Source organism: Cryptomeria japonica, chromosome 7, assembly GCF_030272615.1.
Source record: "Cryptomeria japonica chromosome 7, Sugi_1.0, whole genome shotgun sequence".
Classification (NCBI taxonomy): domain Eukaryota; kingdom Viridiplantae; phylum Streptophyta; class Pinopsida; order Cupressales; family Cupressaceae; genus Cryptomeria; species Cryptomeria japonica.
Window position 1 is genome coordinate 735,756,638 of NC_081411.1, and position 72,089 is coordinate 735,828,726.

The following is a 72,089-nucleotide window of genomic DNA, read 5'->3' on the forward strand; positions in this document are numbered from 1 at the left end:
TCCTCGGGTGTCACTGTGATCTCACTTGTCGCCAAATGGAAAGTGTTGGTGTCACTATGCCACCTCTCGGCCAACGCTGTCAATAAACCCTGATTAATGACAAATCGGGGCATCTCTAACAAAGAGGATAGGCCACACCTCTCAATGATATCCCTGTCAGCCTGTGTCAATCATGGTATCAATGACCACGGTCTCGAAAATCACTCTCGCGACTGAACAACCCCAATGCGCTCCTGTCACAAACAAAACAAGTCCAATATCAGTTTCCTCATCAAATCAATTCATATCAAAATCAAATTCATATCAACTTGAAACATTGAAAATCTAATCAAGTTCCACATCATATCAAATCCATTTCCATATCAAATCATATCAACTTGTAAAACAACTCAAGTTCCACAATAACATCAACTTGTAACACAACTCAAGTTTCACAATCACATCAACTTGTAATACAACTCAAGTTTCACAATCACATCAACTTGTAAAACAACTCAAGTTCCACAATCATATCAGTTTGTAACACAACTCAAGTTCCACATATATATCAACTTGAAACAATGCATATCAAATCAAGTTCATATCAAACATCCATATCAAAAACCACATCATATCAAATCAACATCAGATCAACATCAACTTGAAACATTACAAATCAAATCAAGTTATCTATCCAAAAACCATATCGGAACTCATATTGGACAGCTTATCAAAACAATGACAGCAGACACGCAGACTGAAATTCGCACCCATCCTGACATAACTAGCAAAAACCTACCTATTTTTCTTCATCCAAAATCCTACTTTACCCAAATTTGTCCAATCATGCACTAAACAGTTTTACCTATGTGCTAGCCTGCACCTATGCGCTAGCTTGTCCTATCAATGCGCTACACCCTTAACCCTACGCGCTAGCCTGCACCTATGCGCTACCCTGTCCTATCGACGCGCCACCTAAACTACCCTTTGTGCCACTTCTAAGCTATGTGCTATCCTACTTGGTCCCTGCACTGCGAACCTAACCCTACGCACTAGGTCATACCTATGCGCTATCCTACACTACCCGTGCGAGCCCCTGCTAACCCTATGTGCTAGGTCTTTCCTACACGCTACCCTTTTTCCCCTATGCGCTACCTTGTGCCCCCAATGCCCTAACCTAGTTCTATGGGCTACCCTAACCCACCCTTGCGCTATCCTAATCTACTCGGATGCTACTGTACTTCATTAAGTGCTACGCGCTACGCAACTTATCGTATGTGCTATGACGTGCTAAATCGTTAAATCTGTGTAGAAAAATTGAAAAACATGTTAAAAAATGACAAAACCAAAATCAAAAAGGGGTCAGAAATGATGACTTACCGGTGGTTCGTATGTGGCGGGCCTCCGATACCTCCTAACATGCTCGAATCCATGAGAAGCAAAAGGAATCAACATTTTGTCTTTTTCTTCAAGTGTCACTTTCTCCAAAGTCAACAAGCACAAATGAGACAAAATAAAACACTTTTTACCTTTTTATAGGGTAAATGAAAATGAGGGTTGCGTGGAAGAGCACGTAAATTGCTCGTGGTCTCATTTCTAACCCTCACAAACATCATTATCAGGAGATGAATCAACTTATCGCATTCAACATAGGCAAAATTTTACAATGCGATCAAAATTATCAACTCAAATCAAATTTTCAAATTTTTGATTCATCTCCTGAGGGGGCATTATCAACATCATTTATCAAATATGGGGCAGGACATTAACATATTGACACAACATCACACTGATCATAACCAAATCATGACGACACATCATTTTCTTTCAATCAACATGTACACACACGTCACTTCAAAGAGGGGCAAAATGTACATGTATAAAAATGACCATATTCCTAAATGAATATTTAATGCTCATTTTATTCTCATTCCTCTATTTAGTTAAATCTAATTTAATTAAATCATCCACATTCTTCCATCTAATTAAATAAATTATTCTATTTATTATTTAAATTTACTTAAGCTCTTTTTTATCATTTAATTGAATAAATCATTTTATTTAATTAAATTCCTTCTCTTTACTTTTTAATTAAATTTATATTTAATTAAATAGTTCACCCCAATTAAATAAATCTAATTTATTTAAATTCCCAACTTGCAACCAAATTGAAATAAAGCAATTTATTTTAATTAAAACCTATTATCCCTCATCCACTTGCATTTTCCTACATCTCCCACTTGCATCCTAACCGTCTTCCTAATTTCTTCTAGAATCCATCTAATCCTAATCAATTGGCTTAAACCCATCCATTATCCCCTTTCCCTAAATTTGAGGAGGTCACTTCTCAAATTTGGAGTAAAGTCTTCAAAAGGCATTAAAGCCTTTATGCCTTCAACAAACTAACTTGTTGAGTCCCCCCAAATTTGGAAGGACTCTTACAAATTTATCCCCAAAGTCTTCAAACCATTAATGGTTAACTAACCCTTAGTGGCATGGTTAGAGACTTTTTGCCTAACTTAACCCTCATCTAACCTAGGGGTCTCATCAAGCATTCATTGCTTTGACCATGGTTATCCCTTTAACCTTTACACAAGAGTTTATCCTTTGGGTAAAAGCTTTATCCATTGGATAACCCTTACCTTCTAAGGTAACCATGAGGTCTTCTCAAGCATTTAATGCTTCTTACCTCTCCTCTAAAGAAGTCTTATGTTGACAATTGTCACCATTTCATTGGTGGAAATGGTAAACATGGATTGATAACTTTCAATCCCGACCCTTGATTAACTCCTCCAATCTTGACCATCCATTGTCCTATTTTCCCTATAAATAGAGCTCTCATTCCTCCATTTTAAAGATCATCCAAGCTTTTAGTATCTCACTTATGCTCAATTTTATCAATACATCTAGCCTCTCTTTGTAATAGGAATTAATCTAATAAGCATTTTAGAGTATTTCTATTATCATTAGCTTAAATCATTAACTAGTATATCATGTTAGGATAGTATTGCTACTAACCTTGTCATTTTATAATCTAGTTTAACTCATTTGTAGAATATGCATAAATAGGATGCATTTCATGTTAAAATCAATCTAAAGCATCCCTCATTTTTGCATTCGTCATCCCTAAGTCACTTTGCTCAGTGATCTGAGAGTAAAGGTATTGGCTTGAGGGACCTTGTGAGATAGAGAACCATGGAACCTACCTTGGGAAGTTGAGTCATTCCTCATGACTCCATAACTTGCACCAAGAAGTCCTGTGGGTGTGTGGACAAGCCCTTTGAACAACATTTTCATATTTTGAGTTTCATCGACCCGCTTTTCCCGCATACATCCCCTAGAAGAGAGGAAGGAGAAGTCAGCTAACCCCCCCTAATGAGACATCTCACACCCCTAAGAGAGCTCGCAACTGCTGGAACTTACTCTTAGTGAAAGGTTTGGTAAAGATGTCGGCAACCTGCTCCGTTGTAGGACAATATTGCAAATCAATGACTTGCTCCTGAATAAGCTCTCGGATATAGTGCATATGGATCTTGATGTGTTTGGTCCACTGGTGTTGGACCGGGTTCTTCGAGATTATAATAGCACTCTGATTGTCGCAATGTAGAACTGTCGGTCGTGGAGTGGTGAACCCAAACTCTGTGAGAATCTACTGAAGCCAAATGGTCTTAGTCGCTACGTTAATAGATCCTCGATACTCAGCCTCAGTCGAAGATAGAGCAATAGCATGTTGCTTCTTGCTCTGCCAACAAATAGGTCCTGAACCAAGGTGAAAAATGTAACCTGAAGTAAACTTACGAACATCAAGATCGCCAGCCCAATCAAAGTCTGTGTAACCAACCAAGCAAAGTCCTGTGCCTACTGCATAGTGAATCCCATAGTGATGTGTACCTTGGATGTAATGAAGGATGCATTTGGCGGCTTTCCAATGAATCTCATGTGGTTCCTGCATGAAACGAGAAACCATGCCAACTGCAAACAAAATATCAGGGTGTGTGTGAGTCAAGTAGATAAGACTACCGACAAGTTGATGATACAATGTGGCATCAATTAGTGGAGAAGAACATCGAGCCTCAAGATTGACTCCTAAAAGAAAGGGAGTTGGTGCAGGCTTACAATCAGCCATATGAAAGCATGCAAGAAGATCAAGAGCATACTTGGGCTGCGATAGTGTAATCCCAGAAGGTGACTGTGAAATCTCTATCTCGAGAAAGTAGTGCAAAAGACCCAAGTCAGTCATAGAAAATCTGTCATGCAAAGCAGATTTGACACTACTAATGGTGGATGTGGTGCTCCTTGTAATGATCAAATCATTAACATAGAGCATAAGTATCAAGTGAGAGTCATCCTGTCGCAAAATGTAGACATTCAGATCGGAATGACACCTTGTGAACCCTGCGGAGAGAAGAAAGGAATCCATCTTAGCGTACCAAGCCCTGGGGCATGCTTAAGGCCATAGAGAGATTTCCTTAGTCTGCAAACCAAGGAAGTATCCTGGATGAAACCCTATGGCTGCTCCATATAAATCTCCTCATCAAGATCCCCATGAAGAAAAGTACTCTTCACATCCATCTGATGTACAACCCAACCATGAGCTAAGACAATAGCAAGTGTCAAGCGAATGGAGTTCATCTTGGCTATGGGCGTAAAGGTCTTAGTATAGTCAACACCTGGAACCTGAGAGAAACCTTTCACAACAAGCCGAGCCTTATACTTATCCACACTACCATCCGCTGCAAACTTGGTCCGATAGATCCACTTACATTGAACCATCTTTCTCCCCTTAGAGAGGGAGTAAATCCCATGTGTTGTTCCTCATCAAGGAACTATACTCTTCCTCCATAGTGTGGTCCCACTCAGGAACCCCTGAGGCTTCCCGAAATGTCTGTGGATCGAAAGTGGTAGCAATGAAAGCATTTGGAAGATCCTAATGTTATGATCGAGTCCTCCGTGTATCTGAAGGATCCCCAACAAGAGAACCCATTGAATCAAGTGTCTGTCGAGCCCAACGAGGTCTAGGTGGAGGTGGAGAAGGAGGCTCCTCAACTACAAGTGGACCTTGCGGAGGTGTAACTCTGCGAGTTGGAGTTGAGGAGTCTCATCATCTGAATCACTAACATAACTATCTACAATGTAGGAAGGTGGAGGAGGTAGAGAGGGTAAGCTAGGAGCGATTTCCTCAAAATGAACAATCCTCTCAATGAACACCTCATGTGTCTCAAGATCCATCAATCTATATTCCTTAACACCCTTAAGATATCCAACAAATATGCAAGGCCTACTCTGAGGTTCCAATGCCTTGTGTTTCTGCTGAGGTATGCGAGCCCATGTTGGACACCCAAAGACTCTGAAATGTCTCACAATTGATTTCCTACCAGACCAAGCCTCAAAAGGAGTAATACTTTGCAAAGCTTTGTGAGGAACCAAATTCTGGATGTGTGTGGTACAACTGATAGCCTTTGCCCAAAAGGCGGGATCAAGAGAACGTGCATGTATCATACAACTAGACATTTCCTTGAGAGTTCTATTCTTGCGCTCTGCAACTCCGTTCTGCTATGGAGTGTATGCAACATAATGTTGAAGATCAATCCCCTCAAATGTACAAAAATCCTCAAGTCTTTTGTTCACATATTCCCTTCCATTATCTATGCAAAGAATCTTGACCACTTTCTCGGATTGCTTCTCCACATGAGTCTTGAAGTCCTGAAATTTGTCAAATACTTCACTCTTATGAATAAGAAAGTAGACCCAAGTGAAGCGGGAGTAGTCATTAATGAAGGTGAGGACATAGTGGGCCTCACTAAATGAAGGTGCTAGAAATGGACCTGCTACATTGTTGTGAACAAGTTGAAGAACTTCCAAAGCTCAACAAGCTTTCCCCTCATCAAACTTCTCCTCACGATGCTTGACCATGGAACACCCTCAACATACACCCTCTGAAAAACTGATTCGAGGTAGACCTGTGACCATGTCTTTAGTGCTAAGCTGCTGAAGATAGTTGTAGTTGAGGTGACCAAACCACTCATGCCATAACTTACTTTTTGAATTCGAATGAGTAAGCAAGGCCCTAGAAGGAGAACTTGGCACAAAGTGGGAGAATGAATAAAGTCTTGAGTTGTCATTGACTTGTCCCACTGCTACCAAGGCATCATCATCAAGTTCCTTTACCACAACTGAATCAGGTGTAAACTCAACCTTTTTTTCCATTCCCATAGTGAGTGATTTGGTAGATAGAGAGAAGGTTGGTAGACAAGTTAGGAACATAGAGAACATTCTCAAATGTTCCATCATCCATGTCAACTGAACCTTTCCCTTCAACCTCTACTTGTGTATCATCACCTATGTAAATGTGAGGTACCTTAGATGGCTCCAATGAAGAAAACTGCTCCTTTGTAGAACCCATGTGATAAGAGGCACCAGAGTCAAGTATCCACTACTGTGAAGAACCTGTTGTAGCCACAAATGCTTGCCCTTTTCCCTTAGACTGTGAGGAAGAGGAAGCAAATGAATCCTTCTTTGTATAGGTAGATGACAAGTTGATGTACTTTTTCTTAATGAGATTTGTCAACTCATCAACTTGCTTGGTGTGGCATCAATGCTCATCATGACCATACTTCTTGTAATAAGCACAAGCTGGTTTATCCTTCTTAGGTGGAGTCCCCTTCTTGGAAGAGGATGAGAAATCACCTTGTGATGGAGAGGATGATTGCCCTTTTTCCTGTTGTGGCTTTGACTTAGATTGCTTCTTCTTCTTGTTGGAATCTTTGCCTTGACTCCCTTGACTTCCTTGATTAGCCACTAAAGCCTTGGACTTTGAAGACTTGAGAAGCCCCATGTTCAACAACTTAGATTGTTCCAATATCAACATTTCTGTGAAAGCATCAAATGAAGGCATAATGTAGGAACTCCCCACTGTCAAACGATGAGTTTGGAAGCTTGAAACAAATGCTGCATATTCTGGTGCAAGCTTGCCCAACAAGTTGATTATCAACTAAGCATCCTTTTTGTCAATTCTATAATCCTTAAGCTTTGCTCTTAGCTCATTTGCTTTGGTGATATAATATTGGATTGTATCAAAACTCTTGGGATCCAAGTTGGTGAGCTCATTGTCAATCTTGTAACCTCTGATTTCATCAACTTGACCATACAATTTATGAAACATATCCCAAGCCTTTTTATTGTAGTACACTTCTCAATGTGAAAAATGAGGTCATCTGATACATATTTACGCAAAGTTCCAAGACCCATGCAATTATTAATGAGCCATTCTAACTAAGCATTAGGATTAGCCTTAGGATCAGATGGTGCTTCTATTGTTCCATCTATGTAATGGGTAAGACCTTTTTCCATTAATTTGCTCCATACTTTAATTTTCCCTGATGCATAATTATGTGGAGTTAAAGGTGGAAATTTATGAGGACTCATTGCAAAAAAAATGAAAGAGCACAAGGAAAGAGATACACAATCACACAAGACACCCCCCAAATTCACTCAATCAAAGAACCCCCCCCAAAATGATGATTTGACACTTTATACTTAGTGCATGTACAATGGGCCACTTGCAAAAAATGGCAAAGTGGACTTCTGATTTCAACTTTAAAACTACCTCAATAAGGCCAAAGGAGACTCAAACTAATAATGCAAGAGATCTAAACTAAGATCCAAGCAAATTACAAGTACCAAATAGGCCAAAAAAGACCAATATCTGAAAGTACAATATCCACTCAAAATCTCTAAAAACTGATCATATATTATGAAAGTAGACGAAAAAAATACACTTTCAAAAAAAATGACACCTGAAAAGGAGGTCGTATGAGTTCAAACGAAGCCTTTGAAGTTGCAAAATTGAGGATTGGACAGGTACAACTGAGAGGATCCAAAAATTCCAAAAAAATTGTGCACCATAATCAGAAAATAACCATACCATTGCAAAGAGCACGAAAAATCGGTCCAAATAAAAAAAAATTGCACCAAAAAAGGAGCAAAATTGAGCAAGTTATGAGCCTCCAAAGTTGACCCAAAAATGCAAACTGCTCAACGGAGAGGGGTCTAAAATTTTTCAAAAAAAAGTTGACTGGGCACTGACTGTGCAAAAAATGTTGACGTTGTAGCTAACTAGGCTTGCGGGTGACGTGGCAGGTGACTGGGCTTGTGGGTGACGTGGCAGGCAGAGGTGGGTCTGTTGTTGGTGACGTGGCCTACGAGTGGGCCCACTATTGGTGACGTGGTCTGCGAGAGGGCCCGCAAATTGGGAGGTATGCCGGTGGTGTGCTGGTGGCAGCGGTCGAAGCGAAGGACCGACAAGGGCCGGGGGGTGGGCGGCGGGTTAACTGTCGGGTCGGAGCTGCTGCGGGCGGCTACCGACGATGGCAGATGAAGCGGTTGCGGGTCTACCGGAGTACATTGCATGAGAACCTGCAACCTGCACTTGCGGAAAGCACAGTACGATGGGGGCGGGGGGCGGGCGTTGGGGGGGGGGGGGGGGGGGTCTATGGACCCCCAAACAATATATATATATATATATATATATATATATATATATATATATATATATATATATATATATATATATATATATATATATATATATATATATATTATTTTATTTTATTTTTTATTTTTTCAAAAACAAAGCCCCTATTTTTTTTAAAAAAAAATTGCCCTTGTTTTTTCAAAAAATAATTTTTATTTTTTTCAAATCCGAAAATCCGTACCGTACCGCCCAAATTGGGCAAAAAATTCCTCCAACACCCAAAATTTGACTTTCGCCAAAATAGGTCGAGTTTATACTCAATTTTTATGGAAACGACCTCCCAGACACAATGTTGAGGTCGAAAACGCTCTAGGATGCCTCCAAAATGCATAGTACCTCAGATCCGAAAATAGAAGCCTTCCAAGATGTCTCCCAAAACCAATCAATGAAGCCCCAATGACTTCGATACCATGTGAGATTTTGCCAAGATCAAGGGCACAATGAAAAGTATAAAAGAGAGACAATAGAATGACAAGAACAAACTATATTCTCATCAATATGCAAATGATCAACTGGATTGACCAATACAATGAATATGAACCTGCTTATATAGGCAAGGCCGTATGGATATATGAGCATACAATCATGACATGTGGCTCAATGAGAAACAAGGGTAGGTAAGAAATACTAGGGGTAGGTAGGAGAAATAATACAATATTCCACAAGAGGTGGATGACCCACCGAATGTGGAGTGTAACAGCAAGATAAGACCACAAAAGGTGGAATTTCTCTTACAAGCTATATCCCTATGTGCACACTTCCCTAAGTGTCTCATATCCAAACTACGAAGAGATGCGTTATCCTAAGTTAACTTAAGTAAAGTGTAATAATATCCATGATGAATATTTATTTACACCAACACTAACAATTTAGAAAAATTATACAATAATGAACTTAAATTGATTTTCAATAGTTTATTTAGTTTTTTACCACATTTCAAGATCAACTTGATTGCATTCTGAATAATGATTCCTAACAAAGAAAAAGTTTGTTTCCTTCTTCTTTTGCCTACCCTCCAATATATTACCCAAAGCATATCTTGCTATCGGTGTATCCATTGCATTTACATTTATCTTTTCTCCAAACTTTGACTGTATTTTACCTTCTGCACCCTGCTTTCCTTCATTACACATATGTTTAAATTATCTACCAAAACGACACAGATTTGTAGACGTGCAGGACACATATTCATTTGCAAGGTTGAACTTCTCACATGGTATTTAAGATGGTTAATAATTTTTTTATTGAATTATTATATATATGATTATTAGTGCGGAATTCATGGGTTTGCTCGCTGATAAACTAAGCTTTCCCATGGTTTGGTTTAATTAAAAAAAGCTATTACATCAAGTAGTTGGATAGTGAAAGATCTTATAATTTTGATAGTAAATAGGTTCTAAATTCTTATTTATTTAATAAAATCATATGAAAGTAAAAATAAATGATATCGATTTAAAGAAAATAATATTTTTAACCCACACAATGATTATGTTAATACATTCACATTTAAACTTCTTTCGTAATTTTTTCATAGGAAATTTTTTGAATTCTACGTTGAAGAAAACTAGCGGAGCCGTAAAGCGAACGGTAGGTGTCTTAGCCGTTGGAATTCCATCGGTATTCTTAGTCAATTTGCGTTCAATCATGTGAGTCTGTGGACAAAGGTAATCAATTCAGATGGGGACCACGCGTTATCACATTTTAGTCGTTTGCGTGTTTAACCAAGATTACGATACCTATGATCACGGCAGGAAATGTGAAGAGGATGTTCAATAATTAAAGTCTTGCAAAAAATATTTTCAATGCGTTTATTTTTAATTTTGTTTAGTTTGGAGTAATGTTTAATATATTGTATAGTTTTATATGTAGAATTTTGTCATTTATCTTTATGTTTATGGGCATGCAATCCTAGTTCGTATTAGACATAATTCAAACTAGCTACTTGACTCAATTCATGTCTACACACATACACAAGCACACGATGAAAAGATATGAACACATAAATCAATACAAGGAAACTCAAGAATAATCATTCACATTTAGTCTACCATACACTCATCCTAATGCGTGTGAATCACCTAGCAATCATTTTAGAATTCATGTGCATGTTTGAAGTGCATTGTCTTCCCTCAAGTACATTGACAAAGAGTAGCAAGTTGATACAACCTTAATGCAACATCTATGTCATAGCTTTAATTTTTTGAGAAACAATAACATTAGACCATGTTCTTGGTAGAAATAGCTAAAGGTATCGTACATAGCCTTATATTTATCAAAGTGCCACTACTATAATATATCTATCATAGATCAATAAGTGTGAAATGGACTTAAAAGTAGAATCATTTTCTCTAAACATTGCATATGTTATAGAAGGGTGTTCTACAAGTTAGAAATTCATTTCCCTATATGTGAATACCTTTTCATCTATCAATTTTTACTTAAATTATCTACTTAAAATACATTGATCCAACCTTCTGCATTGGATGTATCACATCTATAAATACATTTTCACCACTTGTGACGTATGAGTTCTTTTTCCTTCTTATGACGAGAATATAGGTTAGGTAGATAACAAGTTGTTTATTAAGATGTAGATTCAATGAATGGAGGAGGCCATTGTTTCTAACCTCAGGGATTTATAAAAACTGGCACCTCTTCCATAAATTTACAATTATATCTAGATCCTCTAAAACACTATTTAAAAATTATAGAATTTGATCCTTTTTAAAAAATACATTTGTTGTGGTTTAAATCAATGTTATGCGTTGATCAGTTATTTTTTGGATTCAACTATGTAATTAATTTTTGCATCAATGTTTTGAGTCACACTTCACAAACCATCATCAAGATGAAAGAGAACGATTGTAGGATAAAATTCCATCATTGGGATGAAAGAGAATAGTTGCATGATAAAAAAATTTATCCTACAACTATTCTCTTTCATCTTGATGATGGTTCATGGAGTGTGACCCAAGATGTCGATGCAAAAATTACTTACATAGCTGAATCTTGAAAATAAATGATCAACAACATGGACTATGAAAATCTCACAAATCTTGAAAAAATTATGCATTGCCATGGTGAGGCTTAAAGAACTCTTTGAAGAGAGACGGATGGCAGCGCTGTGCGGGATGGGAGCCGAGCGCGGGCTAGGGCATCGCAGCCCTAGCTCGTAGGCGGGCTTGCTGGCTGGTGCGGTGTGTGAGGGTGGAGGTTGCGGATGGGGGTGTTGCTGCGGGGAAAGGTAGTGTGGTGGCTGCGGGGGGCAGGGGCTCAGGGTCCCTGTGGATCTGTAGTCTGTGCGTGGGGTAGGGCTGGGGGAGGCTCAAGCTATGTGATGGGGTGAGGGTGGTTGCTACATGTAGGGTTCAAAGTCTTTGGCCAACTCCCTTCGGAGGGTGGGCTCTTCAAGAGGTGAGATGCATAGATCTGGTGGTGAGGCCTCGAAGGCGCCTCATGATTTGGAGCTTCGGGCTGCGGGGGGTTTGAAACCCACATGCCATAATTTAAAGACCTATGATAATAACCTTTTTGCCTCAGAGTTCAGGGCTGGAAACATTGGGGGTTTGCGGATTTCAAAGATTAATGGCTGCCTGGAGAAGTGCAGCGAGAGACCTAGGGTGATTATTCCTCCGGAGATGATAGCAGAAGATGTTGATTACTTTTCCAAACATTCGTTATACTGTAAGTTTTGGGGGATGAGGGTCTCTCTGTAGTTTTTGGAAAATTGGGCTCATAGAACTTGGGCTCCGGAAGGGGAGATGGAGATCATGTTACTGGCAAACAACTACTTCATGGTTACCTTCAATTGCATGGAGGATCGGAGTAGGGTTTTTGAAGGAGGGCCGTATTTTTACAACCAGGTGGGATTGTTTATCAAACCCTGGCATGCAGGGTTCAACCCTTTGGAGGAACTCCCGAATAGGGTCCCAGTGTGGGTCCGCTTACCGCGACTTCCGATGGAATGCTGTCAAGAGGATGTGCTTCGGATGCTCGCTTCAATTCTTGGGAGGCCAATTGGAGCATCCTCGCAAACCCTGGGGAGAAGGGTAATGACCTTCGCTCGCATCTATGTTGAGATTGATCTTAGTAAGCCTTTGCCAAATGCTATTGAAATGTGTGCGGGTTCTTATTCCTGGGTTCAACAACTAGATTATGAGACTTTACCTTTCCGGTGTCGCCTATGTCATGAGTCTAGTCACTTGCAGCGCAAGTGCCCTAGGTATAAACCGATGGTGCACCAATCTCAACAGTCGACCCGTAACATAGATGGGGTTGATAAAGGAAAAGCCACCATGATTGGGGAAGCTGTGGGTACTGATGGTTTTGTCCCAGTTAAGACAAAGGACAGGAATCAGGGACAAAAGAGGCCCTTACAGGTGAGACAGGAGGATGATACTTTCAACAGGTTTGAAGCCCTGGACGACCTCACCCAACAGGAGGTAAACCCTGGGCTGACTCCTTTGGATCAGGGTGCTCCAAGGTTGGTAGATGATAGTGTAATTTGGGACTCGACCCAAGCTTTGCAAATTTTGGGGAGCCAACAAATGGAGATGGATCAACCAGGTGTAGCCTAGTTGGGATCCATATCTAGTGCTGTAGTGGAGCTGGTTGGGGGGGAGGTTTCTCCTTCTGCTCAAAAAATGGAACCTGCTGGGGCCAAAAGTAACAAGATGGGTGTACATTTGGGTCTTCACCAGAAGGACATTAAGAAAGGATCATTGGAGAAGAGTTCTAAGGTTGGAAGAAAAAAGGACTTAGAGAAGATCAAATTGATGGGGGATAATTTGGTTGAGTCGGGGTTAGTAAAGACTCTGGATTCACACTTTTCTAGTCCCCCTAAATTATTGTTTTATCATGGAATGTGAGGGGCTTGAATAGTGGCCCTAGACAAAAAGTTGTTCGGGAGTTGATAAGGAGCCATGCTCCTGATATCCTTTTTTTGTAGGAGACAAAAATTTCTATGGAAAGTATGATGGATCTGGTGCCAAAGATTTGGGGAAGAAGCCAGTGTCAGTGTATTGGTGCTGTGGGCTCCTCGAGAGGGGTGGCCTATCTTTGGAACCCTCTAAGGATTCATCCTGACTGGTGGGTGGCCTCTAGATCTTCGTTATCCAAGGTTGTCTCTAGTCTTGAGACTGGGGAATATATCTTGGATACTAACATCTATGCCCCCACTGATCTTCAGGGTAAGCATAATTTATGGGCCCATATCTCTGGTATGTGGAGGCTGGCCCCTTTGCATCCTTGGATTATGGCGGGCGATTTCAATGCCATCCTTGAGTTGAGTGAGAAGAAGGGGGGTGTTATGCGGTTAGAACCTTCATCTTTCCTTTTTTGAGATAATATAGCGTAGTTGCATCTTGTTGACATTAAGCCTGGTAATGGTCTGTTCACCTGGAACAATAGGAGGATAGGAGAGTATTGGATTGTGGAAGGTTGGATCATTTTCTGGTTTCTAGTTTTTGGATTGGTGGGGAGTGGTCTACTAGCTCAGAGATTCTAGATTGGAGAGGATCCAATCACTGGCCCATTAAGTTGGTTTCTTCTTCTGCTCGGGTCGCTTTCTCTCCTTCTTTCAAATTCCAACTTATGTGGCTTGGGGATCCTGCTTTGTAGACTCTTGTTGCAGATTGGTGGAGACAAGGGAGGCCGACCTTCGACACTGCTATGTATACTTTTGCCAAGCAATTGCAATTTGTTAAGTTTCAACTTAAAAAGTGGAACCATCAGGGTTTCGGAAATACTTTCCATGCTAAGAAAGCTGCTCAGATTGTGTTGAATGCAATCACCAGTGACATCAGAGAGCATGGTTTGTTTGAAGCCTTGCTTAGGGAGGAAGATAGGGTTGTCAAGGCTCTAGAGGAATGGGAGCTTAGGGAGGAAATATACTGGAAACAGAGAGCTCGTATTGATTGGCTTCAAGAGGGTGATAAGAACACTGCTTTCTTCTTCAATTCGGTGAAAGCTAGAAGACATGGAAATGCCATTCCAGTTTTGGTTAATGATAGAGGTGAGCAGCTTTTATCATTACAAGAGATTTCTAGGGAGTCTTTTCTTTATTTCCGGGCCCTCTTTAGGAAGGAGTCTCAGGGGGAACCGGTGGAGGAAAATTAAGTTCTTGATTGCATCCCTTCTCTTGTTACTAGGGAGATGAATGAACAACTTGTGGGTCACATTTCGTTGGAGGAACTAGAGAGGATTGTTTTTCACATGAGAAAGGGAAAGGCCCCTCGTCCGGATGGGTTCCTAATTGAATTCTTTTAAGAGTTATGGGATATTATCAAATTGGACTTATGGGAAGTCGTTCAGGAGTCCTAGAGGAATAAGCAGATGCTTCGAGCGTTGAATGCAACTTTCATCGCACTCATCCCCAAGTGTGATGGGGCTGACCGGTTAGGCCAATTCCAACCCATCTCTCTTTTCAATGTGATTTACAAGATTATCTCTAAGCTGATAGCGGATAGGTTGAAAAAGTGTCTGGGGGATGTTATCTCTGAGGAGAAGAGTGGGTTTGTGGAAGGGCACCAAATCTTGGACGAGGTGGTCATAGCTACAGAGACTATTCACTCTATGCCAATTTCCAAGGAAAAAGATATGTTCATTAGTTTGGATATGGCTAAGGCTTACGATAGAGTTCGTTGGTCCTTCCTTTAGAAGATTCTTAGGGCGTTTGGCTTTGCTAACGAATGGATCCAATGGGTAATGAGTTGTGTGACGTCTACATCTTTCTCAGTGCTAATCAATGGCGATCATACCGAGCTGTTTGGTGCGTCTAGGGGTCTTCACCACCTATTCATTCTTCTGGCTGAGGGCCTGGGGAGGTTGATTAAACATACTGTGGGTCGAGGATTTATTCAAGGATGGAGCTGGGGTAATGACTTGTAACCGCAGTCTCACTTGCAGTTTGTTGATGACATGGCCCTGATGGGTCTTGCTCGGATTAGAGAGGCCACTAATCTGAGAAAGGTTTTGGATGTTTATCTTGCAACTTCGTGCCAGATGATTAATGAGGATAAATCTTCTATCCTCTTTTTCAACACTCTGGGTCCTATTCAAAGGAGGATTGCTCTTATCCTGAGATTCCAAGTTGGCTCTTTGCCCTTGACTTATTTGGGCATTCCTATTTCTCTTGGTAACCCTACTAAGGATTCCTGGTAGGGCATCTTGGATAAATTTCGCACAAAGGTTGATCACTGGACTAATAGATGGTTATCCTTTGCTGGGAGGGTTCAGTTGATTTAGTCGGTGGTTCAGGATCTTCCGGCTTATTGTTGTATGCTTCAAGTGGCTCCTAAGTGGTTCTTGAAGGGATTGGACTCTCTGGATAGGCAATTCTTATGGGCAAGTAGCCTCTCCTCCTCCAAATGGAGTCTTGTCAATTGGGAGTTGGTGTGTAGCCCGAAGCAGTCAAGGGGGGGTTTGGTTTAAGGCAGTCTATTTTATTTGGGGAGGCTCTGGCGGCTAAATTGTACTGGAGCTGGTGTGTTGAGCAGGATCGTGGCTGGGCTAGGATTTTGGCCTACAAATATATGTACAGGATCCCGATGGAGGAAGTTCCAAGATATCCGCTTGAGGGTAAAGGTTCAATGATTTGGAGTACTCTTAAGAAGGGGGCCTCCCTTATTAAGGAAGGTCTCTTTTGGATTTGCAGGAGGGGGGAAGGGGTCCTATTCTGGAACGACTCTTGGGATGGTTACCCCCCATCCTGGATCAGTTTCCCAACCTTGGGACTCTCTGCCAAAGGTTTTTGGAGGCAAGGTGGTCTAGGGTGAGTGACTTCAAGGCTGTGTATAGGTGTGGGCGGCTGGAGATGGAGTGGTTGAAGGCCCCTAATGAGTGGTCAGTGGCCGGGATGGAGGAAGAGTGTGCAAAGTTGTATGACATTGTAGTTCTCTCAAGGGTAGGGATGGACTTGCTTGGCTCCCGAACCCTAAGGGCATCTTTACTGTTGCTAGTGGATATCGAGTACTGTTGAACCGAAGACTTGAGGGAAGAGAGGTGCCTTGGTGGAAATAGGTGTGGAATAATCTTTCTTGGCCAAAGTGTAATTGCTTCGCTTGGACTTTGGCCTTGAACAGATACCTAACCTGGGACAATATCTGCAAGCGAGGATTTTTGGAGCCTTCCATTTGTGCCTTGTGTGGTAATGGGGAGGAAGACTCCTCACACCTGTTTTTTAGATGCCCCTTCTCTATGCTTATATGGCACTATTGGTGGGGGGTGTGGAAGCATCCTTGTGTTCATGTGGATTCACTGGTGGAGTTTTGGAGCAGCTTGGGCAGACCTCCTATCTTCTCCTCCTTCCTCCAGACTGTCTGGTACATTGGGCCCATCTTCATTTTGTGGCAGATCTGGCTCGAGAGGAACAAGAGGATATTTCGTGAGGTCAGACTGATGGTTCAACAGGTGTGGAATAGAATCATAGTTATGATCAGGGAGACGGTGGAAGCTAAATGTGAGGTGCATTTTCCTCTGAATAAAGACGAGGCATATATTGTGAGCAGGTTGGGGCTGCAAGAACTATCCCCTGGGAGGTGGTCCTCTTATTTTTGATTCATAAAGGGTGGCATTCTAATAATTTTATGGAGGGCTTTGCTATTCTCTATGCCTTGGAGAGTGCCTGGGAGTTGGGTCGCAGAAAGGTTATCTGTGAATCAGACTCACAAATTGTGGTGAACTTGTTGACAGAGCAAAAGGTGAGTGGGGTGCATTGGCAGTTGGCAGAGATTGTTCATCAGATTCTTCATATTAGCTCAGCTATGGAGCAGGTGTCTTTCATCCATATTCCTCATGAGTGGAATAGAGCAGTAGATTGTTCAGCCAAGTGGGCCTCGAAACATGATAGTGACTGGAAAGTTGAAGGTTGGGATCATCTTTCCCCGGATTATTGTCAAGACCTGCAGAAGATTCTTGCTAAGGACTTGGATGGGTATGAGATTGGTTGATTTTGGGTTGGGCTTGTGGTTCTTTTCTAGGGCCTTGGGGCCTTGGGTCTCTTTGTAATTCTTGTGCCTGATTTCCAATAAAGTTTTTACCCCTTTTAAAAAAATAAATAAATCTCACAAATCTTAATGTTATGTGTCTTGTGTAATTGAATTTTTTAGTACAGTACAATTTTAGATGCATTACAATATTAATAAAATAATACATTGTTTGAACAGTTTTATAAATCTTTACTATGATTTTGGTGCATGCAATCCTTTCACAAATGCACTTCTCGTGTATATTAAAGATCACGAATGAGAAGATTTTTCTTCTAAAAAACATAATCTCTAAGATCAATATATGGCTTGAAACATTCCAATAAGATTTAATGCATTCTTGGGTGAATAATTATTGAGAATTGTTGAATTTTTTTAATCAACCTTGTCATATTTCTTATGAATACTTTCTAGGAAATATGAGGATTCCTAATTATTTACCAACTCTGGAACCACCTATTATACCCAATTCTTCTACAATATGATGATATTAACAAGGATATGTTAAAAATTCTATTTTTTATTTCCTTAAATTATTTACATAAGGTGAAGGAGAGATCATCTAAAAAACCTCTACACATGTAGCATAACCAATTTGAAACCTTGGTGATAAGCTCAAAATTTATCTTTTTAACATCCAAAGAAATAAACACCCCATGTGAGCATGTTGCTAAATCCATAACCATGGTGCATATGATTTATATTTAGATGAGACTAAATATTTCAAATGAAAGTTGACAACTTTGATTCTTGAATGATGACAATATTTAACTTTCCTAAAGCAAGTTGTTTTTCTAGTAGCCAATGTTTGTTATGGGCACTTTTAGATCCTAACATGATGTGCGAGATGATTTGAACATGGGTACCTAACATGGCCTAGTAGTTGAGACCCATCTTTGATGTCTTGCATCATTTGCATAATAATTTCATCTCCCTAAGCTGCACTTAAGAGAGGGTATTAGTATGAATAAGATTACGTGCCTAACTAGTCATTAGTGGGGACCTATTCACATGTTAAGTTTACTTCGGTCCTAGGAGGCACTATAGAAGTTAGTCATATAAAGGGACCATGTAACCCTTATCTATTTTTAGTTTCCTAGGCATTTAATGTTTGTGCCATGTTAGAATTGTTCATACTAAATCACACATTACCCTTTTAAGAAAGGCTCTTGTACATTTGGAACATATCCCATAGATATCTCATGTCTCACTATTCAAGCAAACTCATTATATTGCATACTCTCTTGTGGAAGGCATCTTTATTTTTGCTAGTGATCATGGAGTTTATAATTGCTCCCACAAAAAACGGTGTGCTAGAGAGGATTAACTAAACTTTAATGGAAAGCACTAAAAGTATGCTAAGTGGTGCACATATGGATGAATTCTTTATGATAGAATCTATTTGTATTGCTTGTTACTTGGTTAATACATCTCCTTGCATGAATCTTGATAAAACTCCTCATGAGATGTGGATAGGTAAAAATCCACCTATTTCACATTTAAGGGTCTCCGGTTCTAAGGCTTATGTCCATGTGCCAAATAAAAAGAAGCATTAAGTTGCATCCAAAAGCACAAAAAATATTTTTATAGGATATGGTTACAATATGAAAGGTTGCAAGTTTTGGAATCCTTTAACCCAATTAGTTGTTTTGTTTATAGATGTTATTTTTCAGGAAGTTAGAGCTATTCTTGTTTTTGCACAACCACATGAAAATACTACAGATAAAATAGTGTACTTTGAATTGAAGTAGCTTGATGCACATGTTGAAGAACAAGAACATGACTTGAAAGAGGATGAAGATGCTCAAATGAGGATTAGAGTGGTATTTCTCAACAAATTGAAGAGTTAAATCTTGAGAAGAAGAACATGTTGAAGAACAAGAAGCAAAATCCTATAGCCACCCTTGAGAATATCCTTAAAGAGATAAAATCCAATCAATATGTATAGTTCACTAGATTTATATTATGTATTTTCTTTTCTTAGTACTGATGATGAACCAAGGTCATCAAGGAAGCTATTCTTCTAGAAGAAAGTGAATATTGGAAGGAGATATGAACCAAGTTCATGAAGGAAGCTATTCTTTTAGAAGAAAGTGAATCTTGGAAGGAGCTATGAAAGAGGAGATAATGGATCTAGATTCATGTGACACTTGGGATCTTGTTTGTTTTCCCAATGGAAGGAAAGTCATTGGTTACAAATGGAAATAAATAAAAGTTTAGAGAATCATTCATTAGAGGTATATAATGCCAGATTGGTGGCCAAGGGCTACTTCCAAAGAGAGAGGGAGATTTCATCTCTTTTTGCTAAATTGTCTTTTTTATACTTCTCTTTTTCATCTCTTTTTGCTAAATTATCATTTTTATACTTCTCTTATTCATTGTGGTAACTTATATGATTTTAGATGAAGAATAAAGCTCTTTTTGATCAAGGCAACAGTCAATTTATTGAGGAATGTAACAGGAGGTTTGGGTTGATGGTTTGTGACTATTGGAAGGAGGACAAATGGGTAAGGCTTGATGTTATACATTCTGGATTTTCCTTACTCCAAAAGGAGCTGCTGTCCTTTTCCCTTAACAAAGACTATGATGATGTTTTTCTCTGGAAAAGTAATCCTAGAGGTGAATTTACGGTTGCTTCTACCTACAAAAACACTTTTTCTCAGACCAGTGATCCCATTTGGAGTAAAGTTTGGAACAACATTCTGATCCCTAAAGTCAATATGTTCTTTTGGCTTGCTTCTCATAATAGTACCCTTACTATTGACAATTTGGTCCAAAAAGGTTTTAAATTCCTTAATAGGTGTGAGCTATGCCAGAAAGAGGAAGAATCAGTTGATCATCTTTTTTTTCACTGCTCATTTACCTAGGAAATTTGGAGTAAGGTGTGGGAGAAATGGAAAGTTTATTGGGTTATGAAGAAGAGTATCAAGGATATTATCTGGCAATGGAATTTCCCCCACCAAATGCCAGCTTATCAAGAACCTTTGGTCCTTGAGCCTCCCCATGATTTGTTGGGGTATTTGGAAAGAAAGAAATAACAATTTTTTAGGGAAGCTAAGTGTAACTCTCAGGTGGTCTTTGAAATTTTTTGCAGGGCTATAAAAGAGAACATCAATATTCCTCATAAGAATAATAAGAAATGGTTTGTTACTGATATGAATGAAATGGAAAAAGATATCCTCATTGAATGGAACCTAATACACAAAGTCTACAGATTTGACAATAAGAATAGAAGAGATAATATTGTTTGGCACTTCCCTGATCATGATTGGATAAAGGTGAATTTCGATGGGGTGGCTAAGGGCAACCTTGGGAAGTCTGGTGGTGCAGGAGTTATCAGAATGCTCAAGGAGTCTGCATTGCAGCTTTTGTTTCTCCTTTTGGGCTCCAAATAATCACGTGGCCGAAGCTATGGCCATGCTAAAAAGCCTCCAACTTGCTCAGGGATTCAAATTTTAAAAAAATTGGCTGGAAGGGGACTCCCTAAACATCATCCAAGCCCTCAAAGGTACAAGCTCTATCTCTTGTAATATTACTAACCTAGTTGAAAGTGCAAAAAAATTGTTAAATAACTATGTTAGTATTAGCATAACTCATACTCTAAGAGAAGACAATAAGGTACCAGATATCTTAGCTAATGAAGGGGTCAATTTAGAGAATGATGTTAAATATATTGGAGAAACTCATTGTAAAAGAAATGTTAAAGAGCAATTATATTTTGATCGTATTAATGGGTCAAGTTAATATCATGATTATTTTTTGGGGAACAGATTCCAAAGATAGATTTTGGGGGCAGATTAACTGTCAGTTAATGAGTGCCTTTTGGCATCATTTCTATGATCATATGTGTGGGGAAAATTATAATAATAAATGTTGGGTTTGTGCTGCCAAAAACATAAGATTCAAAACAACGAAAGAGTCTCTATTCTGTAACTCCAAAAATTACAAGCATTTGGAGTCTCATTTGCGGACTGTGAATTATAGCTTTGGGTATTTCTACTTGGTGCTCAAAATGGGTGGTAATTTAAACAGGAATGAGCCCCCAGGATGCGAAAACTGGAAGAGTGAATGATAAGTATGGAGAAGGCTTCACAAATATGGCTTTACTAACTATATGGAAAAGCTTCACGGAAGTAGAAATTCTGTGTCATATGGTTTTGCTAGAGGCTGGAATAACAACAGAGTCACCTTGTTCGGGGAGATATGGCAAATTGATGAGAACTTGGTCGCAGAGGTCATGGGTCTTCAGAAGGAGGGTACTAAATTCTATAGAGACCAGAAGTATGCAGCTGAAGCGTTCAAAAACTTCCCAAAATTGGAGGATGAGAAGGGAAAGCTTGTGAAGAAAGACAACATCTCCTACTACATTCCCCAGTAGGTAAAGCCCTTTTGGCAAATTTTTTTAAGGGTTTTGATGGAGTATCTCACTATTGACGGTAGATTTACTAAAATCTATAACTATCACTTTGCAATTCTTAACCACTTCTATCATGGGGCTAAAATTTCCCTGCCTTTTTATTTAGCATCCTCTCTGAATGAGAGTCTTGCTGATCATGCTAAAAAGCCTAACTCTTACCCTATAGCCCATCAGGGGCTCATATTGCTCATTTATGAATATCTAAAGGATAAGGCTAGGGCTACCAAAGATGATCCCCTGATCACCAATGCTCATATCTCTGAGAGTTGCAAAGATATTGATTTGGATGAGGATCAGCCTAATGCCCCTACCCACAAAAAAAGGAGAACTGATATAGATAATGTGGAAAAGGAGGTGCACTGTGATGTGGAGGAGGAAAAGGGGAAGGATATTGAAACATAAATGGAGAATGAGAAGGATGAGAACGTTGGAGAAGAGGAAGAAGGGGGTAACTTTGAAAACCCTCACTCTAACCCTATGGGCTCGAATAGTAGGAATGTCGCTCTGAATTCTAAGGAGGAAGAAAATCCTAACTCTGTGGGCACTGAACAGGGTAGGGATTCTGCAAATACTATCTTGAATACCGCCCGTAATTGTGCTCTGGAGTCCTTCAACTTCCAGAAATGGGTTGTCGACAACATTACTAGTATGCAAAGTAAACAGAGGGATCTGGAAAACAAGATAAATAAGCTGATTAAGGATACAAATTCTAGGAAAAAGAATGATGAGACGGAAACCAGTGAAGCTGAGGAGGAAGTTGAGATGGAGGATTGGCTAGAAAAAGACCTGATCAAAGGGGATTTGAAACACCTGGAGGAGGTTATCAGAAGTTTGAAAGAATAGGCTGAGGAGGATAAAGACAACATCAACACTCGGGTTGCCCGCACTGAGAATGCTTTGAAAAGCTTCATGAACCACAGTCTCTAGGTCCTAAAAGTTTCATCACAAAACATGAATGCACTGGTGGATCATTTGGAAAGGAAAAATCAGGATAAGAACTTGGTAATCATTGAAGATGTACCAACTTCCAACTTCACCCATCAGATTTCCAGGCATAGAACTAGGCAGAACACTACTGGGATGGAGACCAAAATGAAAGATAGCCAGCTGAGACAAGAGAGCAATGATCTGAGGGAAGCAGCTAAGGCGATGATGCTCTTGGTTCAGAATGCTGAGGAGTCTATAAAAGTTTTCAATTGATTTGTAATGCTGGGTTTGGGAGGCCAACTTCTTGTTGGCTCCTTACTGTCTTTTTGTTCTAGCTGCTGGTTTTTGTGCTGGTCTTTTGCAGCTGTTTTGTTTTGTCTCTTTCATGCTCATCTTTCGTAATGTAATTGGGTTTTGGGTCCCTTAAAACCTGTTTTTACTTAATAAAAAACATATATGATTTTAAGGCAGAGAAAATGGATGTCAAAACTTCATTCTTACATGGAGATCTCCAAGAGGATATATTTATGCAATAGATAGAGGGTTTTGAAGTAAAAAGAAAGGAGCATCTAGTATGCAAGTTGAAAAGGTCTCTCTATGATCTAGAAAAAATCAACTTAGATATAAATTTTTTTTATTCAACTTAAATTGGACTTCATTAGAAGTGAGAAATATCATCAAGTATATATGTTAAATGTATTGATGATATACTAATCATTGTGTTAGATGTAGATGATATATTATTTTTCTCTAACATAAAAGGAATGCTCAACAAACTTAGAGTTCAAATTTTAGGTGATTTTTAGATGAAGGATTTGGGGGTATCTAGGTACGTACTTGGAATGAAAATCAAGAGGGATAGAGGCAACAAAAATATTTGATTGACATAGAGTAATTATGTTGAGACTATTCTACATAGATTTAATATGCATGATTATAAACTAGTGAATATTCCTTTACCTATTGGAACTAAGATTATATTACACATGTGTTATAATGAGGACACAGATAATGTGTTAGAAAATTCAAATAACTGGAAGACAACTGAGAGGGGGGGGGGGGGGTGAATCAGTTGTCACAGATTATAGGAACCATTAGCAATTTAAAAATTAATACCAGAACCCAAAACAATAATACCAGAATAGCAGTTAATCCAATTAAGCATAAACAATAATCATAGAATAAAAGCCATCCACACAACACCAAGATTTGTACGTGGAAAACCCGGTAAAGGGAAAAACCATAGTGGGAAGCCTACCCAAAGTCAGATAATAATTCTGTAGTAAGTATGTAAATTACAATGAAGGGGCTTGCACTTGCAGGAAGGCCAACAACCTAGAGCGCACTGCTCATCAAAAAAGGAGCCTCATTGACTACATATAAATCCATACTACAATCCAAAGAAGCGTTGAACTGCAAAAGATAGCATCTCCTATGCTTGAGTACAGTTCCGGTTAAGCTCAATATTGGAGGACTAAATCCTCTTACATAAACTCAATTCGATCTCCAATGATCGACCAATTCTTTTGCCTGAATGATACTATGTTATTCACACATTAAATTACTTGACCATGACCTCTTACATTAACCATGATGATCTACAATGATATCTTACATCTATATATACAAAACTCTCGACCATAAATAATCAAGTCGGCCACTAGACAATAAATCGATTACATAATTACAAACCATGCCGGCCTTAGACCAAACAAATGATATCAACACATAAGACTTCCCATAAATACACCAATAGGTCCTATCCACGCGTTACATTAAAGCTGGTCCATAACCTAGATCAACCGGGACCAAGTATAAGTCCATACACTTCAACAATGATCTCCAATTGCCAATTCTCGAACATGATCACCAACAACATCCTGAAACTCCATCAAAATCTGCACCAACACCACTTATGCAATTCATCAAAGATCTCTATCAAAAGCTCTGTAGGTGAAACCCTCGTTGAAACCAGAAACCAATATTCTAAGCAAGCAAGATAGCATCCAATTACCAAACCAAAACCAACTGACCAAATAGAGTATAAGTATCATGAACAAGCTGATTCCATCATCAGACTATACTGGAGCCTATCGGAAACCACTCAACCTACCAGGACTAGAAGGGTGCCGGTAATGCATCCAAACAACTAGTGTTGGCATCAATGACAAAACATCAATGCAACACATAATCAACTCCACCAAATGGCCAACAATCTCTCCCTTTGGCATTGATGGCAACACTAGATGTGCAAAACATCTAAGTACCAAGAAATGCCAAACAAGTCTCCCCCTGTGAATAATATCTTTGTAAAGCTCTGAATTTCTCTCCCTTATCAATATCTCTCCCTTTTTTTTTTCTTTTTCACATCAATATCACTCCCCCTTTGACATCAATGCCAGAAATCTGACAGAAATATCAAAGCAAAAATATAAGCCTCTGAATCACAAAGCTGACTACTCCCCCTGAGCAATAGCATCCCACATCAGTGTCGAAATGAATAGTATCTCTGATAATGCATGCCAGACTGACTCCAATCTAACTTCATTTTCTTCCACCTTCTCCTTCAAAAAGTTATACTTGATAGATATGAGCTTTGTTTTAGAATGAAATACCTGATTCTTTGATATATCAATAGCAACAGAGTTATCACAATGAATAACTACTGGTGCATCACAATCCACCTTTATATCCTTCAACATTTGCTTCATCCATAAAACCTGTGTATAGTTAGTAGCAGCAACATCAACATACTCAGCTTCAACAATAGATAAAGAAGTACATGATTGTTTCTTGTTGATCCATGAAACCAACTTCTTTCCAAGAAATAAAGCTCCACCGAAAGTACTTTTCCAGTCATCAACATCTCCAGCCCAGTCAACATCTGTATATGCACATAAAGTAAAGTTATCATCCTTAGGGTACCACAAACCATATTTAGATGTGCCTTGCAAGTATCTAAAAATCCTTTTCACTGCCATCTCATGATTTTCTCTAGGATCTCTCTGAAATCTTGAAATAATACAAAAAACATTCATAATTTCAGGCCTAGTCTGAGTCAAGTAAAGCAGACCTCCAATCATAGATTTCTATCTTGTAGGATTTACCGGTGCAGAAACATCTTTTCTTGTCAATTTCTCACTTGTAACCATAGGAGTACTTACCGGTTTAGAATCTCCCATACCAAATTTCTTCAATAATTCCTAAGCATATTTAGTTTGACAGATGAAAATACCTTTGTCAGTTTGAGTAATCTACAAACTTAAGAAAAATTTCATCTCACCAATCATAGACATCTCAAATTCTTTCTCCATATTCTTATAAAATTCTATGCACAACTTATCTTCACCTCCAAAAATAATGTCATCAACAAATACTTCCATAATCATTATATCATCATCAATGATCTTATAATATAAATTACTGTCAGTGCCACCCTTAGTAAAACCAAGCTTCAAAAGATATTTATCCAACCTTGCATACCAAGCTCTAGGTGCTTGCTTCAATCCATATGAAAATTTCCTTAACTTGCAAACCATATCTGTATCATCCAATAGTGAAAAACCATCAAGTTTTTCAATATAAACTTCCTCATCAAGATCCCCATTAAAAAATGCACATTTAACATCCATCTGATAAACTTTGTAGTTTTTATAAGTAGCATAGGCAAGAAATAATCTCACAACTTCAATCCTAGCTACAGGTGCAAAAGTCTCTCCATAATCAATTCCTTCCTTATGATAATATCCTTTACAAACCAATCTAGCCTTATTCCTTATAACTTTACCATCTTCATTCAATTTATTCCTAAAAACCCATTTAGTTCCAATAACATTCTTATTTTTAGGCCAGGGAACCAAGGTCCACGTGTTATTTTTCTCAATCTGATCTAATTCTTCTTCCATAGCTTTCAACCAATATTCATCTTTACATGCCTCAATTACTGATACTGGTTCAACTTGTGAAATTAAACATATCTCATTAGTTGCCAATCTTCTTCTTGTCATCACTCCATTGTTCTTATCCCCAATGATTTGATCTTTTAAATGATTCAATCTCACATACCTAGGAGTCTTTTGACTTTTTGTTCCTCTTCCCTGTTCTTCAGAGACTGTAGAATTCTTTGATGTTGTCGGAGTAGCTGGTTCAACTCTCTGTTCTGCTATAGGTGCTACTAGTTTAGATATAATCATTTCCACTGCTGGTTCCTTCTCATAAACTCTGATTTGACTTCTGTTCAACTCATCTAGTTTGACATTAGCGCTCTCCATAATTCTCTGCAATCTCTTGTTATAATATCTATATGCTTTGGTTTCATTAGAATAACCAAGAAATATGCCTTCATCACATTGAGGATCAAATTTGCCAATGGTATCATCTCTCTTGATATAACATTTACTACCAAAAATTCTGAAATACTTAACTGTAGGTGTATTACCAAACCATAATTCATAAGGTGTCTTACTAGTTTCCCCTTTGATATGTACTCTGTTGAATGTATAAACCGTTGTACACACTGCTTCTCTCCAATAGAGATGAGGTAGACTAGCTTCCATCATCATTGTTCTAGCAGTATCCAAGATAGTTGTGTTCTTCCTTTCCACAACTCCATTTTTCTAAGGTGTCCGAGGAGAAGAAAATTGTCTTCTTATACCATGCTTATCACAAAAGTTATTAAACTCACCGGATGTAAATTCTCCACCATGATTTGATCTCAAACATTTAATCTTCAATCTTGTCTCAATTTCCACTTTAGCCTTAAATATTTTAAACTTTTCAAATACTTCAGATTTTTCTCTCTAAAAAGTAACCCACATCATTCTAGAATAATCATCAATGATTAGCATGAAATATCTGTCACCATGAAAACTTTTAACTCTAGCATGGCCACACAAATCAGTATGAATAAGATCAAGAACATCATTTGATTTATCGTGTATACTCCTAAAAGAGGTTCTGACCTGTTTACCCATTTGACATTCTTTACATACCGGATTATAGGGCTTCATAATATTAGGTATATCCCTAACTACCTTAGTTGAATTGATCTTCACAATTCAATCAAAATTTACATGACACGACCTTTTATGCCATAGCCAACTCAAATCAATCTATGTAATCAAACATGTCTTCTTATCATAGTTGAAATGAAATATATCACCTTTTGTCTGTGTACCGGTTGCAATCTCCAATCCAGATCTGTTAATGATTTTGCATTTTCCATCCTTGAACTCTAATTGAAATCCCTTGTCTACCAATTTTCCTACACTCAAAAGATTATGCCTCAAATCTTCAACATAATAAACATTGTCAGTATTGTTCTTACCATCCAATGATATAATTTATTTTCCTTTGATCATACATGCCTTGTTATCTCCAAAACTAACTAGACCACCATCAAATTCTTGCAAAGACAAAAACTTCCCTTTATCTCCAGTCATATGATGTGAACAACCACTGTCAATTACCCATTCATCTATGCCTTCAATTTTAGCAGCAAGTTCCTTCTCTTCAGGTATATTCTCTTCCAGTACCGGATCATCTTCCTTGATAGCCAGGAATACCCATTCCTTCCCATTGTTGGATCCACTAGCAGAGTCTTTTGTCGGTTCATCATCAGAATCAATAATGCCTTCATCATCCGCTATGTAGGATGATTTGTCTCTATTTTTCTTGTATTTATACTTGTTCTAATATCAGGGGTTAGGCTTAAATGATCTTTTAACTCTTTCTTCAAATCTTGAATTTCTTTCAGGACATCTAGATGCAAAATGACCAATCTTATTACATGCAAAACATTTAAAAGATGCCTTTCCTTCATACTTACTTCCTACCGGTCCTTTCGGTACTCTTCTAGCAAATAGTGCTTCAAGTTGCTCAAACTCATCATCTTCTCTTTTCATATATTCCAACTTCTTTGCATATAAAGCTTTCTAGTCTTGCTTACCAATTGTAGATGTAGATGCATGAAAAGAAGGTTCAATTTTTACAACTCTAGAAGGTCTAAATTCTTCAAGATCAAAAGCAGAGTTTCTCAACCAAAGTATTTATGTTGACAGATATACAAGCCATCGTTCTCAACTCATTAATAGTAGTAGCCTTCATTTTGTAAGCTGATGGTAGGGATCTTAGGGCTTTAGAAACAATTTCATCTTCGCTTAGAGTTCCACCACAACATTGAATTCCCATAACAATCTCATTTACCCTTTCCATGAATGCAGTAATCCTTTCATCTTCTTCCATCTTCAAGTTTTCATATCGCACCCGGTAACCATCAAGTTTAGCAATCTTCACTGTAGAGTCACCTTCATTAAGAGTCTCCAACTTATCCCATATAGCCTTTCCAGATGATTTGTTGGTTAATCCCATTATTTGCTAATCAGAAAGTGCACACAAGAGGGCTTCTCTTCCTCTACAATCATTCTCAAGCTCCTTGTCTAGGTTTGCTGGAGGAGGATTGCCAAATCTTGGATTATAGGGTGTGACACCATTCTGTGTGATCTCCCAAATCTCCTTGCCAAGACATCTTAGATGAGTCTCCCTCCGAATCTTCCATACTGTGTAATTTGTTCCATCAAGCCTTGGAATATCCCTTCGAAAGATAGCTCCAGAAGAACTGAATGAACTTGAACTATTAGATGCCATAGGATCTTCCTCAAGTGGTTAAGCTTTCTGTAGAGAGGACCAAAGCTCTGATACCAATTGTTAGACAGTTCAAATAACCAGAAGACAACTAAGAGGGGGCAGGGATGAATCGGTTGTCACATATTACAGGAACCATTAGCAATTTAAAGTTTAATACCGGAACCCAAAACAGTAATACTGGAATAACAGTTAATCCAATTAAGCATAAACAATAATCACAAAATAAAATCCATCCACACAACACTAATATTTGTACATAGAAAGCTCGCTAAAGGGAAAAACCACAGTGAAAAGCCTACCCACAGTCAGATAATACTTCTGTAGTAAGTATGTGAATTGCAATGAAGGGCCTTGCACTTGCAGGAAGGCCAATAGCCTAGAGCGCACTACTCATCACAAAAGGAGCCTCACTGACTACATATAAATCCATACTACATTTCAGAGAAGTGTTGAATTGCAGAAGATAGCATCTCCTATGCCCGAGTACAATTTCAGTTAAGCTCAATACTGGAGGACTAAATCCTCTTACATAAACCCAATTCCATCTCCAATGATCGACTAATTCTTCTGCTTGAATGATATTACATTATTCACACATTACATTCCTTGACCATAAACTCTTACATTAACCATGATGATCTACAATGAGATCTTACATCTATTTATACAAAACCCTCGACCATAAACAATCAGGTCGGTCACAAGATAATAAATCGATTACATAATTACAAACCATGTTGGCTTTAGACCAAACAAATAATATCAACACATAAGACATCCGAGAAATACATCAATAGGTCCTATCCACACATTACATTAAAGCCGATCCATAACCTAGATCAACTGGGACCAAGTATAGGTCCATATGCTTCAACAATGATCTCCAATCGCCAATTCTTGAACATGATCACCAACAACATCCTGAAACTCCATCAGAAGATGTGCCAACACCACTTATGCAATTCATCAAAGATCTCTATCAAAATATCTATCGGTGAAACCTTCGCTGGAACCAGAAACCAATCTTCTAAGCAAGCAGGACAACATCCAATCACCAGACCAGACCAAAACCAACTGACCAAATAGAGTATAAGTATCACAAACAAGCTAATTCCATTATTAGACTATACTGGAGCCTATCGGAAACCACTCAACCTACTTGGAGCAGAAGGGTGCCCGGAATGCATCCAAACAACTAGTGTTGACATCAATGACAAAACATCAATGCAACACATAATCAATTCCACCAAATGGCCAACATAATGTGCCTTATTCTAGTGTGGTTGGTAGCTGGATATGTGGAATGGTATGAACTAGGTGAGATATTTCCCAAGTAATGGGAGTTTTAAGGAAATTTATATCTAACCCAAGAAGAGAAGATTGGAATTATGTCAAAAGAGTGTTAATATATTTGCAAGTTGCTTTTGACTATTATTTGGTTTATTATGGTTCTAACAATATTGATTAGATTTTAGACATACATGTCTATGTTGATGTAGATTCAACTAGTGACTTTGATAGTTGGAGGTCCAATAGTGGCTATATTTTTACTTATTTTGGTGGTGTAGTGACTTAGATGAGAAATAAGTGGCCCATAGTTTCATTTTCTACTATAAAAGTAGAGTATATGACTCCTACACATGCCTTCAAGAAAGTAGTTTGGTTGCAAAGGTTGTGTGAAGGTATTTGGTTTGAGTCTAGGACTATTCAAATTGGATGTGGCAATTAGAGTGCATATTATTTGGCAAAGGATCCAATGTACCATCCTCACACAAATTATGTAGACATTCAATACCATTTTGTTTGAGAAATGATTGAAAATGGACATGTAGTTTTGAAGAAGGTGGACACCAAGAGAATGTTATAGATTCATTGAATAATCTTATTAGCACATAAAAGTTTTTTTGGTGTAGGGAGGCCATGAGGAAAATTTTGACCATTCACTTATTGAATCTTCCAACATTATTGACTCCCCATCCCCAATTCAAAATAAATCACATACCTCTTTCTTCAAGTTGAATAACACCTTTCTTATTGATCTTGATTGTCTCTTTAACCTTAGAATTGTTACTTACCTATCTAAAAGCCCAAATAAAAACTTAAACCCTATTAAGAAATGGGATTCCTTGGTATTAGTTTGGAGGGATTTGTTTGAAGTGGTTGGGAGAAAGAAAGCCATTGATATGAACAAGCTAGAAAACCTTCCACATAAAAAACTACTCCTACTTGAGGGTTAGTTTTAGGCCAACAATCCTAATATCCATATGGAATCTAATCTTATTAGGACTAGATTCCTTCTCATAGAGTTGCAAAACTATAGATTATACCTAGTCAAAGAGTTAGATCCAAGATTGGCTCCATGAGGGGGATAGAGGTTCTAAGTAATTTTTAACTTGATCAAGCACAAGCAAAGTATGGAGGAAATTGGGCCCATAGTTGATAATGGGATTGTGTGTAGAAGGATCCTTCATTCATGAAGGAAATTGGTGCCCAAACTTGAATTTGAATGTGGTTTCAATTTATATGTGATTTTGGCTACATTTCCATTCATTCTCTCATATTTTTTTGAAAAGCTATTGCTTTCTCTTTAGAGGTTGGTAAACCCGTGAAGACCAATCTTCAGGGTTGATAAACCATGGAGCTTTGAGGCTCAAGAGAAGTCATTTGAAGGGTCTCTAACATAAATCTTACCCAGGGTTGCCATTGTAGTGAAGCCTTTCCATTTGCAATGTTGGCATTTTGCAAGAGTTTGGAGTGCATAATTTAGGATTCATTTTTAAGTTTTTGTAGCTGGTAATAAAAACATTATGGTTGTACTTTGATGTTCCTTATTATTTAGATCTTTTATTTCATCATTCATTAATTTTTGTGTGTGGAGTGAAGTTGCATTAAAATAGTGTTGTTCAACAATGCCTATTGGCACCCTATTTGGGATTTTTCTTATAATCTAAGTTGTTAGATATAATTTTATGCTTGAACGGGGTGTTTCTATTATTTTGTAGTATTTTTCATTCATGCATGCATTAGTATCATATAGTACAAGTCTAAAAAGGTTTCAATAAGTCTCTTTACATTTCAGGCTTATCAAGTACATAATATGCGAGGTTTATTATTGAATCTTCAAGTAAATTTCAGTTTATTTTGGCTAAGATAATTGCAAGGGTTTTGAAATAAGAAATTAATTTCACATGATTTTCTTTGATGCAAAAATGATTAAATGATCAAATTAATCTAAATTGGGACATTACATGAGGTATTGGTTTTCTAATAAAATTTAATAGATATAGACCTAATTAATAGAATCTCATGGAAGGATAAAAAATCAATGCCATTTTTTGTTAATAAGCTATACATAGTGCCGATTAGCTCAAGAGAGGTATATAAATGGCTAAATGATTCTTGGAACCTTGGTTGGCTTGATTCCAAGTGGTCTAATAGACTTTTGCATATTTGGCACAATTGTACTTTAGCCTAAAATGGCTTGTTTTTGTTGGCTTATGATTCTTAAAAACTTGTTATTGGTTATGTTTTACATAACTATGGATTGTCTTCCAGACTTTTTGATTTCGATGCATTAGTTGAAACCATTGAGTATTTTTTTTTTATCTATTTGGCCCCTTCTTTGTGGTTTAGATCGAGAACCTTGATTTTTCATGGCATGAGATTCTTGCTAGCTATGTTGATGATTTTAAATTTGAATTAAATAACTTTTGGCTTCTGCTTACTAATGAGATTGCATGGTTTATTTAGAAGAAGATGAATAATGAGATCTTTTAGGGCAAAATGAGGCATATTAATGAGTTCCATCATGAACTCACCTATCTTACTATCATGTTTCAAGTACCAAAGCACTAGGAATACCCAACGATTGTTTCATGATACTTCAACAAGAAGGTCTCATAATAGTTTACAAAATAAAGATTTAAAGTTAGCCCACTTTTTCCATAAGGAATGAGCAATTTAAACAAGGAAGAATTGGAGCAACTGAAGAAGTTCATGGAGGAGAAAAGGATTACAAAACCAAATGAGAAAGAAGGTACTATGAAGGAAAGAACTAGCTACCAGCTTGAGTACAAAAATGTGGATCCAAATCTGGTTGTGCCTCCTCTTGGCACATATAAATGTGATAAAGCATAGTATAATAACAATATCATAGGCTCATGGGATTAGTTGTTGGATCTATACTTTGGAGTGATATGGATATTAGAAATAAAAATGTGTACCTTTTTTTGTTTTGTTTTAATAGGTGATATTTTTGATACATTTTGAGACTATTGCTTCATAATGTATAAACTCTATTTTGGTAAACTATTTTTTATATAAAAATATTTAAACTTTAGTTATTATTTTTAAATTTTATTTAACTTTGAAATTATTTAAAATTTATTTATTACGCTAAAGGCATATTATATTCACATATGGATGCAAAAATGTCCATTAATAAAAAATGGAATCATTTAATTTGATGTTATTGTGACACTTAAACGCATGAAAAATTTAAAAAATCAATTTATTATTATTTTATCTTCACTTCCATCTTTCAAGTACCACTCACTTTGAGTTTAGCTAATTAATCAAATTTTGTCTATCTCCATCATGCAACCAATTAACTTCCTAATTATCTCAATCAATTCATCTCATCAAATCTTCTCATTAGATCTCTACCATTGATTGATATCAAATAATTTATAAAATAGTAGTATAAAAATATTTTAGAAATAAAATTACTAATTATGAGGGATTGAAAGTGTCCCTGAATAAGATCCACTTTTTTTTCTTAAGGATAAGGACAAGAACAAATATAAAATAAAAATATAATGATATGATAATATAATAATATAATAATAATAATTTAATTATTTTGATTTGGTCAATAGTTTAATAGAAATATAATAATATAGTAATTTTTAAAATGAAATAATGAACAAATATGATATCTTCAATGTACTTTACCTATATTCTTCTAAAAATAAATATGCTAGTTAAAAATAAATTAATAAAATTATTAAAATATCTTACTACAAAACAAATATTAAAAGCATATATTATATGCCTAAAGGACCCTTTTAGGTAAACATCTTCTTTAAATAAATTCTATTGTTTTCAAAAAGACTTATTTATATTTGCAATTATATAATCTGTAATCACATGTATTTTGAATCTCTTAAATCTCATTATAGTAGGTACACGCAAACCACTAGAATATTATAAACGTTGATGTTTCCTATCTCAATTAATAATGTCCCAATATTTTAATATGCAAACTGAATTGACTAAGAATATGGACTTTCGACTGCTACCAATTCTTTCCACCCTAAATTTGGATAAAGATTCCCCACCACCGCCACTACCTGCCATTTGTTTTACGGCTTCCTTAGTTTGGTATATGTCCTGCTTCTATCGAACTTCTCAACTCTACGCGTTTACGAACCTTCATGGAAACTCAGAACAACTTTAATGTGTCGTCCAGTCTGAATATTTTTCGTACCATTCGGTGTCAATAATTCAACTGATCTGATCACAGTCATAGGTGCATTGATTGTAATTTTTTCTAGTCAGTAGAAGTCGTGGTCATTGGCACGTAGCGACGATGTTCCTGTCAAAATGCGTAAGCTTTGCGTCATCCTCCTTTTAAATCATTTGTGTCTTCAATAGGATTTGGGGGCGAATAATGGTCTCTCTGGATATCTCTTCAAGGGAATGTTGGTTACAGGCGTTTCAAAGGGCAAAATTGAACAAAACTCAATGAAATTCTCAGAGAGTTTGTTCTGGACCTTGGTGGGATTTGTGCTGTTGCTGCCGATTTGTTGGGTATCTTGCTGTAAAGAAAATGAGAAAAATTCTCTCTTGGATTTTAAGCGAGCTCTTCACGACCCGTCCGGTCGACTGAAAACGTGGAATAATTCCACTGACTGCTGCCAGTGGAAAGGAATCCATTGTGATAATATAACAAAGCACGTCGTTCGGCTGGATCTCCACAATCCTTTCAGCAACGATCCGGCAATGGCTTTGAGAAATTCAACCAATGATGTTCATTCTAAGATGCATCTCAATTCACTTTTTGTTAAGAGTAATAAAGAAGAATGTCTGTCTCCACTGTTTGATCTAAAGATGCTACGAGTCTTGGATCTGAGCTACAACGCTTTCATTGGTGTTGGTGTCCCTACGCAACTCTACAGGCTGAAATATTTGCAGTATTTGAACTTGTCAAATGCCGGGTTTGTGGGAAAGATGCGCAGGGAGTTGGGCAATATGTCCACGTTGCGCTACTTGGATCTTTCCACTAATTACTTCATTTCCTCCTCCTCCATCACAATTGAGGACATGCAGATGTGGATAGGAAACATGGGAGATTTAGAGGAGCTGCTGCTGGACGGAGTTAACATGTCGCAAGTGACTAGCGATGAATGGGGCGAAGCTATCTCCAGCATGTACAGTCTCAGGCGTCTTCAAATGTCCAACTGTATGCTCTCTGGCCCAATTCCCCCTTCCCTTGGAAATCTTACCAGTCTAACCCACCTCCAACTTGGTGACAATTCCTTCTTCTCGTCCATACCTGCTCGCTTACACAACCTTTCCGACCTGGTTTCTCTCAAGCTTAGAAGCTGTGACCTCAATGGTTCCATCCCTTCTGATCTGTTGAGCCTTCCAAACCTGCAAGAAGTTGACTTCTCTGCCAATCTGGACTTGGGAGGGGAACTTTCAAGCATTCTGCCGCCACACTCTGCGAGGCTAAACAGCCTTGTTCTTACTGCAACAAGTGTAGAAGGAGCTATTCCAGATTCAATTGCCAACATCTCCTCGCTAACTCTGCTGGATATCTCGGACTGCTTTGTCCAAGGTCAGCTTCCTCCATCCATTGCTAATCTTACAGGACTTGTAATGTTGGATATCTCAAGTAACGAATTAGAAGGAAGTATACCATTGTTTGGCGCCAAGTCTTCATTAGCCTATATCGATCTTTCCTACAATCAGTTGCAGGGTAAAATACCCTCTATGTTGTTCGGTGTATTTGGGAAGCTCAGCTATGTTGACTTGAGTCGGAATCTATTGACCGGTTCCATTCCATCCCTTGACATGAATCTTACCTCCCTTACATCGCTTGATCTGAGCTACAATGAACTGTGCGGCAAAATTCCTTCCTTGGCCAACATGAAGTCCCTTGTTCGGCTCGATCTGAGAAATAACCACTTGAGTGGCAAAATTCCAGCTTCCATTGGTCAACTGCTTTCCCTCAATACGCTTGATCTAAGCAACAACGTGTTAACACATGCCATACCTCACAACATTTCAAAGCTATCTCGACTGAAGGTTCTTTCCCTATCCTCTAATCGGTTGAGCGGGAACCTTACAGAGTCCCACCTGCATAAACTCTCCAGTCTGGCACATCTAGAAATTTCGAACAATGTGTTAACTGTGAAAGTCAGTCCGACTTGGATTCCCCAAAACTCGTTTAGCACACTGAAATTAAGCTCATGTAACATGGAGGGTGAGTTGCCGGCCTTCTTAATAACTCAAATTGAAATTTCCAAATTGGATCTGTCCGAAAATAGATTATGGGGCAATATTCCTGCATGGGTATGGGATTCCCTTCCTCTTGAACAGCTCAACCTGTCTTATAACAATTTTGCAGGCGCTTTGCCTTCTAAGCTAATGGGGTCCAAAACATTGAAGATTCTGGACTTGCATCACAACAACTTTCAAGGTCCACTTCCGCTTCCTCCTCCTTCAGTGGTTGTGCTGGATATGTCAGAAAATCAGTTTTATGCATCCATTCCAGCTGAAATTGGCAAATATAAATTTTTTTTTCTGTCTTTGTCTCACAACAATCTCAGTGGTAGCATTCCATCTACAATATGTGAAGAGTTGTCTATGGAGATTCTGGATTTTTCATACAACAATCTTACGGGTAAAATTCCTTCAGTTTTTGTAAACTGCAGTGAGCTTGTGGTATTGAATTTGGAGAACAATTCTTTAGAAGGACAGTTGCCAGCGGAGTTGGGAAACATGACTTCGCTTCAAACACTGAAAATCGGGGGAAATCGTCTAAATGGAACTCTGCCAACACTTGCAAATTGTAAGCAGTTGCAGATATTAGATGTGGGAGATAACAGACTGACAGGGAAAATTTCTTCAAATTGGATTCTAGAGCTTCCTAATCTAAAGATTTTGATCTTAAGATCAAACAGATTCGAAGGAACTGTACCTGCTGATGTAAGCAAGTTACCGCATCTTCAAATATTAGATCTTTCAATGAACAGTTTTACAGGGGTCATTCCGGACAACATTTCAGAGATGAAGGGCATGTCAAATGTCTCAGTGAATACCGAATTCTTTGAGTTTGGTTCGATAAATGTTTCAAAATATGTAGAGAAAATAATCATCAGAAGCAAAGGTTTGGAGCTGGAGTACGTGAGAGTTTTGGGTTTGGTAAAATGCCTTGATCTATCAAGTAATAGATTATCTGGTCATATCCCTCAAGGCATGGGATCTCTGATTGGTTTGATCATTCTTAATATTTCAAGAAATCATATTGATGGTGGTATACCCAAGTCCTTGGGAAACATGGCACAGCTAGAGTCCCTTGACCTCTCGCAAAACCAACTGTCTGGAGTAATTCCTAGTGAATTGCAACTTCTCACATTCCTAAGTTACTTGAATCTGTCATACAATAATCTTACAGGAATGATACCGCAAGGGGCACAATTCGCAACATTTGAAGCCTCATCCTTCTCACATAATCCAGGTCTGCACGGCTTACAACTGAACGAGTCATGGTCGCCTTCGCCAAAGGATGAAAGCAAGCCAAAGATGAAAGAAGGGGTGAATAAAAACAGGGCAAGAGAGAGAAATGACAGTTTCATTGTATTGATGGGGATGAGCTTTGGAGTGGGCGCGGGCACAATTGTAGCTCCATTGTTGTTTCTGAAGAAACGGAGGGAAAAGTTCTTTGATTTATTAGACAGTATATTGATTTGGGTTGTTGACTTGATTCCTTGTGACAAGTGCATTCCCTGTGACAAGTTGCAGATAGCGAAAATTTCTGACGGCGAAGACCAAGAGCATTCCAAAGAAAGCAAGAAGAAATTAATACGCTTTTGCGTACGTTGTACACAAATTGACAGAGAGACTAAAAGTATACTTCATACTAAATGTATATGTCGACAAAAGTAGTATATCTTTTTGTCTATAGAAAGGGCTCAAAATCTAAAGGTTTATGGTGGCTATCTTAAAAATTAGGGGCAAAGATTGAAGTTACCCATTTCTTCGAATTGAATTGTCTATTTCAAACTCCCTCCACCCCATAAGCCTATGCATTACTCCTAGCCTAACTCTCCTTTTTGGCCAACACTCATGCATCTATAAGTCTCTATCACTTGTATTTGGTTCTTGGCTCTTTTGTTCTTTTATAGATTAGCACTTGCATTTTAATGAGATGTAATGGTTATACCATATCAAGATATGCTTTAGGTAATATGTTGGAGGATAGGCAAAAGTTGGAAGAAACCAACATTGTCTTTGTTATGTGAGATAAAAATGAATATAAATATATGAAACTTATAATTTAAATAGTCAAGCTATGCAAAATGTTTTTTAATACAAAATATTTTTATGATATTGTGTACATTGTGCTATTTTCATTATGTTCTTCATCAATGTCAAATTTGTTATTTGGTATGATTATGTCTACTGACTCTAATCCTAATTAAAACCTAATACTAACCCTAACCAAACTTTATCTTAGAAGGGCAATCCTAATCATATCTTAACAATAACATTTTTTGAATTTCAATTCTAATAGCTATACTAATTCTAACCCTAATGAAACCTTAAGCATAACCTTAATTGGACCCTAACTCAATTTTTTTTCTCTAATTGATCCCCAACCTAACCTTAACCTTAACTAAACTTGAATCGTAGCTCTAATAAACCCCAACCCAAACCTTATTTGAACCCTTACCCTAACCCTATTTAAATTGTAATCATGATTGAACCTTAACTCATCAATTTTTGTATTAACCCTTATTCAACCCTAATCCTAAGTAGTAAAACTTTTAAGCATTATAGATTCCATCTAACAAATTTTGAATGGATTATAAAAATCTTAGCTAAAATTTATTTATTTATTACTACTTATTTTGTTGTTGAATATCTAAATTATATTATAATTTTTAATTTTTTTTATTAATTATATAATATTATTTAAGTAATTAATATAATAAATAACTTATGTACATAGAATTATAATAATTTAAATAATATAATTTAAAAGCAATTATTTAAATCTCATTTGTATATATGTTATTTTACTATAATATTATCTTTGTAAGTTAAAAATATTGCATAATGATTAGATAAAAAATTTAAGGTCGTTTTCATTTTTTTGTTGTCCTTATTATGTTGAAAGGATTTTATTAGTAAATAGATTCATTTTATCTCTTTTTTTTTTTTTTAAATTTTTAAATTTTTTTAAATTTTGTTTTATTTATTTATTTTCAGAATTTAGGAATTAGGTATAGCACCTCCTATAAACTGAGTGAGCCGGGTAAACTTTTTAATGTGACCGGTGATGCTGGCGTGACGCGTCCTTTGGTACCATGTGGGTTGGGAGGAGACTAGACCTCATGACCTTGTGCTTCACCACTGGAAGCTCTTGCCAATCGGGCTAGGCCCCCAACCCAACACATTTTATCTTTTATTTAAATAACATATATTTCATTATTATATTTTTAAATAATATAATAAATTATTATTATAATTCTAATTTGATAATGCAACATTACACAAAACATTTTTTATTATTGTAACAAATTTTTTAATATGAATTTTATTACTACATTAGAAAATAACCATTATCCAAATTAGATTCTACATTCAATTCTAGAGTAAATTCTTTTATGGATCAAGAAAATTGATCATATTAAGATTCAACATTGTTATTTAATGAGTGAAACTAAGGCACAAATTGTTTTGGTAAACCATAGTATTAATATGATTAATGTTTCAATATATTTATATTTTTAATTTTATACAATTAATATTTTTTTAGCAAATAAAAGACATTAAAATGACCAAACTATCATAATATTGTCATATGAGGTGATCATCGAATTCCAGGAAGAAACTATATATAGGTTTTGAATATTTATGTAAAATTAAAAACTTTTTACAATCTTTCAATTTTCTGATTTCATTCAACAATGAACAACTATTTATAGAGAGTTCAAACCTTAAAATAAAACAATTTTCAAGTCAATAAAAGTAAGATACAATAGTTTTTCAATAATTTTAAAATAAAATAAAAAAATTAAAATTAAAATAAAATAATATTTATAAAAGTAAATGTACAAATAAACTATTATTTAATAAATAAACTAATCAAATCTTTTAAAATAAACGTATTTAAAATATTTTTACTAATTTGAATAGAAAATTAAAATTATTATAAAATAAAATATCAAAATTTAAATAAATTGTATTTAATAGTTAACATAAAGAATAATAAAAACAAATGACAAATCAAATGATATACATAGAAAAGTTTTAAATATTCTAAATAATATTTGTGGTTATTATTATTTAAGTATAATAAATAAAATAATTCTAATGAAATAGTTTCAACAAATATAATAATAAATAACTACACTTTAATAAATAAAATTAATTGATACACATAAAGATAAAAATAAAATAATAAATAATTTATTTGAAATAAAATAGTATATGTAGTATTGGTTCTAATATGGATTTAATTTAACATAAATTATTTAATTAAAATTAAAATATAAATATATTAACATTAATACATATCATAATTTAGAAATAATAAAATTAAATAAACATATATATTTTTGAAAGAGTCTATGTAAACCTTAAAAATATTTTCTTTTTTATATTCACATATAAAAATATGAAAAATAAATTAATTATAAAACAATACAATTTAAAATTCTACTATTTAATAAACTTTTTAAAAGAAGAAAAAATAATTTAGCTATTTAAATTAAAATCTTTAAAGTGATAATTTATCTGTTACTCCCACAATAACGATTTTTTAAATGAAATCCACATTAATTTTTGTATAAAATATTTTGATGGAATTTTTTAATTAGAATTTTAATAACATTTTAAACCTTTTAAAAATATTTCAAAAACCTCATCTTTTATTACCCCTTCCCAACCACCACTCAAATAGACAATGTTGCCTTGCAAAGTTAAAAACACAAGCAAGCACAAGCATATTGCAATGGCAGAAAAAGCCATGATTATTATTACTCATATGAAATGATGAATTAGGATTCTCTTTTTATGTGGCGAGAGGTGGGTGTGGATTGTGAATTTGTTTTGTGGATTTATTTTACTGCAGTGAATTAAATTTAGTATCATTTATCCAACAACATTTATCTAAGAGTCAAACTTGTGTAGCTTTCGAATATTGAGGATAACATCATCGAGGTCAATTTCCAAGTGAGAGTTAAAGTTAATGGCTTTGCTTGATAAGCGATTCAACCCATCATACAACATTGGTTATTTATGGACTTCCCTCTTGCGTGTTTGACAAAAAATACTAATTATCAAGACAAAAAGATTTTCAAGTGTAAGGAACTTAATTCCGATGGGCAAAGCCCACCATAAAGAGCCTATCAGCTAATTAATTTTAACTTATTATAAAGTTGTTAAAAAATATTATACAAATTAATGTGATATTAAAATTTTTGAATGAAATTAAAATAAAATGTTTATTAAAACATAAATATGCATGAAAGTAATTTAGATTTAAATTAATTGATATAAAATAGTAACAACCAAATCTTAATAAAAAGTTGGGACTAATAAATATAAGAAGTTTAGGATGTGCTTAGTTCTATTTGTCTCCCTTGTGTAATTTATAGTCAATTTTCTAAAACAATCGTAATTTGACTTCTACAATTGATCACACTATAAGGACTACTACTACTCTTAACATTTAAAATCTTAGTTGAGAAGAACTACAATTAGTCCACTTCTCTTATTTTAATTTACATAGAGAAGTGAGAGAAGTGGTTTATTCCATTTGGGATCATTCTATGTTGATGGTTAATAGGTTTTAGGTTTTGGATAAAGTTATGCATAAAGTAGGACATGCTTAGCATTAGGATATTGTATTTAGGAATAAGACCAAAAGAGGTGTAATATAATAGAATAAAAGGGCAAAATATGCACATTTACACTACACACTATCATAGAGAGTTTATTTTCATGAAATCATATAAATATTGTAATAAATAAAATTTTACCCTCACACAAGAAAATTGAATTCTTTTGAGAGAAATTATACTTCTTACATTAAGATGAATCAACAAATTTAATATTACCAACATTATTTTGATTATCTTTTTTATAAAAAAATTGTATTTAAACATAAAATTATAAATTTACAATATAGACCGCTCAACTAAATAAATAGGTTAAAATATATCACTACAAATGATAAATTACAAACTTATTTTCACAAGAATGGGAAGTACTAAAAACAAGCAACTTGTAGTCTCTTTTTGGAAGCGAACTTGTGTCAAACATTACCATGTCATGTAAAAATATGTACATAATGACAAAAAGACTTGAAAACTTATGGATAAATTTTAAATATTATGAAATATCAACTAACTATTTTAATATTATATTGAAGAAGAATAAAATGAACACAAGGAAAAGAGTGAAGAGATATCATAGAGAAACATTTCTTTATGAAAAACTTGCAAACAAGAAGTGAGAGAAAATATTTTTGGGTGGTTATTTGAGGGATTTGCCTTAGCCAAACCCTTGTTTTGGTCTTTTTGACTTCCATCAAAGCTAAGATTTTGATAATATTGAAAAGGTAAATATACAAATGCTTCAAAAATAACAATGTGATTAACTATGATATAGGAAATAACAAGTACACTATGGTAGCACTTGGATGTTTTCAAATGAAAATAATAAATAATTAAAATGAAGAGAAATGAAACAATAATATTAGAACAAAATCACCTTGAATTTTCTTCAAATCCCTAAGAATAATGATGTTGCCTTAATCCTATCATTCACTACATTCTCTTGGTGATTAAAACTACTCAAAAAAATCACATGTACAATGTCAATATAGTTTGCTAGTTACAAAATGATAGAGTTTCTTAAAAAAAATATAGAGTTTCAATGTTAGAATGGAAAAATCAAAAGAGGTAAGTTGAAATGTTTTTTCTCAATTGGACTACATGTAGGAGTGTTACTCCTCAATTTTTAATAAGAAGGTAACTCTCTAACAAACTTTAGAACTACAAATTTTCACAACATGCTAGCATGTTGCATGAACATATTTTTGTTGTATTCTTATCTTAAATAAGTTGAGATTTAAAAATATTTAATTATTATTAAAATTCCAACAATGTATGATCCAAGTGCTAATGTTTTGTAATTCAAATGTTCTATATCAAAGGAATAGAGCGAGTACATGATGTAGTGTGAAATTGAAAGGATGCGCAATATTTGACATTACACTTTTCCCCCACTTTAGTGAGTATATTAACTACACTAATTATGCATGCTAAATAAAAAATAGAAGTCACCAAATTTTACCAAAGGATATTGTAGAGTATGCATAATCTTCAAACTAGGTGAAGATGCCCTTTGGGGGAAGACTTGTGAAACAACTACAATACATTTCACAAGACACAAGCACCATACATAAATTCCACAAGTAGACACGTTCGATAAAAAATAAACCTAATAACGAATACACCATGCACAATGAAAATACAAGATAACTCTCATGCATAACAAAAACGTAAAGATAAACACTCAAGAAAAAGGAAAAGAGCACGACAAGGATTACTAGAGGGGTTATAAATTTAATAATCTATGTTATGCTAGAGTCGAGTCCATACAATGCTTTTGATTGACCATGGTTCCAACACTACAAGCTACATTGTAGAATAACCATGAAAAGAGGTAGGACATATGAGGGCAAAAAGGATAGAAAGTTATATTATTCTAGATAGCTCATATACTACCGAGATGTTGGGGTTAGAATAAATATATTTATAATAGATAATCATATATGCTATAAGATGAAGTTGAAAGCTCATCATTCCCTAAATCTAGTGGAACTACAAGTACAAAGGAAACAATACACAATTGTTTTTTTTGGGTCAACTTGAAAGAGGCCTAAATGCTTTAATGCTTTGCATCACCCCTAAAAGCTAAAAATAAAATTACAATAAATTAAAGAATGTAGATACAAATAGAATAATATAGAATATTTCATCTACCCTGTATCTATGTACCTACAAGGATATTATGGGTCCTCCAAGAGATATTAACAAACCTAAACAAGAAAATATGTGGGGATCACAAAAAAATAGAAAAAAACTAAAATTTAAAGATATGAAATTACTAATTTAATGATCTTTCTCAAATAGACCAGTCTCACAATATTTATCATAAGGGGAGGGAGGTTGAACCTATAAAGGAAGTAACATTAGGATAATACTAGGTGCATCTCTTGTAGCAATAGATAAAGAATTAGTTGTATGTATAATGTGTTCCTAAACTTCATGCAAGATCAACATAAACTATTTTGTGAAAATTGAGGGTAACACTAGAATATATACAAAATACTCAAACATGCTCGAGCATTGAGAAAGAAAGCTAGTGAATCAAAATCAAAATAAGTGATAAGAGGAATATCAATAATAATCTCTTAAATGGGAGCATGAGGATAGAAGCAGAAGAAGATGCAACTTCTATAAAAATAATAGATGCAAAGTGGTTTGGAGGTTGTGGAGAAGGTGGTTTTAACTTTTTCTTGTGATGTGGTGGAATGGGAAAATTCTTAGGTTCTATTTTTGGAGGTGTGTAAGATATATCAATGTCAATAGTGGCAAGATAAAGAATATCTAAAAAATCTATTAGCTGGTGTGTCAAGTGGGATAAGTGAAGCAAACATTAAATTGGAAGTGACACTTGTGTTAGGCATATAAGGTGGTATAGAGAAAAATAAAATATCTCAAAATTAAAGAATTAGAGGTGGGTCCATCAAAAGATCCAAGATAATCCACACCCTACTAGGGTGAGGTCAAGTTAAGATAGAATAGAAGGGTCTACATGAGTGACACAAGGAGGTGGAGAAGTAGGAGATAGAGGGAATGAACAAATTTGGAAGTGCTCACATCAAAGGACATTAAATGGTACCTACATCTCCATATTACTTATGTATTACCAATCCAATGCATGTTGACAATGCTTGTGTTAATGCATAAGTTGGTTCTATTAGTGATGGGACATATATTGTAGGAGGGACGCGATCTCTCTATTTTGATTGTAGGGTTGTCCTCATGTATGCAACATGAGAAGTATGTATGTAACATGAGAAGGAATAGTCCTAGTAAGTGGAGGTTGAGGTACTTAGGGTGCACATGATGGAACTTGCACTACATGTGTCTTTCCTCTTTTTATCATAGGGACATGTGTAGCAATAGGAGGTGCCACTAGAAGGTGAGGTGTTGGTGGTATACAAAATGGTTTCATCCTATAGGTTGCTTTTTCCCCTTTCCTACTAAAAGAGAAGGTTTGAGAATGGTAAGAGCTACAACAAGATAAAAGACCTAAGGAAAGGTCTTTCCAGTGCTATGGGGGCCTTTCCTCAATCTATCATAGTGATAGGTGGAGGAACATAACACATAATTGGAGATTGTGATAAATTAGGAAGAAAAGAGTTAATCCCAATATAACACTCTTTCGCTTAGCCATTGAAAGGGTAGGCATAGTGATTAAGGTATGTTATAGTGGCTGGTTGATTGAAGGGGAAGTGACCAAAGTGGAAGAAGAAGAGGGCCTTGAGAAAATCACTTTGAACTTTGAATATGCTTTAAATAAGAGGTCTCCATGAGGTTGCAAGAGTTGTATAGGTGAATGCCAAAAGTGATCAAGAGAGAAGCCTCCATGAAAGATGAGTCATTTGTATCAAGTTTGCTAGATAGTGTGCTCTTTTCTCTCATGTGGAAACTTTAAGTATTTGAGCCATTGAAGTGACTACTTTCATGGAAGCTAGCCATGTAATCCCTAACTTTACGTGGAACAAATTAGGTATAAGGATGACAAAGAATATGATTTCCAACCTAGAGTAACAAAGTGATAGAACCCATAAATGATAGCTAGAAAGTTTTCATGGTTGAAAATAAATGATAACTTCTCATTCACTAATTTGGTGAAACCTATTGGGTAATAGGGAGACATTCTCCTAGATTGATCACAATCTAGTAGCACTTATAGTGTTGATTCAAGCATAGAAGTTAACCTTTTATTATTGACCACAATCTATATTAAAAATCAACTATTAACTACATGAGAGACAAAAGAGCTAAACATGTCATAAACCTCATTTACATTTATTAGTCCCAACTCTTTTTGAAGATCTTAGTGTTATTTACTATCTTATATCAACTAACTTAAATGAATTAATGTAGAGTGAATTTATTTTAGTACAAATATATTTGTTTGATTTTCACTCAAAACTAATGAATCTCTTTATAACCTTTAAGTTAGTTAATCTTTTTTAATTACCTTCACAAAGTTTTTAATACTTTCTATCAATTTTGTAATGGTTCGAAATAAAATTATAAGAGAATAAAGAAAATTGTGATACAATTTACTGATAAAGACATAGATGTTGGGTATTAGTTGTAAAAGAGAGTTGGATTAGTGTAACAAATGTATGAAATTGAGGAGACTCATTCAACAAGAAAAGTTAAGATAGATATTATAATAAATAAATTAAAAAAATCAATTCTTTATAAGAATTGATAACTTTAATCTTTATTTATAGAAAAAAAATCAATACTTTTGTTGAAATAAAGATAATAAATAGAAACATAATAATTCAATTTGTAAGAAAGGGTAACTTTGTTGTTTAGCCGTGAGTTTTGAGCCTTTTCCATAAGAGGGAAAAAATGAAATTAATACTTTTGTCAGCATATACATTTAGTGTAAATTATAGTTTTAGTCTCTCTGTCAATTTGAGTACAACGTACGCAAAAGCGTATTAATTTCTTCTTGCTTTCTTTGGAATGCTCTTGGTCTTCGCCGTCCGAAATTTTCACTATCTGCAACTTGTCACAGGAAATGCACTTCTCACAAGGAATCAAATCAACAATCCAAATCAATATACTGTCTAACAAATCAAAGAACTTTTCCCTCCGTTTCTTCAGAAACAACAACGGAGCTACAATTATGCCCGCGCCCATTCCAAAGCTCATCCCCATGAACACAATGAAACGGTCAATTCTCTTTCTTGCCCTGTTTTTATTCACCCCTTCTTTCTTCTTTGGCTTGCTTTCATCCTTTGGCGAAGGCGACCATGACTCGTTCAGTTGTAAGCCGTGCAGACCTGGATTATGTGAGAAGGATGAGGCTTCAAATGTTGCGAATTGTGCCCCTTGCGGTATCATTCCTGTAAGATTATTGTATGACATATTCAAGTAACTTAGGTATGTGAGATTCACCAACGCTGCAGGGATAATTCCAGACAGTTGGTTTTTCGAGAGGTCAAGGGACTCTAGCTGTGCCATGTTTCCCAAGGACTCAGGTATGGTACCACTAATATTGTTTCTTGAAATATTAAGGATAATCAAACCAACGAGAGATCCCATGCCTTGAGGGACATGACCAGATATTCTATTGCCTGATAGATCAAGGCATTTTACCAAACTCAAAGATCTCACATACTCCAGCTCCAATCCTTTGTTTCTAATGATTATTTTCTCTACATAAATTTTATCTTTTAACCATGCAAACTCAAAGACTTTTGTATTCTCTGACCAATTCGCCATTCCCCTCATCTCTGAAATGCTGACCGGAATCATTCCTGTCAATCTGTTCATTGAGAGGTCTAATATTTGAAGAGACGGTATTTTGCTTACATCAGCAGGTACAGTTCCTTCAAATTTGTTTGATCTTAAAATCAAAATCTTAAGATTAGAAAGCTCTTGAATCCCATTTGAAGAAATATTCCCTGTTAGTCTGTTGTCCCCCACATCCAATATCTGCAACTGTTTACAATTTGCAAGTGTTGGCAGAGTCCCATTTAGATTATTTCCCCCGATTTTTAGTGTTTGAAGCGAAATCATGCTTCCCGACTCCGCTGGCAACTCACCTTCTAAACAATTTTTCTCCAAATTCAATACCACAAGAGAACTACAGTTTGCAAGAGATGCTGGAATCTTACCTGTGAGACTGTTATATGAAAAATCCAGAATCTTCATATTCCGGGACGGTATATTACACAGGGTTGGTGGGATCCTACCGCTGAGATTGTTGTGAAAGAGCGACAAATATCTAAGAAAATAATCCCCAATTTCAGGTGGAATGGATGCAGAAAAGTGATTTTCAGACAGGTCTAACACAACCACTGAAGGAGGAGGAAGTGGAAGCTGATCTTGTAAGTCATTGCTATGCAAGTCAAGAACCTTTAGGGTCTTCGGGCCCATCAGCATAGAAGGTAAAGCGCCTGAAAATTTATTATGAGACAGGTTGAGCTGTACAAGAACAGGGGAATCCCATATCCACGCAGGAATATTGCCCCATAATCTATTATCAGACAAATCCAAAATGGAAATACTAGTTTGAGTTACTAAGAAGGTTGGCAACTCACCCTCCATGTTGCATGATCTTAGTTTCAATGTTCTAAACAAGTTTTGGGGAATCCAAGTCGGACTGATTTTCACAGTTAACGCATTGTTCGAAATGTCTAGAGATACCAGACTGGAGAGATTATGAAGGTGGGACTCTGAAAGATTGCCCCTTAACCGATTGGAGGATAGGGAAAGAACCTTCAATTTAGCTAGATTTGAAATGTTGCGAGGTATGGCACCTGTTAACAGGTTGTTGCTTAGATCAAGCGTACTGAGGGAAAGGAGTTGAACAACGGAAGCCGGGAATTTGTCACTCAAGAGATTATTGCTCAGATCAAGCAGACCAAGGGGCTTGATGTTGGCCAAGGAGGGAATTGTGCCGTTCAGTTCATTGTAGCTCAGATCAAGCCATTTGAGGGAGGTAAGATTCACGTCAGGGGATGGAATGGGACCGGTCAATAGGTTATGACTCAAGTCAACATACCGGAGCTTCCCAAATGCATCGAACAACATGGAGGGGATGCTACCCTTCAACTGGTTGAATGAAAGATCGATGTAGGCCAAAGGAAATGGAGTTTCTAAAGGACGCTTAACCCCAAACGATGGTATACTTCCTTTTAATTTGTTATTTGAGATATCCAACATTACAAGTGCTGTAAGATTTGCAATGGTGGGAGGAAGCTTACCTTGAACAGAGCAGTCGGATAGATCGAAGAAAGTTAACGAGGAGATGTTGGCAATTGAATCTGGAATAGCTCCTCCTACATTCGTTGCTGTAAGAACAAGGCTCTTAAGCCTGGAAGAGTGTCGCGGCAGAATGGTTGAAAGATTCCCTCCCAAATCCAGATTGGCAGAGAAGTCAACTTCTTGCAGGTTTGGAAGGCTCAACAGATCAGAAGGGATGGAACCATTGAGCTCGCAGCTGCTAATCTTGAGAGAAACCAGCTTGGAAAGGTTGTGGAAGCGAGCAGGTATGGACGAGAAGAAGGAATTGCCACCAAGTTGGAGGTGGGTTAAACTGCTAAGATTTGCAAGGGAAAGGGGAATTGGGCCAGAAAGCATACAGTTGGACATTTGAAGACGCCTGAGACTGTACATGTCGGAGATAGCTTTGCCCCATTCATCGCTTGTCACTTGCAACATATTCACCCCGTCCAGCAGCAGCTCCTCTAAAACCCTCATGTTTCCTGTCCACATCTTCATGTCATCAATTGTGATGGAGGAAGAGGAAATGTAGTAATTGGTGGAAAGATCCAGGAAGCGCAAAGTGGACATGTTGCCCAACTCCCTGGGAATCTTTCCCACAAATCCAGCATTTGATAAGTTCAAATACTGCAAATATTTCAGCGTGGGGAGTTCCTGAGGGACAGCAACACCGTTGAAAGCGTTGTAGCTCAAATCCAAGACTTGTAACATCTTCAGATCAAACAGAGGAGAAAGAACGTCTCTTCTATTACTCTCAACAGAAGGTGAACCGAGATAAATCTGGGAACCGGAACCAACACCACTGGTTGAATCCTGCAAAGCCATTGCCGGATTGTTGCCGAAAGGATTGTGGAGATCCAACCGAATGACGTGCTTTCTGCTATTATCACATTTGATTCCTTCCCAGTTGCAACAGTCGGTGGAATCATTCCACGTTTTCAGTCGACCAGAGGGGTCGTGAAGACCCCGTTTGAAATCCAAGAGGATTTTTCGTTCATCGTCTGGACAACAAGATACCCAACAAATCGGCAGCAATAGGGCAAACCCAAACAACTTCCAGACCACAGTCTCTGAGAATTTCATTGGGTTTTCTTCAATTTCGTTCTTTGAAACACCTGCAATCAACATCCCCTCCCAAAAACATGACGACAGCCCATCATGAGCAGAATAATATGGAGCAGCAAACCAGTTCGTTTGCTATTGTTTAGGACTATCCAAACCCTATCGAAAATCGATAAAAATCAAGGATAACTTCGTACCAATTTGCAACCTGCCAATAACCACGCCTTTCACCGACGAGTACAAAACTCAATTGATTAAATTGGCACGGCTATGACTGTGAAACTCAACAATAAGAAAAATATGGGAACGAAGTCGTAGAAAAAGCTTATAGACGGGACAGCCCATTAAAGTTGTATTGAATTTCAACGAAGGTTCATAAACGCGTAGACTTCAGACTGCGACTAAAAGCGTGTCATATAATTAAATTCTAGATGGAAGAAAATAGCGAAGACGTAAAACAAACGGCAGGGAAAACTTATCCAAAATTGGTCTGGAAACAATTCGTAGCCGTTGGAATTCCCCAGGGAACTGGGTCTTGTGGGGGAGGGGATTTTTAATCAATTTTGTTTGCATATTAAAATCTGGATTGCTGTTCACGCATGTGGACAGAATTAGTCGCGATAGGAAACAGCCACGTTATCATAGCTAGTCTTTTGTCTGTACCGTATTCTTTACTGCATCATGTGATTACACATAAAATAATACCCTAAATGTATAGTCGGGAATATAAATAAGTTGTCTTTTGGATAAACTAATACTCTTTTTCACCCACGAAGATGCCAAGAGGATATAAATAGGTAATACCTATTATCGATGTGAAAATAAGACACATGTATAGTTTCTAATGGTACGTTGTTTTTGGTACACGGGAAGAGTATTCCTAGTTGTTATAGTTTTAATAATGATTTACTTTTTATGTATTCAATCTTCTAATTACTAACTTTAAAGAAATTTAAAAAATAACTAAAATTTTATGAATAAATTTCACATGTATCAATAGTCACTCACTTTTTAGTATTTTTGGATCATAATTGATCCATTAGTGTACTTGACTAATGGGGACTTTGTGCACAAGTATTGGGACATTTGTGCATAAGTATTGACAATTTTAAGTGTACGATTATTGGAGCATATTTAAGTAGGTATTAGGTGACACTTTGAAATGTGTACATTTTTACCCTTGCACCCATAATGGATCCCACAACATGCATTGTTACTACCTAGACGCCAAAACAATAGCTATAAGCAATCTAGTCACATATGGAGGCAACAAAAAAAAAATCATCGAAATCTAATGTACGGTTTAGGATCTGTGGGTGCGAGAAGTTAGCTATAACAATTATTGGTACACTTCCCCTAACTGGGTCATATATGTGTTTAATATTATATTTATTGGTTATTTTTGTTTCCAATTTTAATTTAATTTGTTTATCTATCTAATTTTAATAATTAAATAAAGTCTAATCTATAATCCACTCTTATCAAACACTATCCAATTTGACCATTTGTCCAAGTCTTCTTGGTGATGAGATCATCCTTGTAGTCATGATCTTGATTCATTGATATTAAAATTCAAACATTTTAGTTGTCTAGTATCCTATTACATGTTTGTTCCAAGCTGACCATGCACAAATCTTCATAATTTTGTGTTATGTTCATGCCTAAAGGGACATCAATTTGTATTTGTTTCAACAAACAAACATCTTCGAGCTCACAAATAGATGCAAACACACATATCAATATAAGGGCATTCAAGAACAATCATTCTCATTTCATCTACCATGCACTCATCACCGCATGTGAATCATCTAGAAACCATTTTAGAATTTATTGCATGTTCGAAAAATGTTATCTATTAAGATATTTTTTAATAACACTAAATTAATAGAAAAATCCTTAGTGTGAAGAGGCTATGATTACCTAGAAGTCTATTTTATGGAACCCATAGGGAAAAATCTATAGATAATCAAAGACCATGTTTGTGGGTACAAAGAAAGCTTGCAACCACAAACTAGATCTAAAACAACAAGGTTCACCTAGCACAAGGTAAAGAAGAACCTTATCATTTTGATGCATACACATGGTTGTCTAGCACATTTCCAGATTTCAAGACACACAAATCTTGATATCTTCATCAATTGGAACACGTTCTTCAATCGCAAATCTAATCAATCTCTCTTTATTTATTATTGATTATGGCATGATTATACTTTGTTTGGGCTTGCTTGATTTGATCCACTCTACTCTAACAACTTATTTAATATATACAATTTTTTTTTTAGGTACTTTATTTAATTAACTAAACTAGAATAAACCCCCACAAGGGGTGATTTATTTCCTTTTTGTTTGGTTGCACTTTATAATCTTACTAAACTTTACAACCCTAATTAGTTTTATTATTTGTAATTCAATTTTAATTTTTTGATTTCCTAGATCTAATCTACCCTTGGTCTTTAAAACTTATAGAGAGATCTATCTCTTCTCCTTACATTTGGTGATTGACTTTATTGCCTACCACTGTGGCAATTATACCCACCCTTGATTTGACCTAGAGTTTATCTTTTAGAATAATTTCTCTTCTAGTTTAAGACTAATATTTTGAAACATAATAGATTTGTACTGACTTATAAATTTCTCTAGTTCTAATTGATCAACTTTCCCCATCACCTAAGATTTTTCACAATTAAATAATGATATTATTTAATTATGCCTATATTCTCTCAACACATTCGAAGAATAAACCCAAGAATATAGCCTTACTAGATGCACATCCCTTACTTTTCATATGGTCTCAACCACATTTTACTAAATTTGGTATTTCCATCAAAGTCATTTACAAACTCCATCTTATCCGTCCATTCCCTCCCTAACCTTTGAAAAATCCTCTCAACCATTAATTTCATAATTATATTTTAACCATCCATTCCTCCCAAAATTTTATAAATCTAGGCACCCTTTCACTCATTTCATAATCCATTATCATTTGAGCTAAGTACATGCTATCAAACCATTCAACAATGGATATTATGATAATATTTGATTTGATTGTTTGATGTTATGCTTCATTGCTTTGTTGAATTCTCTTTTGTTGATATCTATCTAGAGGCTTTTATTTTGTTTGAATAGGAACATACATGCTTGTTTTCTTCCATGTTAACTTAAAACATTTTTCTTTATTTTTTGGTGACTTTTCAAGGTAGAATATCCCTTATCTCACTTCATTTTGTGTGTTTGTACCCTATGTTTAGTTTGCATTAACTGGTTTGGGTAGGTTTGTGAGTGGTTTTAGAGGTCCACTTTTTCTAGGTACACTGAAGAGCAAAATGGACATGTCATTGCATCTAAAGTAGCTGAGAAATAAAATTTTACATATTGCACTTTGTTTTGTTGATACTTTTTTTGAGTTATTTGTAGGTGTTTTCAAAAGTGATCTCGGGTGAAAACTATACAATCATACAATTGCATAGAGTATGATTCTTACATCTAAATTATGAAAAAATGGAAAGGATATATAGTGATTCGAAAGGAATATACATGGTAAATTTTAGCATATACACATTATATTTTGTAGGACATATTCATACATGAGTCTACGCAACATGTTAAAATAGACAAAGTTGAAAAAGAATACGCAAGTAGAGGACATATGCACACCATGTATACACTCTACACTTGCATATATACACAAATGACTATGAGATATACAAGTGATCACCAATGCACAACAAATATCTATTCATTATTTTTCATGTTTTTTAAAGAACTAGATTTAAATTTTATTTAAAATCCAAAAAAAAGAGTATATTTTCATTTGAAGTTTGTAGAATTGGACCATTTAAAGCCAAATTTATAAAAATTTTTTATCAAGTTTCACAAGATATTTAGCTAGAACTCATAAATATTGAAATCCATAAGTTTATTTGAAATCTACCTTCAAGTTTTCTCTAAATCCAGTGAAAATAATTATCTCCTATGTGGCCTCTTTTTCTTTGAGAGATTCGCTTGTAAATTGTTTGAAATCCTATTTTAAATTGCATTAAAAATCACCAAAAGTACATAAAATTTAATTTCATTAAAATCTGATGGTTTAGTTATCTGTAATAATCTTTATAAGTCCATGCCATTTATTTATTGTCTTTAGCTCTTGGTCACATTGATGACCAAGAGCTTTGTGTCCATAAGCCCTCAATCATCTCAATTCCTTAGTCCTTAATCATATCAAGTGCTTAGGCACTTAGATTTAGACTCCTCATACCTTTAGCTCTTCAACACTTAATTGTTGGTCACCTAGCTAACTAGATGCTAGCAAAAAGGGGCTTAAGCACTTAAAGTGTTGGGAAATAATGAATCAATACCTTGTTCATTTTATCCATTTTCTACATAATCCATGAGATAAAAGTATACGTATAAGATTACAAAATAAATATTAAGTATAAATTGAATAGATAAGCCACAATATAACACGTGATATTCTCTAGGAAAACATCTTAGGTGACTTCTATCAACTGTATCTTTGTTAGCCTTGCAACTAGGTAAGTGCACAAAGATGGTGATAAAAAAGGGGGGTATAAGTGGACCCTTTTTTAAAAAAAATCAGGTGAACTTGAACTTGGAGGCAAAATTTGAAAGTCATCCACTCAAGATATGAAGATAATCAAAGAACAAATATTGTAGTACTTTGAATCTAGTTTCCAAACTACTAAACTTTTTCAAAATTGGATAAGATTAAGGGGGTCAAATCCTTCGCGCACGAAAAACAAACCTTGATTTTTTTTCTTTTGAAAAAACATAACAGTGTCTGACGTGCGCATCAAAAAAGTCATAGTTATATTTAGTATTTTGAAAAATCCTTTGGTAGAAAGATAGTTAAGAGTGAGCATTAGAAGATGTGTATTTTTTTGTAATTTTTTGTTGAGTTTTTTTTTAATTTTTTTTTAATGATTTTTCCAATCGAGCACATCCTGAAAATTAGGTACCTGTTCGTGCACGAAATAAGTTGCACTAAAAACATCAAAAATACAATTTTTTTTTTTAAATTGTAAAGAATCAAGTGCAATACAATAATATATAATTTTTTTTAAATCTAGATAATTATATCAAAAGTTATTAAAAAAATGGTGCACCTATGTCTGTGAGAACTATGGAGACACTGGTAAAAGAAATTCAATAATAATATGTTATTGTTGTTCAAATTTTAAAAAAATTATATGGTTAGAAAGCTCAGAAAATGGGTGAAAATATGATGACAATTTTAGAAATACCCACTTGATGAAGTGTAAATGTAATGATGACAAAGTCGATAAACCAAGTTGATAAAATAAAACATGTCAAAATGAGGGAAATCGAGGGAAATCAAACTTCCAAAACATAGCTTTGTCATCCAGGCCTATTTCCAAGCCTAAACAATCAAAAGCGCGTACAGGGTACTTATGGTATAAAAAAGTGTGCACGGGGTACTTATGGTGTAAGAAGTGCATATGTGCTATGTTTACTATAAACAACACGTACATGCTATGTTTGCTATAAACAACGCGTACGTGCTATGTTTGCTATAAACAACACATACGTGCTATGTTTGCTATAAACAACGCGTACGCGCTATGTTTGTTTAAATTTTGGGTGTGTGTATAATATGATATTGTATTATAGTATATAATTTTTATATAATATATTAAATATATATATACACACATATAAGTGTATTGTCTCCCCCTCTCAAGCGCATACAAGGTGCCTCTCTCTCTCTCTCTCTCTCCATACCACATCCCTCTCTCTCTCTCTCTCTCCCTCTCTCCCCTTCTCCCTTCCTCCATACCCCATCCCTCTCTCTCTTCTTCTCTCCCTCCCTCCCTCCATACCCCACTGTAACTATGTCTACACTTCTATATAAGTAAGTGAATTTATTTCTTGTCTGCAACTTCCTCTTTGATTTTTATCATGTATGCTCTCCTAAGAAAATTGACTGGTGGATTTGTGTGTGTCTATTGAATAGGAGGAAGAAGGGTATGAAATTGAACCATGGGTGCATTACCATGACAAACAAGGAAACCCGCAACAATATTCTTCTCGAATGAGTTTTTAATGAGCAGAGCATATGTGGAAAATAGTGTCAACAAAACAAAATGATGAGTCAGAGTACCTGCAATATGTTTTTCAGAAGGAAACAACCGGTAGGAAGAGAAAGAGGGAGAATAACAAAGATGATGTCCAGGAGAATGATAGTGGTGGGTATGCGAGATTTCCCATGTTGTTACACAATGCCTGTCACCCAAACAAATTAAAGTTTGTTGTAAGCATGGTAGTGGTAGTATATGATGATCATCACTTGTCAAAAGGCTTGGAAGGGTACATACCCATGAAAGAAATCAAGTGTGTAATTCCTATAGTCACAATCGAGATTAGTCCTATAACCTTGCAAATTTAATAACATCATATGTTTTAGAAAGGCAGTACTCTTACGGTTAGGTCAAGCTCTTACACTTGCTTTTTAGCGAAGCCTAGTTGTTTGTTCGCTTGGAGTCTCTCTTATGCTGACAATGGTCTAACTTAGCTATATCAGAACTAAACTATCGATGTTTTATTGTATGATGTTCTATTCATAACTTTAAATAATATATCATTTTATTAGCCCACCATATGACCCCTTAGGTGTCATTAGAGGTCATATTGTTTCCTAAGAGGTCATATGGTGTCCTGTGACCCCTTAGGACACCATATGACCCCTTAAGACACCATATGACCCATAACAACACCATATGGTGTCCTAAGGGGTCATAGGATGCCATATGACCCCTTGGGACACCATACAACCCATAACAACACCATATGGTGTTCTAAAGGGTCATATGGCATCCATAACAACACCATATGACATCCATAACAACACCATATGGTGTTCTAAGGGGTCATAGGATTCCATATGACCCCTTGGGACACCATACAACCCATAACAACACCATATGGTGCTCTAAAGGGTCATATGGTGTTCTATGACCCCTTAGGACACTATTTGGTGTCGTTATAGGTCCTATGGTGTGCTAAGGGATCATATAGTGTCATATGATCCCTTAGGACACCCTATGGCCCCTTAGATATTGTTAGGGGTCATATTGTGTTCTAAGGGTCATATTGTGTTCTAAGGGTCATATAGTGTCCTATGACCCCTTAAGACACCGCATGATGTTTTTATGTGTCTTATGGTGTCCTCTGACCCCTATGATACCTTATGACCCCTTAGGACACCATATGGTGTTGTTAGGGGTCATATGGTGTCCTAAGGGGTCATATGGTCTCCAATGACCCCTTAGGACTCCATATGGTGCCGTTATCGTCTCTCTCTCTCTTCCTCTCCCTCCCCCCTCATTCTTCTCTCCCTCTCTCCTCCCTCCCCTCCCCTCTCTCTCTCTCTCTCTCTCTCTCTTTCCTTCTCCCTTCCTCCATACCCATTCTTCTCTCTCTCCCTCCCTCCCCACCCCCCCTCTCTCTCTCTCTCCATACCTCTTCTTCTCTCTCTCTCTCTCTTTCTCTCTCTCCCTCCCCCTAATCTCCCCCCCCCCTCTCTCTCTCTCTCTCTCTCTCTCTCTCCCTCCCTTTTCCTTCACATTTTTTCTACTACAAATAACACATACCAGGTACTGAACCTATTAGTTCACTGCCCTTCCATAACATTTTTAAGGCGTAGGAGCGCGTACACAGTACTTATTACTTGTAAGTGCGTACGGGGTATTGAGTCTATTAGTTCGCTACCCTTCCATAACATTTTTTAGGCTTAGGAGTGCGTATGCGGTACTTATTAGTACAGAATGGAAAAACAATATCGTTGGGCTTGCCAACCTTTTATGGACTAACAACACGCACTTGGTTATTAATATAGTGCGTACAAGGTACTTAGACATAGTTTTAGTTGCCCAAGAGCCTCAACGGTCTCAAAAGAAGTTTTTGAGGTCGTTGAAGGCCCCACTGCAATTGTGTCTACACTTCTATCACTATTTTATACATAGAAGTAAGTGAATTTTTTGTTTTTGCATGATTTCAAATGATAGAATTGTTGCTCTAATTAGTTTTGTCAATATTATTGTGATTTTTTAATAGTTTGACTCAAAAAAATAATGATAAGATGGATATTTATGGTTATTTGTTTGTTTATGAACTTTTGTTTACATATATATGTAATATGATTCTATTTAGGACAACCGATATCAACCATGGGAAAGAACAAGCGAGGAATGATGGAACAATGAGAGGCTAAAAAGGAAAGACAAAGGCAGCATATGAAGAAATTCTGTGACATAAGAACAATGGGAGAAGAAGGTATGTCATCCTCATCATCTCAATTCAATTTACCAAATGAACATAATGCACCTAATGCAATTGAAGAAGAGACATTTGATTTACCGTATGAACCTAATGCAATTAAAGAAGATACCACATTGAAAAATCAATTAAATGATGAGCATACACCTTCTCTATTTGATGAATTGAATGTACATAATGCACCGATGTTAACACCTCCTAGAATCATTCGTAGGAAACCAAAGTATCTAATTGACATTGATGAGAATATATTAAAGTCAATGCTTGATAAAATGAATGAATGAACTTGTAGGAGAATGGTTAAAAGAATATAGAAAAACTATTTTGAAAACATACATCAAATTTTGACAATTTTTTGGACTCAGGGCACTTAAGAGATTGCACCGATAGGGTATGACTCTCGACGTTCTGGTGCTTTGGGAAGCATGCCTAGCGTGAAATTTCCCACCCAGACATGCTTGTGATGTTGGTTTGTGTACATGAGGAACTGAATCAATTCTAGAAAATCGTGCAACTTTGCATTGCATGCAACTAACAGTTTTTGCAGTAGGTGAAAAAATACTACCAATTGAAAATGGCTTCGAGTTGTCAAAAAAGGAGATAGGTCATTATAGAGGAGCCTCATGCGACCCCACAGGTTCAAACAGATTGATCATATGTGTCCTGGATTGAAAGGAATAGTCTGTCAAAGTTTGACAACTTTTTTGACTCAGGGCACTTGAGAGATCGCATCGGTAGGGTACGATTCTCGATGTTTCGGCACTTTTGGATGCACGATAGGGGCTTGCCTGGTGTAAACCCGCACATCCAAATGCGCTTGTGACATCGGTCTATGTACATGATGAACCGAATGAATTCTAACCAATCCTGCAACTTTGCATTGCATGCAACTGACGGTTTTTGCAGCAGGCGAAAAAATGCTACCAATTAAAAATGGCTCTGAGTCATCAAAAACTAAGATAGGAAGTAGAGGAGCCTCATGCAACCCCACAGGTTCAAACGGATCGATCATATGTGTCCTAGATTAGAAGAAACAGTCCGTGAAATTTTGACAATTTTTTGGACTCAGAGCACTTGAGAGATCGCACTGGTAGGGTATGTTTCTCGATGTTCTAGCACTTTGGGATGTATGACACGGGCATGCCTAGCGTAAAACCACCCACCTAGATGCTCTTGTGATGTCGGTTTGTGTACACAACAAACCGAATCAATTCTAGCCAATCCTGCAACTTTGCATTGCATGCAACTGGTGGTTTTTATAGCAAGCGAAAAATGCTACCAATTGAAAATGGCTCCGAGTCATAAAAAAATGAGATAGGACATTGTAGAGGAGCCTCATGCGACCCCACAGGTTCAAACAGATCGATCATATGTGCCCTGGATTGGAAGAAATAGTCCATCAAAGTTTGAGATCGTGCTGGTAAGGTATGACTCTTGACGTTCCGATGCTTTGGGATGCATGAAAGGAGTATGCCTAGCGTAAAAATTCCCACCTAGACGCGCTCGTGACCTCGGTTTGTGCACATGACAACCAAAATTTGACCATTGCGAGCGTGAGGGTGCTCTCGCAGCAAACACATATTGTTGTTTATATTCATATTGCCGATTTTTGTTGTTTATATTCATATTGTTGATTACATATGCAAATAAATTGATAAAAGGGAAGCCACCAAATACAGGGAATACACAATAATGAACTGAATACAAGGAGTTTTGTAGGATTAATTCAACATTTTAGAAATTTTATCAAATCATATTCCACGATTGCAATGTTTTATATCATATATTTTTGTTGTTTATATTCATATTGTTGATTACATAGGCAAAATGATCAATTAAATTTATAAAAGGATAGCCATGAAATACAACGAATACAAAATAATGAACTCAGTACACATTTATTGGATCGAATATCACATTTATATATATCAAAAAAAGGTATGTCTGCCAAGTCAATACATGTATTACAAAAATGTGGCATATGCCATGTCCAAATCGATATACAATAAAAATACAGAATATATCTACATGTATTGGTCATTCTATGACCAAAACTAACACTATATGATCCTAAACTTGTGGTGGATCATCAAAATCAAGACTCTTCGATGCAGCATGCAGCTCTGTAGATGGCTGCAAAACCACAATTCAAAAGTCAAGTTAGAATTCTTTTGTAGAAAATAGTTCACAATTAACAACATAACTATGCATTTAACTATAATTCCTTTGCAATTGAAATTTAGATTACCTCATCGGCTGATCTAGGAGCTAATGTCTTCGCTCTCTTCTCCTTATCACTCTTAGGAGTTTTCTTGAAGACATACTTAAAAGGATCCACGTTATGGCCGTACCGCGAAGGGGTCTTTTGTAGATTAAATGTACAATTAATACAATGTACTAGCATAAATATATCAAAAACACTTAAAAGCTATAATATAGAGAACAATGACGCACCCATGTCTGAGATGCTTCTCCAATGGACTGAGGATGGCTCACCATCGATGGAGAAACTGTCGTTATTACCTATATAAAAATGATCAAAGATTAAATATAATTAATATAATGATAAGAATTGTAGGTTAAAAACAATTAATGTAATATATCAAACAAAAGTGTACTGGATCCTGAGATGCTTCTCCAGTGCACAGAGGAGGGCTTGCCATTGATGAAACAACTATGGATATTTCCTGTATGAAAAAAATTATAAGATTATAATACATCACAAGTTCACGTGTACACGTGCATATAATCATGAAATCAAGAAAATAAAGTAGAGATACATACCTCCACCCTCTCTTGATCCACGGGTGGATCAAGTGCATTCAACAAATCCACATAGCTCAATGGTCGTTGTACATGTAAAATAGACAAAAAAACACTAATCAGTCTACAAACCCTAACTAATACGTGATTTCAACATTTTCAAACTATTGTACAACTAAAAATGTGTTCAATTACCTTCTTCCCATGTTTTGGCATCTTTGAGGAATTCTTTTTCTTAGGATGAGGCCTAAACACGGAGGGGGTACCCTAAAAAAAGAAAATTAACATGAGATATTAGTACAGATAATATATTAAACATAATTTAAAAATTGTAAAATGAAATGACTTGCATATTCCATCAAAACAATACATAAAAAGGGTTGTACAAAATATGATACTGTATAGCCTTGTAGGCCAAAATCGATCGTTGAGAGTGTGATGTCATCAATCTGGGACATTATCCCCTGTCAACACCTACAAACCAAAAATTGGACCAAGCATTAAAGATAGTTAGTATATCTTGTAATTTTTAAAATTCAAAGTGTACTATTCTATTTTAACATGTTACAAAATTTATACCTCAGGCATCGAAGTTGCAGCTATAGTAACTGGGGGAGGAGTATGGGATACCGCTGCTGTAGCCTGAAATGCATATTATTTGTCTCAATTTAAATCGATGTATAAATGAAAATTCATTTATGTAATTACCAATTTAAAGTGAGTGATAAATAAAATGCTATGAATTCAAATCAACGCACATGTGTCTATCCCTGATGGGCAAACACCATGTCCATCAACTCATCTATCAATGCGAAATCCTCAGTTGTGCGGGCCTGACATCTACTCCTGCAAATCGTGCACGGATGAGATGTGGATCCATTTGCACCGGCCGTATCATCTATCCCCGAGCATATCCTCGAGCATATCCCCGAGCAACTAACACACATATGCTGAATGGGCTCTTTGTTGCCACCTAGAGCAACTAATGGCTCATCATCCAGTACAATAGGGTGTCCTAATGACATCCCATGTTGGATGATGACACCAGTCAATGATGTGGCCGCTTGAAGAGTCTATAGCTCCATCGACTCTTTCAACTCTAGTGGACAACCTGATGCACCTTGGGTTTGGGTGCTAGGGGGCGATGACTCTTCGGGGCTAATCGCCTACGGGCTCTAGGTCTATCTTGGGTAGAGCCACCACCTCTACCATGGAACTCTCTTATGTCAAAATAGTTTAGCCACACATTGAGTACAATCTCACAGTATACTTTTCTCAAAAAATACAATGGAACCTCATAATTGTTACAAGGTGGATCATCAAAGACCATCCACCACCTCTGCCAAAACAATTCTTCATCTGCACATTGGTACACCAATGTATGGGAAACCTCTTTGCATTAAGAGGTAACGACTGACTAGTTTTAGGATCAATAAAAAGGGCACATATTTCTTGTTTACTAATATTTTTGTTTTTGACTCCCTCGTATGATAACCCATCAACATAGAATTGACGACACCTATCCCTAAAGTTTCCCCATTTGGTAATTTGTGTGGAAACAACTATGGCACCACTAGCTAATGTTTTTAGGCTAGTGGTGAGGGACTTATGTTGTTCAAGTTTGGATGTTTTTAATTTATCAATCAATCTATTGATTTTAGATGTATTTTTCCCTAATTGATTAATTAATTGCTCTTGTGTTTCAGGTGTGCATTCAAAAGGAGGAATTGGGGGTGTATCTTGTGGGTTTTCAGGAGGTGCATTTTGTTGTTCTTGTTGTGGATTAGAAGAATCTAGTTTTTGAAACAAAAAATGAAAAAACATAATCAAAATTAATGAAATTAAATTCAAAACGTAAAACAAATTGAACAAACGGGAAAGAAAGACAAAAATTAACAAAAACTAATCTTGATCCATAGTGTCTGGAGGAGAAATGTGGCACCCCGTTCGTGGTTTGGAGGAGAAATATATCACCTCGTTTGCGGTTTAGCAAAGAAAATGAAGAAAAAAGGTAGTAAAAATGTAGTTGTCATGGGAAAATAAGACCTAGTTTTTTTTTAAAAAACTTTTTTTGATAGGTACTGTGTACGCAGTCCTTTAGGGATTATTAGCGCGTACGCGCTCATTTTCCTAAAGGTAGTGCATACGTCCTACCTTTTCTAGGCTCGGGAACAACGGACCTAAGCGCTTATGCGGTGATTTCAAATTTTATAACCGCGTACGCGCTGCTTGTTTTTCCATGTTTTTTTTGGGTGGTGTCCACTTTTCTGACCACTATCTTTGTGCACATACCCAACCTCTTTTTCTACGAACTCAAACTATGTCTCTTATCATGTACATGAACACACTCATAGGTTGTCCTTAAAGATATTTTCACTATGCCTAGTTTGTTCACACAATCTGGTCTTGTAATCATTTGATGCCTCATGGCAGAAGATGCACTTATTTTTTGACTTTCTAGCAGCATTGTACATGAACTCCAATTTAGACTGCGTCTTCCTTATTCATTGACCATTTCCCTTGTGATGATGATCATTCACTATATTTGGGGTGCGATGATTGTGTACGATGCTTTTGGAAGGCTATCTCAGACCCTAGGCACTATCAAGCTACATTATACTTGTGCTATGCCTTTATTCAATCGCTATTTTGAGATTCACTTATCTTTGACCGTGTGTTGAATTCTCCTAATTGTGTGAACAATCAATGTAACTGAGAGTTCTCTTAATGCTTCTGTGCATGATGATATTAACCATTGTGTGTGTACTTGTATTTTGATGATGAAGGTTTGATTTGCTAGGCTTTTGATTTGCTCTGTCCATGACTATTTAGCCTACTATTTTTGTGATTTGTGATTGATCCTAAAGGGTAATACAATCTTGAACCTATCTCAGGCTGGAACTTCATTCTTTGTTGATCTTGAAGTGTAGGGACCATCATTTATGTGCATTCATCATAGGACCATCTTTGGAACCCTTTGCACTATTCTAGCATTGCCTTTTCTCTCTATAATGATTGTGGGACTGATGATTGAGTCTTCATATTTCATTGGGTTGTCCTCTCTACATGACTGCTATCATTATTACTTAGCTGCAACCTTCAGATTTTCATTGTCTTCCCATTGGCTAGCCTCCCATTGATTTTCCATAGTGATATTTACTACTCTCAAGGACTGTCTGTGATCTTCTTGAGAAGCAGACTTCTAAGGCTCTACAAGGTTAGCGTCCTTTGTAGAATTAGAGAAAAATATGTTAAGGACTGTGTTATTTGACCTTTAAGACTAATCTTAAGATGCTTTGGAGACTTTGATTGTATTCTTCAATGTGACTATGGTTGTGATTTGCAGCTTTCATCGATCTTGCATGGCTGCTAGGGTTGTGTCTTTGATATCTTTGAGGATCTGTTCTGTGGTAAAAGAGGAGAGATTAAAATATGGTTCAAAGCCATAGAAGACAAGACAAAAAAAATCAGAAAGTGAACAATCACTATCAAGACCAAAGCACAATATCTTTAATAGAGGCATAAGGGCATGCAATGGCTTTAATGGCATGCTATCAAAGTATTGAGGAGGCCACACATAACCTATGCTATTGAAGAATTTCAAGATAGCAGTCAAAGAGGTGGTCTCACAAGGCTAAAGACGTGTAAAATAAATGACAATTTTCTTCACAAAGGCATCCGTACTTGATGAAGAGAAGCTAAAGAAAAAGAATGCAAGTACAGAGGATCACCGCATGATCTAAAGATATAGTTTTAGTTTTATAGGTTGCACACCTCATAGCACATAGAGAAAGAGAGTAAATGGACAAATGCATAAAGAGACAGTCACAATCAATCCACTCCAATGTCATGACAAAGAGCAAGAAAAGGAGCTTGTCAACAAATATTAATGCAATCACTATACTCTCAGTCCACAGTGCAATAAAAACTCTCACAGTAAAGAGCATCAATGATAAGACACAGACCCAGTCATGGTGAGCACAAAGAGGATGGTTTGTTTGATATAAAGGAACAAACAAAAATCAAACAAAGGATAGTCATAAGCATAGATTGGGCAGGGTCACCAAGCATCAAAGGAGAACAATATCACCGTGAAGACAACCAAATGAAAATAAATTCTATAGTTCATAGTGCAGGTCTAGGAAGGTTGTAATAGCCAATACACAATGATGTGCATGAAAGGTACAATCAAGAGTTCAAATTCATAAAAAGATTCAAAAACCATTATTAGGGGATTAAATACAATACCTAATGGATTCATTTCTGCTATATCTTACTTGGCTGGGCATGTGAATTGGATATGTTCAATATTTACAATTAATGCATTAATATTTTTGGATCTTGTGAAGCTAGTTATCTAATAGTATTTTGTTACCTGCATTTCTTTTCAATAATTGTGAAAATACACACAAAAAAATAAATCTGGAAACACCCCCCCCCCAAAAAAAAATAAAATAAAAAGAATAAACAAAAAAATCAAAGTTATAAAAACAACGAGATGCTTCATTCTTCGCTATTATGATAATGGATGAATTTATTCTCTCTTGATGAATTTGAGATGGGTATCCCATATTATATAACATTGATTTGTTTGTTAGTTGGTTTTGATGGGTAGACAACTCCAATATGTTGGCAAGATGCGAAACAAATCAGTGATTGTCCTATACTCAATGAGATGTAATTTCATAGCTTTTCTTTACATCTTTGTGTTAGCTCCGTTTCTTGTCTTAGTGACTGTTTGAGCTCACTGTTTGGACCTTTTGTGATTTGCCTTTTGAGATGGACTTTAGAGGTTTGCATTCATTTCTTGATTGTATTTTTATAGTTTCATAATGATCTAAGGATTTCTCCAACAATCATTGTAATAATCTTGTTAGTATTAATCGGTGACTGAGAGCGGGGGGGGTGAATCAGTCAAAGCAATTTAATCACAATTCAAACATTCAAACTGTCCGATCTGCAACTATCCTTCAAATTATCTTAAACATTGCATAAATCATGAAAGTAAATAACATCAAAGGAAAGAGATTTTCATGCACACATAAGTATCACATAACACCATCAACTATACATGGAAACCTTCAGTTAGAGGGAGAAAACCACAGTGGGGAGAACCCACAATCTGTTTTACTTCAGTGAAAAAGAGTTCCCTGTTAAGAGCTTACAATCAGTTCCTTTGGAGAACATCACCCTGTTAGAAGTGACTGATATCCGGTTAAGAATACCTTAGAACCTGTTAAATTTCACCTTGCTAGAGGATTTTAGAACTTCATATTAGAAGTGACTCTGTTAAGAGATTTTACATAAAGAATTGGTTAAGGTTCACCTTGTTAAGGGATTTACAATGCTACAATTGTTAGAAAGCAACAAAGGTGATTGATCTATCTGATGACACTACGTTTCTCTCATAGATCCACTCTACATACTCTATTTTGCTGATTAGTGTCGGCTTCATCGTTTCATACCTCTATCTGCTGCTCTTTGTTCTGCTCCCCCTATTTACACTTTCACAAATATTTTTCACATTTGCAATCACACAATTCAAATGAATGATGTGAATATATTAGCCTTTTGTTCTGGCGTCAACTTTCCCTCCAAAAATGAGATTCAAAATTATGTTATCGCTCCTCAAATTACTCTCCAAAAATCATTCCAGGAATATCGGTCAAGACATCCGTTCATGCCGATAAGTTTGCCAGTTGAAAAGGGAAGACTATTGGTTCAACTGGATGTTTTCAAGTCTTTCAGTTGAGCCTCCTATTATATCGATGTACCGATCCAATTCTGCCTAACCAGTTACCTCCTGTATACTGGTTATTATCTACTTAGCCGATTGTCCTCCCGTGTACCGATTTGTTCACTACTTACCCGGTTGATCTCTTGTGTGCCGATCTATTCACTGTTTAGTCGGTTGACCTCCTGTGTGCCAATCTGCTCATTTCATAGACTATCTACACTCTGCTTAGTCGGTCTACACTCTGCTTAACCATACTCTTCTTAGCCAGTTAACCTCTGTATACTAGTCTACTCACTGCCGATAGGAATAAGAACTCTTGTTCTTTACCAGTTACCCTTTACTCCTTTATCAATGGTCTGTGGAGGCTTAGAAGATGATGTTTCGAACAATGATAACCATTTCATTCACTGCTCATACAAAATGCATCATAATGCCAATAAGGATGTTGCCAACAATGACAACCATTTCATTTACCGGTCATACAAAATGCATCATAATGACAACAAACTACCCCTTTGGCATTGGTGGCAAACACTGCAAAAAAATGTGTTGGTTTTGACCCTTGTTTCTGACCCCTGAACTACTCCTTGTTTCATCTACCTCATAATATACAAACTCTACAAAACTCCCCCTTTTGACATCAATGACAAAGAATATACAAAATGATTCATGAAAGTAAAGCAAAAATTTATTTTAAATTTTCCTGAGCTGCGTGCAAAGAGGATTTCCCTGAAGGCTTTACCTGTTTCATGGTGTTGAAGTGTCCATGCAAAACTGTAACAAAATCCTCCATATCATCGACTGTCTTGCAGTCAGGTTCACTCGTGAGGTGTTCTGTTTCATTAACATTTCTTTGCATGAAATCAATAATTGGTGCCACATAGCACTGTAGCTCTAACAAGCCAAGAACTCATTTGTCCTCTTCTTCTTTCAACCTTTTGATTTCATGATTGAGTTGTTTGACCTTGCCACTAAAAATTGTTGTTGAGCTTGTAAGAGGATCAAAATAACCTACCAAATCTTGAATTTCCCTTTGAGTCTTAGTTCTTCTATCTTTTATATCTTTGATTAAATTAGTAAAACTTGAAGATTTTGTTGGAAACCAATAACACTGAGAGGAGGGGGGGGGGGTGTATCAATGTTATACCAAAAAAGTAAATTTTAGCCTTATTAAAATATTCATACACCAACCAGTATGAGGGGGATGAGTGCTGAAAGAACTAGAAGATGATTTAATTAAGGTGAGATCATCATCACTACTAAATATAGTATTCACATTGAGAGATTGTATTTTAGATGTTTTTTTGGGCTTAGAGGGATTATATCCAAGTCCAAATGAAGCTCCGTGCGTGTTATGTTCTAAAGGAACTTTAATTCCTTGCTCATTTGTGCCACAATCATTTCCATCATAATCACTCTTAGCTAAAATGTGAAAACTAGGACCATAAAGGGATGCTAAATTAGAAAGAGGTGGTTGTGCCTCATAGGTTTGAATGCTATATGAATTAGAGGAAGGATTTGAAGAATCATTTGAATTAGAAGTAGCCACAAAATGGTTACTTCATTTTTTAGACAAAGTGGGTTGCTCTTTAGGTTCCTCCTTAGATTTCTCCTTCTCAGTCTTAGATCCTTTCCAACATACTCTATATTCTCCTACAAATGTAGGGTTAAATTTTAGAGATCCCCAAACATCATTTGCAAGCACTTCTTCGGGAGAAAAGATATCCTTGGGAGGAGATTCTGATAGAGTAGAAGAGTCAGGAGTACTAGAAGGAACAAGATCATTAAAGGAAGTAGATGTATTTGTAGAATTAGAAGGATTGGAATAAGTAGTTGAACAAGAAGACCCAAATTTTAATGGTTCTTGAGGATTGGTATCAGCTAATAAGGTGTATGTCATATTGTTATAAATGAATTTGACTTGCCTATGCAAAGTTGAGGGGACAACTTGCATGCTATGAATCCAAGGTCTCCTCAATAGAAGGTTATATGTCAAATTACCATGAATAACATGAATAGGCGTAGGTAACACAACATGACCTACCCCAATAGGAAAGGTTATGACACCTAGACATTGTTTAGACACATTATCAAAACCTCGAATAGTAAGAGAAGAAGGTTTGATGAGATCATGATCCACATTAATCTTATCCAATAAGTCCACACCACAAACATTAAGGCTAGATCCATTGTCCACAAGGGTTCGTCTTATAGCACTATCATGAATAATAACCACAATCATAAGAGGATCATATTGATTTTGGATTTCTGGAGAAGGTAACTCATCCTGTGTGAATACGATTTGAACTTTGGATTTGTGGAAGAATAGGTTCAGAGGGAGATAGTGAAGTTGGGATAACTGGAGGAGAACTAGGTTGCCTATTGTTTCTTGTGTCGTAGGTATGAGAAACTGTATGATAACTCTTTTCAGTGATTTTCTTAGTATATGCATAAGGGCTCTTAGTAGGATAACCTCCTTGCACAATGATAATAGGTTTCTTATGAGTGCAAAAAGAATCATTAGCATAACCACCTTGAACCACTAAGATAGGATTACGTGGGGAATTTTAAGAAGGAAAAACACCTTTAACTATGAAAAGGGGTTTATTAGGTGTTTCATTCACATGTGTCAAATTGATTGAGGATGGTTTAGGAATATAAAAGGTGTCCTTAGAAGAAGAATGAACAAAATTGTTGGAAGAATTATTGATACTCTCCTCTTGCACTAAAATATTATCATGGATAAGATCAATTTTAGGAGGGAGACTAGAAGTAGACATTGATGTATTAGGGGGAAAAGTATTAGTAGGAAAGGTCATATCATCGTCTATCACCAAAGGATCTAAATGGGGAATAAACTCTCTAGGAAAAGGATCAACATTACTCTTTAACCTTTGAGAGGGAGATCTTTGAAAAATATGTTAACCATCTTATCTTGAACTAGGGTATCCTTATGAGTAGAACCAAGTTGAGGAGAGGGAGATTGTTTACCTTTATAGGAAAGGGTATGTGCACCAAGTTGTGATACCAAAAGGGGGTCTTAAGATGCCACTTTTTTTTCTGAAATCAACAAAGTCTGAACTTCAACGACAAATTGAAGATAGTTACACTCCAAATTTGAAGATGCAACAAGAACAAGAGTCAGAGTGCTTCGAGCCTACTTTCTAAACTACTATTTTTTTTTGAAAATGGTGGAGATTAAGGGCTTCAAAAAGGGGGGCCACAAAAAGTGGTTCTATTTTTATGCAAAAAACATAACATAGAATCTGTTGTGGCCCCCCTAAAATGTTTTTTTTTTTTTTTTTGAATTTTTAAAATCACTTCGGTGAGAAATTAGCTAACACCTTGTAGTTTATGCTAGAATTTTCAACTAAGTTTTTAATGAGTACATGACTTTTTACTAATTTTTGAAGTGGACACATCCTGAAAAACAGAAATTTGACCGTGCTCCCCCCTAAAATCATTGAAAACAAATAAAAAATCAAAACTTTTTTTAAAAAATTGTGTAGAATGGAGTCTAGTTTCTAAAAATGTAATTTTTTTCAAAATCTGATGAACGTGTAAAAATCTATACCCAAAATAGTGCATGTTGGTTTTTGACAAAAAACGGACACACTAACAAAAGAAATTATAGATGAAAGACTTAACGAAATCAAAATTTGAAATAAATTACATTTTTGGATAGCTAAGAGGGAGCTCAAGTTTACCACGGTACTTTTTTTAACTTCATTGAAACACGTGCAAACCTGACGGAGAGCACGAGCAAAAATATGTCAAAATTTTCAATGTTCTGACAAAAACACGTCTCTAGCCTGAAATGGTCATCCAAACCTTTGGGTTGGATGCCCAAGGCAAATCCAAACCATAGGTTTGGTGTTTCCCAAAGCGGGCCATTTAGCGCTCGCCAAATATGGCGAGCGCCCTATTTGGCATGCGCCAAATGCGATGAATGGATATTCCATTTGGTGTGTGCCAAATGTGGTCCATATTCCACATTTGGCATGCGCCAAATAAGGATGAAGAGGGAGATAGCTTGAGGGATAGTAGAATAAGGGAATTGTGAGAGCTAGAAAGGGGAGGGACAAAGAAGAGTATGTATCTATAAGAACGAAGAGCCTAGGAAGAGGTAAGGGGAGAGAGAGAATATGAGATCTAGTTCATAGAGAGAGATGGAACTAAGAGGGAAGGGAGATAAAGAAGGGAGAGGTGAGATGGGGGTTTCTATGTACACATTTGGCACTCTCCCTATTTGGCGCGGGCCAAATGTAGAATTGATACAAACTCTTCTTTGTCCCTCCCCTCTCTAACTCTCACAATTCCCTTATTCTCCTATCCCTCGAGCTATCTCCCTCTTCATCCTTACACCCATCTAATTCCC

At 36.4% G+C, this 72,089-nt stretch overlaps 2 protein-coding genes across 2 annotated transcripts; one reads left to right on the forward strand and one right to left on the reverse strand.

Moving 5' to 3' along the window:
- The first annotated feature begins 11,931 nt into the window (after positions 1-11,931).
- Positions 11,932-38,659, forward strand: LOC131073761 (receptor-like protein EIX1). Its single transcript, XM_058010258.2, has 5 exons — positions 11,932-12,196; positions 12,407-12,954; positions 16,865-16,921; positions 17,020-17,211; positions 35,141-38,659. Exons 1-5 carry the CDS (start codon positions 11,932-11,934, stop codon positions 38,657-38,659), a joined length of 4,581 nt encoding a protein of 1,526 aa, XP_057866241.2.
- An 8,810-nt stretch (positions 38,660-47,469) lies between these two features.
- Positions 47,470-50,964, reverse strand: LOC131073756 (receptor-like protein 33). Its single transcript, XM_058010254.2, has one exon. It carries the CDS (start codon positions 50,962-50,964, stop codon positions 47,470-47,472), a length of 3,495 nt encoding a protein of 1,164 aa, XP_057866237.2.
- Positions 50,965-72,089: the final 21,125 nt, after the last annotated feature.

What these genes read in the sequence shown, in the direction of transcription:
- LOC131073761 (XM_058010258.2), top strand. Translation starts at nt 11,932, where the DNA reads ATGCATAGATCTGGTGGTGAGGCCTCGAAGGCGCCTCATGATTTGGAG. An exon ending in TTCCAAACATTCGTTATACT is followed by an intron (nt 12,197 to 12,406) that starts GTAAGTTTTGGG and finishes CCTGGCATGCAG; the next exon opens with GGTTCAACCCTTTGGAGGAA. An exon ending in TCAGACTGATGGTTCAACAG is followed by an intron (nt 16,922 to 17,019) that starts GTGTGGAATAGA and finishes TATTGTGAGCAG; the next exon opens with GTTGGGGCTGCAAGAACTAT.
- LOC131073756 (XM_058010254.2), bottom strand. Translation starts at nt 50,964, where the DNA reads ATGTTGATTGCAGGTGTTTCAAAGAACGAAATTGAAGAAAACCCAATG.